The 72,089-nt window shown below is 33.8% G+C and overlaps 1 pseudogene; it reads left to right on the forward strand.

The window, feature by feature from the left end:
* The first annotated feature begins 1,892 nt into the window (after positions 1–1,892).
* Positions 1,893–17,005, forward strand: LOC141522617 (small ribosomal subunit protein RACK1-like; annotated as a pseudogene).
* Positions 17,006–72,089: the final 55,084 nt, after the last annotated feature.

The following is a 72,089-nucleotide window of genomic DNA, read 5'->3' on the forward strand; positions in this document are numbered from 1 at the left end:
TTCAATCTCAGCACTGCCCAATATGCCAACTAGCTGCCATAAAACAGCAAGAAATATCTCCAAGACAATTTGATCTACATTGAGAGACAGCAGTTATTTCTTCATCTGGAAGTACATTAATTAATGAATTTAAAGGTTAGAACCAAAACCAAAAAAGGGTGTTTATTAGAAAGCCTAGCAATGACAATACACAGGAGTAGGAACAATTGCTGCAAACCGGTAATCCTAATTATTACTGATAATTAACAGGAAGAGAATGGGAAAATTAAAGCCCACCATTTTTTAGCAACTATAGGGGAAAAGGCTGTTTTAGTGATGTACAGGGATTGCATTGATATATGCTAATTCAGTTTGCCAAAAATAGATATACAAAGTGAAGGCTGGTTTCCTAGCTAGACTGGAAAGGGAAAGGATTGAAAAAAAATATTTTGCTCCTTTCTGGTTAATTAGAGAGGATGATGTGTTCCTACAAGGATATAGTACTTTAAGAGGGAAAAAAATGAAGCATCAGAAAAAAATATCACATGTGTCAGAATACAGAACTATAGAAGAATATGACATAGAGAAAGGAAGATGTAGGAAGACTACTATGACCATTAGAGTTGGGTAATTAAGTTTATATTTTCCCCTGTCCTTAGAGGTGTATCTAACATTGGCCACCACCAGAATGAGTGCAAACTGATGCTTCCCGAATTGATTTTGAGTAGATCTAACCTGGACCAAACTTACATAAACCTTTTTATTAGAACATCTGTAGCAGGGATGTTCCAGAGGGGAAAAAAGGCACGTGTCTACTCTTGGGGAATCATATGGGAAATCTTGAAAGCAGCTCTAGGGATTCAAAAGTCCTTGGCAATAAACTAAAGATTTTGAAATTCAGTGATATTTCAATCATTGCTAGGCAATGATTATAAGAGCTTCCTGAGGGGCAGAGGGTGCAGTTATAAGAAATGAAAATTTTGTTTAAAGACAGTCTAATGCCAAGCTTATCCCTCAAGAAAAAGGTGAGAAAATGTACTTATCTCATTTCAAATATAGAAGAAATGTGTGTGAAGTGCAAAAAAAAATCATAGTCAGAACTATGCTCGCGCTCTCTCTCTCTCTCTCTCTCTCTCTCTCTCTCTCTCTCTCTCTCTCTCTCTCTCTCTCTCTCTCTCTCACACACACACACACACACAGTCACAGTCTCTCTCTGTCCTTTTTCATTCTCTATCTCTCCCCATCTCTTCATGAGATGCTCATATTAAGGGAGGAGAATGATGTATTGTGAAATAAAGGTGAGAAGAAAACAAAAGATGTAACATTTTCAAGGTAATGTCAGAAAATGTTACCTAAAGGCAAGAAGAAGGATTTAAGAAATAAGGAGGGCAAGTTCTTAAATAGAAATAAAGTAAATAATGACAAGAAAGGATGATATTTTTTTCTTCTGGAGCTGTGTGGAAAAGTTCAATATGATGATAACCTGATTATTAATGGAAGAAAGAAAACATCCCTACATCCATATGTTAAGGCATCCATTATAGAGATAATCAAGTATGATGTAGGAAGATATGTGTGGGTGTATGTTTGTATGAGAAGTCCAGTATTACACACACACACACACAGAAACATTAATGAGAGGAATTTATATTCTGAATCTAATTCAGAAATTGGCAATAATTGTGGAAAGAAGTTATGGGACTATTCCTCAGTATGAGAAAGTTCAATATAGATTATAGCAAACTTTAAGGATTCCAAGGTCTTTTCTTGCTTGACTGCTGGCATGAAGGAAAACTGACTGATTTCTCTCCATGCAATCAGGATCTATTCTTTCCCTAAGAGTGATCCAATGAAAACTCATTATTATGACTTACAAATGCCCCTTTTGGGGTATTAAACACCACAAAGTTTGGATGGCCCAGATCTCCACAATTCCCCAGCTAACCAGACATAATCCTGTCACCCTCCAGAGAGAAGACATTATTACGGAGAAACAAATTATGGGAGCCTCCAGCAAGCCCTCAGGGGTCACACACATTTTATTAATGATATGGTCATTTCCTCTAATGGACATTTTGCTCTCTCGGGTTCTTGGTAGGGCACAAGGAAGATTATGGCATTTCAAAATTGGCACTACTACCAACCACTTTGTGGGTCACACCAAGGATTTTCTGAGTGTAGCCTTCTCTTCAAACAACCCACAGATTTTCTCTAGTACCCAGGATAAGACTAGAGATACTCTGAGTGTCTATAAATACACCGTGCTAATTAAGAACCACTTTTAGTGGATGTCCAGAGTCCATTTCTCACCTAATAGCAGCAACAACCCAATGATTGTTTCCTGAGACTGGGACAACCTGGTCAAGGTCTGCAAGTTGCCTAACTACAAACTGATGACAAACCTCCTTGGCCACACAGGCTACCTAATTACAGTTATGATTTTTCCTGATGTCTGTCTGTCTGTCTGTCTGTCTGTCTGTCTCTCTCTCTCTCTCTCTCTCTCTCTCTCTCTCTCTCTCTCTCTCTCTCTGGACGCAGAGATGATCAGACCTCATGAGGGAACTCAATAAAGGAAGTACCTGTATGTCTAGTTGTGGGTTCCATAATGAATGCCATCTACTTCAGCCCAGTCATACCTGGCTCTGTATGACCACTGAACCCAGCATCAAGATCTGAAACCTAGAGAACAAACTCATTATGAATGAATGTAAATAAGAAGGAGTTAACCAGCAGCAAGTTCAAGCCTTTTTTAACCTGGTCTGCTGATGACCAGTCTCCATTTGCTGGATTCACAGACAACTTGGTTTGGCAGTTGGCACTTGATAAAAGATTCAACTATAACTTAGATTTGAAATAAAGAACTGAATTTCTGTCCTTTTATTGGGGGGGGGAGAGAATTTCAAGAAGAAAACTAAAAGATAGAATCCCACTGTTAAATTTCCAAATTTGAAGTTAACTAGAATTTTGTTTGACTTCCCCCTCAAGATTTGATTTGTTGAATTTTTTACAGTCAGTTTAAAAGAGATTTGTTCCTACCACTCCATCACTTCATCATTCCAATTTGGAGATAAGGATACTGTGTAGATGACTTTGCTGCCAGATGGTGATGCTAGGAATGATGAAAATAATATCTGGTGTCATATCTGAGCTCCTTTAATACCTCCTTCCTATTTTAACATTCCTCTGAAAATAAAGAATACAAATACATCCAATAGTATACTCACAATCATTCAAGAAAACATTCAGGATAAATCCCCCAAAATAACTCTGGACAGAAATGAACAAAGATATTCCTATGACTCCATTTCTTCTTAGAAAGAAATAATAATGAAAGAATGTGTATTGATTTTTGGAATTATTTGTGGAATTGCATGTTAGAATGTCTATAGAGAAATTTCCCTTGCAGATTCATTTAATTAAAATGATTTACCTCCACATTTTAAATAATATTTATATTCAGGGTGAAGAGAGAAATATATTGTTATACTCTTCCTTCTCTATAAACTTATGATTTCATTTAAATTAATTTGGAGTATTGCTAGCTTCTATAAAGGCATCATAAATGACTTAGAGACTACCTGTTGGAATAAAAATTTATTTTTATTTCTTTTTTCTCATTTTATTTAAAAGAAAAAATAAATTGTCAGTTAGCAACCAGGATTTATCATCTTTAATATCATGAAATCTGTCAAACTAGTCCTTTTAATGATGATTAGGCCTTGTATCAAGTTTCTCATTTTTAATGGAGTGAGTGACTATATATATATATATATATATATATATATATATATATAATCTGTATATATATGTATATATATATATATATATATATATATATATGTATCTGCATGCACATGATTGGGAAGAGAAAAAAGTTGAGAGGAAAGATCCATAAATACAAACAAAGCAATAAAAGAAATCACCTTTTTTTATGGAATGGGTATACATAATTTGTTCCTAACAATAGATTTATGGTAAACTAATTTGTGGAACAAATGAAGTGCAGAGATTGAAATGAGATTACAGTATTAAAACCTTACTTTGCATTAACCCATGCGATTGCTGGTAACTCAGGATGTTTATAGGAAGACTTAAAAATGTGTTATGAAAATATTGAATGCATTAGGTGCCAACCATGGGAATGCATACTGCTTCTAAGACATTGTCATTTGCGATATGATCCACCATGCATCTATTAATCATCTGCTCTGAAAAATAATTATCCTAGATGAAACAGGTTCTGCCCTCCAGATGTATATATTGCCCCAAAGAACTCTGGACAGGGGTAAGTCTAAACATAATAACTAGAGGTGGAGGGAGGGTACACTAACAGCTAGAAAGATTTGGAAGAACCAAGGTGAGTCTTTTGAAGACTTTGAGATGTTGAGATGAGAAGGGAATTTTTTGCAGTCATTGGAACAGTTTATACAAAAATTACAGAAATGGAAGATGGAATGTCAAATTCTAGAAACCGGATCAGTTTAATTGCCATGTACACTGCAGGCCAGTGAGCAATGGGAAATAAGACTAGCAAAATAGTTTAAAGTAAAACTATGAAAGGAATTAGATACTAAATCTAGCACCCTGTGTTTCAATTAGATAAATAGCCAAGGCCTACAACCCCTAGGATAAGAAGTCCAAAACAGTGCCTCTTCTACCATAGAAGCAGATCTCAAATTTAAAAGAAAGGACAAACACCCCCCCCAAATGAGCAAAAACAACAAAATAATCTGGCCACAAAAAGTTATTATGGTGACACAAACTAAGAGGATATTAATGTCAAAACAACTAAGGGCAAAACCCCAAAGAAAAATGAGAAGTGTTCACAAGTCCAGAATGAATTTAGGGAAAAACTCAGAAAAGCAGTTTAAAATCCTATCTGACAAGTAGAAGAAAAATAAGGGGAAAGAAGTTAGAGCATTGCAAGAAAATTATGAAAAAAAGAGTCAAGAGCTTGAAAAAGAACAACTGTTTAACAAGTGCAAATAGGAAAGAAAGTACCAAAGCTGACTGAGAACAAGGCCTTTTTGGTCCTAATGGTCTGTTTTCCTCATTTGAAAGTGAAGAAATTGGCCAGAGGAGACTAAAAGATCACATCGCTATAAGCAATACAGTCAAGATTTTAACAAGCTCTGATACTGTTGCAAGTATTTTTTTCCTCCTACATTGTGATTTGTCATATTAAGTCAATGTCTTCCTCAAACTTCAAAATGCAAATACAATTGAGTCATCTTTTCCTGTGTATTTTTGGTTTATTCCCAAGTACTTGGGGAGCCATGCTGATACTCAATATATTCCATGGTAGCAGAATAGATCCCATATGTACTGACACTCGAGGTGATAGACATGAGATTCAGATTCCATATCAACACGCAAAAGAATTTATTTCTGCAAAGGCATAATGTGAAATGTGACTTCCCCTTTAAAAAAAGTCTGCACCTGTTTTATTACTATTTCCACATTATCTCACATTGTATGATGTATTTTATATCAGCCTACAATGACTGATTGACGTATTATGAAATTAGACTTAGCATCATTGAAATTTTCAAAGATGATTTCATATAAGTGGCCTGAGATTTCTTTTCTCTTACACTTCATTTTCAAGTGTCAATGCTTTTATCAAATGAAGATTTTCCCCCAAATTATCTGAGGCTAACTAAGAAACATTTTTTTGCAAGGCAATGGGGTTAAGTGGCTTGCCCAAGGCCACTTAGCTAGGCAATTATTAAGTGTCTGAGGTCGGATTTGAACTCAGGGACTCCTGACTCTAGGGGCCGGTGCTCTATCCACTGCACCACCTAGCCACCCCAGAAACATTTTTTTAATGCCAGAATGAGAAATATGGATTCAGGATCAACAATCCTCTACTTCATTTGCCTTTTGTGATTACTTCACATAATTTGCCACTGAACTACTATCCCAACATGCCTGCTTCCCTCTTCCTGCACTTAACATTCCAAATGCATTTATTTATGTATATATCATTTGTTAGATTTCAATGAGGTTTTCGTTCTGATTGCGTCCCAATAAAGTTCTATTTTGGACAATAACTACTAAAAATCTCATTTTTTTCTCTCAATTCTCAATTGACAATTATCTGTACTTTTGAATCAAGCATATACTTTGCTTTTTTCCCCTGTTATATGTGTTAATTTGCAACAGTATGATATTAAAAATACCTGCTATTAATGCAATGCTATATCAAACTTAGTTTGTATTTCTTTTAGTTGTTCTTTTATTTACTTATTATATTTTGGGATTAAAATATTAATTGTGGTAATTCCAAACATGATTCCTTATCTCTTTGTCTATGCTGATTTTTTTCTAAAATTTTCCTTTCTTTTTTTAAATATAGTTGAAAAGTAATACACTATATTTTAGCGATTTGACTTAAATGTGTCAAACTATAGTTTAGCTATGTTTCCTCCATTGATAGATCATAAGGTTGTGATTTTTAACTCATTCTGAAAATTGCTTCCTCTTTTAACTCATGTACATTTTAATTGCTAAACAGTGAAATTTTCTGCATGACATGAATGGTATAAATAATGAAAAACATTCTAAATAATTTTATTCACTCAGTATTCCTTAATGTGTGATGTGTTCCTTTGCAATTACTTGTACATTTATCTCTGTCTGATTTTACTTTGATCTTAACAGCTAATTAATTCATTTCTGTCTTCTTTAATTTTATATTGTTTCATCATTTCTAGATCATCCTTTTTTACTCACTTGCTACATATTCTGATTTTGTTTATTGGTATAATGTGATTCTAATTTTATGTATTTTTCTTTCTGGCTGTTTTTCCTTTACTTTTATCATGTAATCTTTGTTAGTGGCATTGTGACCAAGACCTGTCCACTAGCTATTTCTTACAATCCATGGAGTAAAAAGTATTAAAACCAAAAATGAAAACATTTTGGTTAGATTATGATATTCTGAGAGAAAAGCCATGAAATAGAGAGAGAAGAGAGCAAAAGCGATAAGTAGTAGAAAAAAAAGTTAAAGAAAAGGAAAAAAATAAAATAAAACCAGGGACCCACAAAGCACAGGTTGCATATATACAGATCTCTAAATGTTGTAAAATACACACACACACACACACACACACACACACACACACACAGACATATTCATGAAGGTAAATAGCAATATATAAGTTTCATGGTTCCAATTTGGTCAACCTTGTAGAGACCTATAAGATTTCTTAAGGCAAAAGGCAAAAAAGAGAAAAAAGTGTGAAAATGCAATTTAAAAACAATTTATGGTTTATTTATGTGCAGTCAAAAAGGTATGTCCATCTGACTACCATGAACATAGAAAAGAGGAGGCAAAAATGTTCCTTTCTATGGCATTATTCAAACAGCAATGTAAAGAAAAACAGGATAAGCCAAAATGTAGCTGGGTCAATGATTTCAAGTCACCAGACTAACATAATTAACATCATGGAACACTATAGAGCTTAACATTCAATTGCTGATTTGAAGGAATGACTTGGAAACATCTTGGAGAAGAGGAAGTATGCTGCAAGATGAAAAAAGAATAGGTATTGAGTGGCATTGTCAGATTTCAGTCTGTGAGTGTGCCTTATAAACTAACATGAGCATGTATCTTCATTAAAATAGTTATAAGATCCATATGACTAAGCATCATAATACACATAAATAATTAAATATGGATAGTATATATATAGAATTATAGTCTATGTAAACACATACACAGACCATATGTCATTCCTACATGCATGTGTATGAATGTATTTTACGTGTTGTTTGATATATAAGTATATACATATGCAAATATATGTGGGGGATCCCTATGACTATGAAGATTAAAATACATTAACCAATATTGTTTTATTATTATTGAATGGAATTATTTTTCTTATATTGTTTACTTATAACTTAAATAGATGCGGACTTTACCTTGGATAGATGGATTTCACCAAGACATTTGGTAAATTTTTTGCCTGCTATCAGGCATATTAAATGTTATGTTTTATTAGATAGATTTGGAACTTCTTGATGAATTTGAAAATAGAAATTGTAAATGTTACTCAAACATATTCCCTTGACTCTGTGCCATTAAACCCAACTATGGATAATGTGGATGAAGTCATGCATTTAAAATTTGTCAAATTAACTAATGACAGGACATTTGATTGAACACTTTGTGCCTGCTATTACACAAGTCTCTCTTCAATATTCAATGGTTCCTTAATTCATCCTAATGAAATTCCAAACTTCTAATTGACTTTCAAAAAATATCTTTATAACCTGGTGCCATACTACATTTCTCAAATTGTCTAATTCATTCCATAAAGAAATCCTATGCTCCTGAAAAATCAATCAATTATCCAATTCTGTGATGATTTCAACAACAAAATGTGAATTCTTTGAGGGTAGGGTGTTTCCCCCCTTTCTTTGTATCTACAACATTTACCACAATATCGGTTGTATAACAAGGAGAAAATTGATGCTTGTTGCTATCTATCCTTTGACACACAATTTACATGGAATAGTAAGTTAAAGACCTTTGGTTCAACTGACATGGTTTCCTACATACAGTCTTTAACCTGAATGTTAGCCTAGTGAAAGTAGGCATAAGATCTTTAAGAATGGGGTCTGCATAACTAATTTTAGTAATAGTAATTTGCTTATGTTTAATTACTAATGTAGGGGGAGCTAATGCAAAGTGAAATGTAGTGTGTACAAAAGTAGCAGCAATATTATAAGATAATCAGCTGTGAAAGACTTAGCTATTATCAGCAATGTAATGATCCAAGCCAATTTTATAGGACTTATGAAAAACACTCTCTATTCTTAGAGAATGAAATGATGATGTCTGCATGCAGCTTGAACATTACCTTTACTATTAATTTTTCTTTTTTTCTTGATATTTTTGGTTTATGTTTTCTTTCACAACATGGCTAATATGAAAATATTTTGCATGCTTATACATATAAGCTATATTAATCTGCTTTCCTTCTCAATGAGGTAAGGAGGAAAGAGACATAATCTGGAAATCAGTTTTTTAAAAAAAATTTAAAATGTTTTTATATGAAATTGGACAAAAATATGAAATAAATTTTATAAAGTAAAAACTAATTACTAATATATACTAGTTAACCTTATATCCACCAGCTCAGAAACAGCGCCAGGTGTTCCCACTTTTCCCAATGTCCCAGGGAGTGGGCAACTGACTTCCCCAGTCCTGTCTGTCCAGAGAGAGTCTCTGGCATTTCCAGACTGGACAGTCTAGTCCAATAACTTAACTGCCTGAGGGACAGCCCAAAGACAGCCTCAGATGTTCCTGCATTTCCCAGGGACTCAGGGAGTGGATGATTGACACCCTGAGAACAGAGGTCTAGAGAGAGAGCCTCTGGCATTCCTTACCTGTCCATCCACGGAAGATTCCAGTCCCAGGTCAGTAAGCAAATCTCTAGGGTTCTCAAAAGCAAAGGTTTTCTAGGGAGCCCACTCTCCCAAAACAAGAACCTTGAGATTGGCAACAAATCCCAAAATGCTTCAGAAAGGTCAGAGAAAGGCATGGTCTATTGGAAGTTACCTTGGAATTAAGAATATTAGCTCAGATTATATGTGAAGCTTCAGAGGAAGATATAAATTGATCTCTAGTCCAGAAAGATGTCTTAGAAGAGCTCAGAAAGGATTTAAAAATTAAATGGAAAAATTGGGAAAAGATATACAAGAGAAAATTAACAACCTGCAACAAAAAGTGACAGAAGAAAACAATAGCTTTAAAAATTCAATTAGGCAAAAACCAAAAGAAAATAATTCCTTAAAGAATTCAATTTGGCAATTGAAAAAGCTCACAGCTTTTTTTTTAACAGAATTGACCAATTGGAAAAGAAGATGCAAAAACTAAAGAAAATACCTCCTTGAAAAATAGATTGCATCTACTCAAAGCAGATGAGAAAAGCTAAAAATAAACCCAAAAGCTAAAAAAGAAACAAAAGAAACAAAAGAAAATGTAAAATGCTTCATTGAGCTGGAAAATAGATCTAGAAGAGATAATTAAAGAATTATTGGACTACTTGAAAGTCATGATCAAAAAAACAAAAGAAAAGAGCATACATCGCATTCTTCAAGGAGAATTGCTCTAATATCCTGGAACCAGAGGGCAAAATAGTCATTAAAATTATCCATTTATTATCTGAAAAGGGATTCCAAAATAAAAATGCCATGGGATATTATAGCCAAATTCCAGAATTATCAGATCAAAGGGAAAATCCTACAAGTGACCAGAAAGAAGCAATTCAAATACCAATGAGGCACAGAGTCAGAATTGCACAGGACCTGGCTGTATTAACAGATTGAAGGACCTGGATGTTCTGGAGGGAAAGAAAGCTTGGATTACAACCAAGAATCAACCACTCAGGAAAAGTGAAGATTCTCTTTCTGGAGAAAAAAAAATGAGCATTTAACAAAATAGTTGACTTCCAAACTTTCCTCTTGAAAAAACCAGAACTGAACAGAAAATTTGATCTTCAAACAGGGGACACAAGAGATAGAAAAGGGGGAAAGGGAAAAGAAAAAGAATGCTATTCAATGTGATTGTATTCAAACTGATTGAATTCAACCTGGTTGTATCCCTACCTGGGAGGAAGATTCTCAAAACTCTTGAGAATTATAACTCTATTAGGATATTGACTGAAGGTTTAGACATAAGTTGATTTTGATGGAATGATTAAAATACATATGACATCTAAAGGAGGCAGAATGCAAAGAGATGGGAGGAAGGAGGAGTCAGAAAGGGGTAAATTACATCACATGAAAAGTTGCAAAGGATCTGCTTTAATAGAGGGAAAGAAGAGAGGGGATGAGAGCTACTTGAATCTGACTCTCATCTGATTTGCCTCAAAGAAGGATTAGCACATACTGTCAGTTGTATTTAGAAATTTTTCTTACCCTTCAAGTATTAAGATGGGAAAGGGGCGAAGAGAAGCAGAGGTTGTTAGAAAGGAGAGAATGAAGGAGAAAAGGAAAGGAGGAAGCAAAGGGAGGATAACTGATAGAAGGAGGGAAAGACTGAGGAAAGCAGTAATCAAAAGGAAACCATTAATGGGGAGGGATGGTGTGAAAGGAGAGGGGGTAAGTACAAATGGAGGAGAGATACATGGAGAATAATGAGTTAGTGATTTTAACTATGAATATGAATAGGATGAACTCTCACATAAAACAGAAGTGGATAGCAGAGTAGACTAAAAACAGAATCCTATAATATGATGCTTACAAGAAATACATTTGAATCAGGGAGATAACATATAAAGTAAAGGTAAAAGGCTAGAGCAGTGTATAATATGCTTCAGCTGAAGTGAAAAAAAGTTGGGATAGTAATTCTTATCTCAGACAAAGCAATTGCAAAAAAAAAATGGATCTCATTAAAATGGATAAGGAAGGAAACTACTTCCTCCTAAAAGGTGTCAGAGACAATGAAGTGATTTCGGGACTAAACATGTATATCCCAAGTGGTATAGCATTCACATTTTTAGAGGAGAAGTTAAATGAGTTAGAGGAAGAAAAAGACAGCAAAACTCTAATTGTGGGGGAACCCTTATCTCACTCTCTCAGAATTAGATAAGTCTAACAGTAAAATAAACATGAAGGATGTTAAGAGGTGAATAGAATGTTAGGAAAAGTTAGATATGATAGAACCCTGGAGAAAAATTGAATGCAATTAGAAAAGAATATATCTTTTTTTTTTCTGTAGTACATAGCAACTACACAAAAATTGACCATATGTTAGGGCATAAAAACCTCATAATCAGATGCAGAAAGGCAGAAATATTGAATGTATTTCTTTTCAGACCATGATTTAATAAAAATCCTGTGCAGAAAAGGGCCAAGGAGAGATAGACTTTAAATTAACTGGAAACTTAATGGCCTACTTTTAAATGAGTGAGTCAAGGAACAAATTATAGCAATGCTTAATAATTTTATCCAAGACAATGGCAATAAGGAGAAAACTTTTGTAATAGAGCCAAAACAGTTATTAGGTAGAATATTATATCTTTAATACTTACATGAATAAAATAAAGAGATCAATGAATTGTACATGCAACTAAAATGCTAGAAAAAGAACAAATTAAAAATTTACAATTGAAGAAAGAGAAGCAGTTAATGACCAAGGAAAAGATGGAGAACATCATTAAAAACAAACTAGATAATTTTGATGGCATTAAATTAGAAAGCTTTTGCACAGGAAAAACACTGTAACCAAGATCAAACAAAATGTAGTAAATTGGGAAATAATTTTCAATATTATTTCTGACAAAGGACTCATTTCTAAAATATATAGAGAACTGAACAAATTTTATTTTAAAAAAATTCACCAATTGGCAAATGATTAAAGGATATGCAAAGGCAATTTAAAGATGAGGAAATCAAAGCTATAGAAAGTCATATGAAAAATTGCTCTAAATGATTATTAATTAGAGAAATGCAAATTAAAGAGCAAATTAAAGAGGTACCATCTCACACCTATCAGATTGGTCAATATGACCAGAAAGGACAATGATCAATGTTGGAAGGGTTGTGGGAAATCTGGAACTAATACATTGTTGGAGCAGATGTGAACTCATCCAACTTTTCTGGAGAGCAATTTGGAATTATTCCCAAAGGACAATAAAAATGTGCACACCCTTTGATCCAACAATACCACTACTTGGTCTGTACCCCTGAAGAGTTCATAACAAAGGGCAAAACCATCACTTGTACAAAATTATTCATAGCAGCCCTGTTTGTGATGGCAAAGAATTGGCAATTGAGGGGATGTTCATCAACTGGGGAATAGCTGAACAAATTGTAGCATGTGTGTGTTATGGAACACTATTATTCTATTAGAAACTAGGAGGGATGGGAATTCAGAGAAGCCCAGAAGAATTTACATGAACTGATGCTGATTGAGATGAGCAGTACACTATGACAGCAACATTGGGTTCATGATAAATCTTAATGGACTTGCTCATTCCATCAGTGCAACAATCAGGTTCAATTTAGGGATATCTGCAATAGAGAATGCCATCTTTATCCAAAGAAAGAATTGTGGAGTTTGAAAAAAGACCAAAGACTATTACCTTTAATTAAAAAAGTTATCTTATTATGTCATTTTGCTATCTCTTATATTTCATGTTTGCCCTTAAGGATATGATTTCTTTCTCAGTACTTCAATTTAGATCAATGTATAGCATAGAAACAATGTAAAGAGTAGCAGACTGCCTGCTGTGGAGGGTGGGTAGAGGGAAGAGAGAAATTTCCTCCTTATAAGAGGAAAAATTGTAAAATTTAAAAATAAAGGAAAAAAAAGAAAAAATTCAATTGTATATATATATTTATTCAAGAAAATTTTCAATTTAAAGTAAAATTATAAATTTTTCACTTCAATATTGCTCTCACAAAAATAGTTAAAGGTCTGACATTGCTGAATCTACTTCCTTTATATTTTTTGTCCCTGGTTTTCTTGAAGTTTCTGATCTTTAGTTCTTCCAAATGAATTTTATTATTTTTCTTACTCAGTAATTTTTTAGTAATTTAATTGAAATGGTATTAAAGACATGGGTTAGTTAAATAGAATGGTCATTTATAAATTATATTGATGTTACTTATTCATGAACAATATATATTCTTCAACTATGTAGTTGTTAATTTTATTTGTATAAAAATGCTTTATTTTTATGTTCATTGATCCTGTGTCTGTTTTGACAATTATATGCTGAGACATTTTACATTTTCTACATAAAGATTATTGAATTTTTGTACATAATGAATGATAAAAATGTATAGGCTTAAATAATGCATATTTTTATCGTTTAAAAGTATTTTATGAGGAGAACAGAAATTATTCGGATGGATTTTATACATAAAAATATGTGACTTTATTTCTGAGCTATTCCTTGAGGCATATATGCATAAACATCACCATACTTTTATTTTATAAAAGTATCTTACTTCATCAATTTGAGTCTAACATTCAGTGGCGCAGATAATAATTCATCCATGCCTTATCAGTTTTCTTTCTGATGTTCTCTCAGAAATGCTCTATAGGAAGGATATGCAATGTTTGGAGGAGTTATATTGATGTCTAGAGAACTGCTTATAGATCATCTAAATTTATATGAATATAGATGGAGGAAGTTTAACTATAGGTTGTTGGTGATGCTTGATATAGGAGACTCTACTCTTTCCAATTGTATAATTCATTGAAATTCTTTATTTATCATCCTAAGCAACTCTTTAGTGATAGTATGTATCGGGTTACTCAAGCCCATAATAAGCCTCTCTGTAATCCTCTAGGAAAATTGAAGCTTTCATTCCTTTAAAATTCTATTTTCCATGGTCTATGGTGTGTGTGTGTGGGGGGCAGATTTAGCCTAAAATGGTGGGCTTTATTTCAGAGAAAAGTATAGAATCAGCTTCATGTGATTTCATAAAGGAGTTCTAATGTAATTTCTTCTCATTTATTTCGGGGACTAGTTCTTGTTCCTAGTTGACTATGAAAAAGCATTTGGGTCCATACATTCTACTTTTATTTTATAAGCTCTTTTCCAACAGCTTATTTCAAAATAATATAACTTAAAATAAATAGCAGAGAAAAAATATTTGATAATTCTTCTATGGTCCTGTTCACCTAAGAAATAAAAGGGGAGTGTATACTCACAAGAACAAATTGCTATTTCAACGAGGACACACAAGACAGAGTCCATATGGAAAAGGATCTCCCCATAAGTGGCAAGTTTCTCTGGACCCTTTGATTTTGCCTTGTTCATTTCTCTTGGTGTTTATAGGCTTGGAACATTGATGAACTTCTAAATACATTCATAATGTCTTAAAAGAATTCATCAAGTCTGTTTCTCCAAATGGGAAAGTGTAAGTCAATGGCAAGCTATAAGCTAGGATCTAGAGTTGTAGGTACAACACACAAATCTGTTCCATCCAAATAGACATTGATATGGATATAAATGCACAAATGAATTGGACTCATTCTTGAATTCTTCATGCCACCAGTCTCAGTCCAGAAAGAGGAAATATGTCTTCTTTTAGGAAATGCCAAAGATAAAATGAAGAGCATCAGAGGAAGACAATCAGTATGATGGTTGTGTTTGCTATAATTTTCATGTGGTACATGAAAGTTAGGCAAAGGATCTGCCATCAGGACATAGTGGAGAGAGAGTTAGGTTTCCAGTATGAAAGACCTAAGTTAAATCTGCCTTCTGTCTGACACTGACTGCCTTATCTTGGGAAAGTATTTTTATTTTTTAATTTTTTTTCAATTTTTTTTTACTTTTACTGGATTAAAAAAGAGTCCTCCAATAGGGAAAGTATTTTAAATGATCAAGGACATAGGTTTATCACTATTGTTGTAAATTGTAAAGGAACAGGTAAAAGTCTGATCTGGACAAGGTCATGTTCAACTAACTAGTTAGCTAATGTTCTAGCTATAATTGGTTAAATTCATAACTTTTGAGAAAATGCTGAATACTACAATGATGGACTCAATCTAAATCTAATTTTGTTATATTTGAGTTGACTAAGTAATTAATTATTCATTGGTTCCTACATACTTATTAAGTGATTCCTATTTTCATCTAATAAAATCAAAGATTGCATTTTATATAAATTTATACATATATATATATATGTTTTTCTCATTTGATTTTCCCAACTCTGTGAGATTGGTGCTCCTAAATCCCAATTTTAAAGAAGAATGAACAGATTGAGAGGTAAAGTTACTTATCTGGGGTTACAAGATAGCAATGATGATATCAGTGACAATAATAATTAGTAATAACAGTCCAAAACACATTTTGGAATTTAAAGTTTAGAGGTCTGTTTTTTCTATGATAGCAATTTATAAAATTAAAGTGTAACCTAAGGCCTGGAGGAGACAGGGGAGAGGGTATAAGTCAAAGAAGTGAAAAGAATAGATCTAGCTTTGAAATCAAAGAACCTTGAAGTGACTGAAGATGTCAAATTAGTGAACAAGATTAAAACTGCATGTGTTGGACTGATGATCAGGAAAGTTTCAAAGTGTAATAATGTGAAGATATTTTTAATTATCATGTCAAAGTAATTGGCTTCCAAAAATTTGACATTTGTGACTACATCATTGTTAAAGGGAAAAAAAGCACTATATTTTATATGGCTCTTCTCTTGAGCTATTTTCTCCATGGAATATTTGCTCCACCAATTTCACATCCTAATTTCACATCAATAATGGATGAGTTTTCATTTCAGTAATAAACCTTGAGGTCATTATTTCGACTTCAAATCTGAGCTAGTTAGCCAACCTGGGAGGAACTTGCTCCTTGCTTCTCTGGACCTCAGACAACTCAATTTTTTGAAACCAGAAAGTCCAAATATTTACATTAATTGGTTTCAACCAATGTAAATTGATAAATGCCAATGCAAGGAATCAATGTTCATATTCGTAAGGTCTCATATTGGCCACCGAGCATAAGCTCCAAAGACTCTTCTGCTTATCAAATTGTCTCTCCTGACATTGACAACAAGGAAAGGGTTATTTGAAGAGACAAGCAAAACCCCAAAATACTAATAATAGTAATAATAATAATAATAAAGTTGAATGGAACAAGAGGAAGGAAACAGGTGCTTTACAAATAGGTTATTTAATCCTCTCAACATCCTTTGAAGATAGGTACTATTTTCATTGACATCGTTAGAGAAATGTTGAATGACTTGCCCAGGGTTAACAGCTAGGAGGTATCTTAGGCTGAATTTGAACTCAGATCTTCTCAACTCTAGTCCTGTTTTCCAGCCTCTGCACTATATAGCTTGAAGTCTCCAACTAGATATATAAGCAAAATCAATCAGAGGCCACTAGTCAACACACAAATTGTGGAACAGAATCAACGGTTCTCTGCTCATATTTCCAGATCTTTACAATGCATATCTATCAAATATCATCATATCCGACTCTTCTGAAAGCCGGTTTTCACTTCTTCCACATGAAGAATTATATCTCTACATGGATCAAAATGATTGAAGTCATTGACAAGGTAATCATTAAAGAAGTATTTATGAAGTTGCTCCTTAACTATATATATATATATATATATATATATATATATATATATATATTCATTGTTTCATAAATTAGCATTACTTTATTTTTTTTCTTTTAAAAGAGAGAAGAGGGCAAAGCATAAAGAACTAATCCTACAATTAGGAAATGGTTTTGAAATCTCAATACATTAAGCAGGTTTCTTCAGTCTTTCAGTTGTGTTTGACTCTTCATGACCCCATATTGGGTTTTCTTGGAAAAAATATTGGATTAGTTTGCCAGTACGTTCTCCATTTCATTTCATAAATACAGGAAAATGAGAAAAATATGGTTAAGTGACTTGTCCAGGCACACACAACTAAGTATCTGAAACCAGATTTGAACTCACAAAGATGAGTTTACCAGGCATAATACCCTACCGTGCCACCTTGTTACTCCTAAATAACCATACAAAAGAAGAAAAGTCAGATATAATGAAGTTTTTATTTGCATATCACTTTAAATAAAGCACTGTAACTAATATTACTTCATAATCCTCCAAACCCCGTGAGGGATACACTATAATCATTATTTTATGAATGAGAAAATTGTTTCACAGAGAGGCTGATATCTATGGTAGTGAGAGTAAAATGAGAGTGAATCAATATAAAAGCATAGGAAGAAGAAAATATCAAAGAGAAGGGGGTAATTAGCAATTTCAAAATTTTGAAAGAGCTTAAGGCGAATGAGTGCTGAATAAATTCAAGCTTGCCCACCTAAGAGGTCAGTGACAAAACATCTTTATCATTAAAAGCTTCAATCATTTGTTTTCTACTGTTTGACTAGACAAAATTGTCTCTACATAAATCTTCAGAAAAATTTGATTAAAAAATCTTTCCTTGACTAAATATTATAGCCCAGCAGTAACTCATATATTATTTATGAAGTTGTAATATATAGTTTCAATGAGAATACTTTAGTTATAAGAAGACAAAGTCATATAGTAAAGTTATCCACAGCCCACTCACCTCAGATTTTACAATAAATATATTTTTCATATTTTACTTTTTCATAGAGAATTTATTTTTTCAGTCTAAATTTATGATAACATATACAGAAATGATATAAACAGTTATCTGTGAAATGATAAACTGGTTAGTACCTGGCAAACTTAAATTCAATTTTTATCAATATTTTGCTGAAACAATGCACATCTGAAGACAAAATACAACATGGTAAGGGACTTAAGGTTCCCTTTCCTCTCCCCCTTAAATTTAGTGTTTGAGTTATTCAATATATTGGTATTTAAATGCATTTCTTCCCCCCAAAAGGGAATAGGTTCAGGAAAAGGTATTTGGTTCCTTCCTATTGACAAGTAAGCTAAGAGGATGGCTGATTTGGCTGCTTATAACATTCACTTGGAACTGCTAAAGCACTTTGCATAGTAATCCATACTTCAAGTTAAATGAATTTCTTCTAAGACTGGGAAGTCTCAAGAGGGACCTATCACCTCCTAATGCAGCTGTTAAACATATGCTATTATACTAAAATAGCTTATATAGCAACTAAGGTTGCTTTGCAAGATTTATTTTCTTTCAAAAGAAAGTTTTGAATCCTTTCAATAAGTTAGAATTTGGTCAACTTTTACTTGATGTGTGGAGGCTACTTTTTGAGGTAGCTTAACAGTTGGAGGAAAAAAAAATACATTTGGCTAGTGTTGGCTGATATATATCCAAGCACTTTTTTAAAGAATTTTGGAACAGGATAGTAAGAGGGCAGCAAAATGTAGAATTGAGGCAGAAAAAAAATGTTTATGTTCTGTTTAGCAAGATACTAAACATTTGAGGGGAGACCTTGAACCTGATTGAAGAAACCAATTCATAAGTTTAGGAAAATTTGTACCAGTCATTTGTCTCCTGCCTTAAATAAAATTCAAATGTCAATATCTATATTTCATATTTTTATTTATTTTTGTCTTAAATACAAAATAAGAAAAAAGTTGTGATGTGTACAGCAAAGCTTGAGAAGAATTAAAATATAGGGGCAGCTAGGTGGCACAGTGAGTAGAGCATTGGCCCTGGAGTCAGGACTGAGTTCAAATCTGACCTCAGACACTTAATAATGACCTAGCTGTGTGGCCTTGGGCAAGCCACTTAACCCCATTTGCCTTGCAAAATCCTAAAAAATAGAATCAAAATATAAAGAAATAACATTTAAGAAAGGGTATATAATAAATACTATCCATTGTGTTCAAAATTGTCCATCTTTTCTTTTCTTCCTTGTAGGTTTTCTTCTGTTACCTGCTATTCACTCTTTATTTTTTTCCCTCAACCCCCAGGTATAGCTGCAATTAAGCTAAGTACATAAAAAAATATGCATATGCACATCCATATACATAGGCAGACATATATGTAAAATGTATACTTATATTGATTCTCACATACACTATGCACCCATATATATGCCTGTATATAAATTTAAGTATAAATATATTCATATATAATACATATTTATATATTCACACATATGTGTATCTATGTACAACACATAAATACAAAGATAAATATACACATACATATTCCTAGAAATAGATATATTTGGTTTGTTTTTATCTCTCTTTTTTCTAACATTTCCTAAAAGCAACAACCCATCCTCACTCCTCTATTTTACTTCAACTCACCACCTTGCCGTTCCTTAACTAATCCCCTTCCAAGAATTCCTTCTATTGATCTACATGCCTTCTATATCCCTGCTTATATTATTCCATCATCCTCTAATGCAGTACCTTCCTTATCCCCTCCTGTTACATTTTCTGAATTTAATATGAAATTATTAATAAATGTTTCTGAATTTCTGAAAAAAATTCTGAATTTATATCATACACACAAGTGTGTATGTATGTATGTATCTATGTATGCAATTATATACTGTTGCTTCTTCAACTCACTTCAGATGAGTTGATTTCCAGAACTACCAGCTCTCTTCCATCTAATTCCTTTGTAGTATTTCTTCCTTTCACACCTAATTTGAATCGAGAAAGTTTTTAGCTTTTCCTATGCATTTTATCTTTAAGAATCCCATTCTCCTCACCTCTACTTCAATTTTTACTTTGACCTATTCAATTACTTATATCAATCTGAGACAATGTTTGCATTCCCACCTATAGATAGCAATTTGTCCTCATTGAGTGCCTTGTAATTAGTCTTTGATGTTTACCTTATTTTTTCTTTCAGTTCTTATATGTCAAACTTTCAGTTACGTTTAGGTCTTTTTATCAAATTACCAGTATCAAAAATGAAAAGGGTGACTTAACCACCAATGAGAAGAAAATTAGCTAATTCAGAGTACTTTGCTGACCTATAAGGCAATAAACTGGATGAGTTAAATGAAATGGATGAATATTTACAAAAAATATAAACTTCCAGATTAACAGAAGTAGAAATAAATTACATAAATAACCCCATATCTGAAAAAGAAATTGATGAAATCCTCAATAAACTTTAAAGTCTCCAGGTTCAGATAGATTTACAAGTGAATTCTATCAAACGTTAAAGGAACAATTAATTCTTTTTCCTATATGAACTATTTTAAAAAAGGAGTAGAATGAATGCTGCCAAACTCCTTTTATGACACCAACATGGTGCTGATACTTAAACCAAGAAGAACTGAAACAGAAAAAAATTATATACCAATCTCTCTAATGAATATTGATGCAAAAATCTTGAAAAAAAAATTAGCAATGAGTTCTTACTAGGATAATGCACCATGATCAGGTAGGATTTATACCAGGTAGGCAGGGCTGGTCCAATGTTAGGAAAACACTCAACATAATTTTACATATCAATAGCAAAACCAATAGAAAACATATAATTATCTCAACAGATGCTGAAAAAACCTTTGAGAAATTACAACATCCATTCCTATTAAAAACACTAGAAATTTTAGAGATAGTTTTCCTTAAAATAATAAATAGTATCTATATAACCCATCAGTAAATATTACATGTAATGGGAATAAACTTGGAGCATTTCCAATAAAATCAGGGGTGAAACAAGGATGCCCATTATCACCATTACTATTTAATATAGTATTAGAAATGCTAGCAGTAGCAATGAGAAGAAATAGAAGGAATTCAAAATTGTTAATGAGGAACCAAAGCTTTCACTCTTTGCAGATGATCTGATTATACCTAGAGAACCTGAGAAAATTATCTAAAAACTTGAACAATTAGCAAATTCAGCAAAGTAGCAGGATTTATAAATAATCTCCCATAAATCATTGGTATTTTCTATGTATGAACAAGAAAATGCAAGAGCAAGAGTTAGTAATTCCATTTAAAGTACCTATAGACAGTATTAAATACTTGGGAATCTACCTCCCAAAACAAAGCCAGAAACTGTATGAAAACTACTATAAAGCATTTCTCACCCAAACAAAGTCAGATCTAAATAATTGGAAAAATGTCAAATGCTCATGGCTAGTCATTAATATAATAAAATTGAAAATTCTACCCAAATTAAATTATTCAGTGCCATATCAATTAAACTACCTAATAAATATTTAACTGAACTAGAAACAAACAGAAACAAAATTCATCTGCAGCAACAAAAGGTCAAGAATAGCAAGGGAACTGATGAAAAAAATGTAAAGGAAGGTGACCTGGTTCTACCAGATCTAAAACCATACTAGAAAGCAGCAGTCATCAAATACTCCTGGTACTGGTTAATAAATAGATGAATGGATCAGTGGATTCAGGTAGGTTCAAAAGAAATTGCAGTACTATTTGACAAAAATTGTTGGGAAATCTGGAAAATTGTATGGCAAAAACTAGACAGAGATCCATATTTCACACCTTATACCAAAGTAAGGTCAAAATAGGGACAAGAGTTAGACATAAAGAGTGACACTAAAGATAAATTAATAGACCAGGAAATACTTTATCCATAAGATCTATGGAAAGGGGATAAATTTATGATCAAACAAAATGAATGATTTTGACTATATGGAATTAAAAAGCATTTGCACCAATAAAATCAATGCTGCCAAAATTAGAAGGAATGCAGAAAACTAGAAAATACTCTTCACAACTAGGAGTTCTGATAAAGGTCACATTTCTAAATAATATAGAGAACTGCAACAAATTTATAAGGTTGCAAGCCATTCCCCAATTTATAAATATTCAAAGGATATTAACAAACAGCTTTCAAATCAAAAAATTAAAGCTCTCTATAGTCATATGAAAAAAAATGCTCCAAATCACTCTTGATTAGAGAAATGCAAATTAAAATAACTAGGAGGTATCACCTCACGCTACTCAGCTTGATCAAGATGAGAAAAAGGGGAAATGTTCATTGAGAGGTTGTGGGAGGATTGGGACATGGATACATTGCTGGTGGAATTGTGAACTGATCCAACCATTCTGGAGAGCAATTTGGAACTATGCCCAAAGAGCAATAAAACTCTTCATACCCTTTGATCCATCAATTCCAGTTCTAGGAAGAAATCATGAAAAAATGGGAAAGGTCTCACATGTTCCAAAACAGTCATCGCAGCTCTTTTTGTAGTCAAAGAAATAGAAATCGAGGGGATGCTCATCAATTGGGGAACGACTAAATAAATAATGGTACATGAATACTATGAAATACTATTATTCTATAAGAAATAATAAATGGTCGAACTGTAGAGAAGCATGGAATGACTTACAGGATCTGATGCTGAGCAAAGGGAGCAGAACCAAGAGAACAATGAGCATGTTAACAACATTGTGAGATGAACAACCTTGATGTAAACAGCTCCTACTGGCAGTTCAGAGAGCTAGGACAACTGAATTAGACTAGCTATGGTCTATATTATCTCCATCCAGGGGAAGAAAAACAAAACAAAACAAAAAATCCTTCAGGATCTGATGAACACTATAAAAATTATCTCATGTATCTCTTTCCCTTAATCCTAATTCCTCATACCAAAAATGATGAATCTGTAAACACATCCATCAAAAATGTCTATATACAATGCTATCATGACTGTTCACTGCTGAGGGGAGGGGACAGGGAAGGGAGGGTAGAAGGAATTTTGTTAAGAAATATATACATGTGAATATGACTGAAAAAACAAATAAATAAATGAGTTTATATCTTTTTGCAAAAAAAAAAAAGATCCTGAAAGTCTGGCAATTCAGTGAATGTCCTTTTTGACCCCCATTCAGGATTTTCCTTAATTTTTCTGGATATGACATTTCCAACTGCAATCCCTGTTCTTTTGCTGTTCAACATGTAGTGCTCTAAGACCTGCAAGCCTTTAAAGTAGCTGCTGCAAGAGCTTCTGTAATTCAAATATGGTTCTATCCTATTTAAATTTCTTTTTCCCTTTTGTTGCTCTTGATATTTTCTACTTAATCTGGGGGTTTTAGATCTTCTCTATACTATTCCTATAAGTTTTCTTCCTGGAATTTCTTTTAGGTGGTGCTCAGTGATTTTTTTTTCTATTTCTATTCTTCTCCTAATTCTAACACTTCAATAAAATTTTCTTTATTTCTTATATTATTGTATCAAGATCCTTTTTTTTTTATTTTAACTTTCAGGAAATCCAATTATTCTGTACTCCATTCATCCTCCAAGTTTAAGGTGGGGCCCCTCCTCAGACTGTCCTGGTAATGGTTTTACTCCCTGAGGACCTTCCAGTGGTTATAAACCTCAGTTCTTCATCTGATTTGTAACTAAGACTGAAAAGTTTGGTTCTCCTTCAAGTGTCCAGAGCCAGAAGCATTCCATGGTCCCAGCTTCTGCTCTCATTGGATGTATGCTTGCTCCTTTGCCCAGGACCTTGCCTTGGCAGCAGAGTTGTGTTGGTGAACCTTATCAGCAGACTTGCCCATTTTCTACTCAGGAACCAACTGCCCCATCTGTCATAGAGGTGAGAGCTCTTATGACTGAAACAGAGGCTTCTCCCAACCTGGATTTCCCTAGAGTTTTTCTCTTTCTGTTTCAGGATTTACACTTCACTCCCTATTCTTGTTCCGAGAATCTTTCTTCTGATGTTCTCTGGTTGTCCCAGAAGGACCACTGTCCTGTGTTCTTGTTTATTTTTGTGCTCTTCATTTACCCTGAGGTGCTTTTTTTGATCTGTTTGAACTGGAGAGCTTGAAAAATTTTTAATAGAACTTTTTTATATTAAAAAGAAAAAAATAAATTTCTATACCATTGGCCTTAAGAAACAAATTACTTCCAGACTTTTTAAGCTGATGATACCTCATTTAGAATAGAAAGATAAGTATATTGAATTTTCATATGTCACCTACTGTTTGTTTGACTTTGCATAAGTAATTTCTCCTCTGGGGAATCTCAGATTACTGATCTTTAAAATAATGTCTTAGTTTTTTTAGAATATTTTTAGTTTATTTCTTCTTATTTACACAAAAACTACATTTGTCTTGATAGTTTTTAGAATTTTCCAAATTGCCTTTTTCCTCCATCCCCCACCCATTCCTTGCACTTCCTTATAGATTATACATGTTCAGTTAGTCATACAAGAGATATTTCCATATTAGACTTTCAGCAAAAAAGAACAAAGACCAAGAAAAAAAAATAAGGAAATAAATAAAAAGTATGTTTTGATCTGAATTCAGACTCCTTCAGTTATTTCTCTGGAAGTGGAGAGCATTTTTAGTCATAAAATTCCCCAGAATTTTATTCTATTATTATGAAGCTGAGAATAGTTAAGTAAAGTTATTCCCATATGACTGTTGAACAATATTTTTATTACTTAGTACAATTATCTCCTGACTCCTCTCATTTCCTTTGCCTTCATTCCTATAAATTTTCTCAGGTTTTTTTCTGAAAGCATCTCGCTTATCATTCCTTATAGTATTCCATCAAAGTATATAGTACTCCATCAAAGCATTCCATCATTTAGACATTCCTCAGTTGATAAACACCCATTCAGGTTACAAATATTTGTCATCTCACACACACACACACACACACACACACACAAAACAAACAAAACAACAACAGCTATATTTCTATATTTCTTTTTCTTTCATCTCTTTGGGACACAGAGCAATTAGTAATTTTGCTGGTTCAAAGTACTTGCACAATTTTAATAGCAATTGACAATAGTTCCTAATCGACTACCAAGAAGTTGGATCATTTCACAAATCCAGTAAGAATATGTTACTTTTTTCAAATTTTCCATAGACCCTCTGACATTTGTCTTTTTACTTTTGTCATAATTTTTGAAAACTATTTCATTTTATTTTTAAATTACACAAAAAGATAGTTTTCAACATTCATCTTTTTTGTAAGCTTTTCAAAAGTTCCGTATTTTCCTACCTTCTTCCCTTCCTCCCGCTTCCCCATGACTGTGAGTAACCTAATATAGATCATACAAGTACAATTATGTTTAACATATTTCTATATTAGTCATGTTATGAAAGAAAAAATAAGAAATGAAGAGAAAAACAACCATAAAATATGTTTTTAAAAGTGAGCGTGGTTTTCTTTGTTCTGGATTCAGATTCCACATTTTTCCCTCTGAAAATGGATGGCTTTTTATATCACGAGTCTCTTAAAATCTTTGATCATGAACTGCTGAAAGGATCTGAATCCATCATGGTTGATCAACATCCAGTGCTGTTACTATTGTGTATACAGTGTTTGCCTAGTTCTGCTCAATTCACTTAGAATCGGTTCATATGAATCTTCTCAAGTTTTTTTCTGAAACTATCTTATTCATTTCTTACAGGACAATAATATTCTATCACAATCTGTTTAGCCATTGCTCAGTTGATAAGCACCCTTTGAATTTCCACATTTTTTCATCTCTCTGTCTCTGTCTCACACACAACACACACACACAAAAGAAAAAAAAACAACTGCTATAAATACTTTGTACATGAGAAGTCTCCTTTTTCTTTGATCTCTTTGGGATGCAGACCTAGTAGTGGCTTTGATGGTTCAAAGGGTTGGAACTGTTTTATAGCACTTTCGACACAGTTTCAAATTGTAATACAAAACAGTTGGATCAGGTCACAACTCCACCAAGGGCCTGCTACTGCTTTATTAAACTTTTCTATATCCCCTCTAACATTCTCATTTTACTCTTCTGATATATTAAGCAATCTGAGAGGTTTAAGGTTTTTTTAGCTCAAAGTTGTTTTAAGTTGTATTTCTTTAAACAATAATTATTTGGAACATTTTTTCTTTTAATTGCTCATAGCCTTGGTTTACTCTGCTGAAAACTGCTTGTTCATATCCTTTGACCATTTGTTATTTGGGGAATGATTTACATTTTTAAAAATTTTGCTTAGTTCTCTATATATTTGAGAAATGATGCTTTTATCAGAAATCCATTGCATTTTTTTCCTTTTATTTTCTCTGTTTCATCTAATCATGGTCTCATTGATTTTGCACATCAATGTTTTTTTAAATTTATTACAAACAAAATTCTCCATTTTTTATCCCAGAATATTCTACATTTTTGTTTGGTCATAAATTCTTCCTTTTTTCAAAATCTAATAGGTAAAACCTCCTATATTTCCCTAATTTACTTATGAATATAACACTTTATTTCTAAATATGCCAATGTTTACCTTAATGTGGCAAATGGATGTAAATCATTGTACTATATCTAATATCTGACAAACTACTTTTCAATTTTCCCTGAAATTTTTGTCCCACACTAAATTTTGCTCCCAAAAACTTGGATTGGCATTTGTCAAACACTAGTTTACTTTGACAATTTATTATTATTATTATTATGTATCGAATTCCTAATCTAGTCTGCTGTTTGTCCACTCTAATTCTTTCACAGTACTATATTCTTTTGATGATTACTACTTTGTAATAAATTTTTATATCTGGTTCGTCTAAGTCAACTTCTTTGTTATTTTGTTCATTGATGCTTTAGATGTTATTGATTTTTTGTTCTTTCAGATCAATTTTGTTCTTCTTAAATTTTTTAAAAATAATTTTGTTAGTTAATTATTGTGGAACTCAATAGGTAAATTAATTTGGGGAGAATTTTTATTTTTTCTTATATTGGCTTAGTCTACTAATGATCAATTCATATTTCTCTAATAGTTTAGTTCTGATTTTATTCATTCAAGTGTTTTGATGTTTTATTCATATAGTTCATAGATTTTTCTTGGTATTTTCACTTCCCTGTATTTTATGTTTTCTGCAGTTATTTTAAATGGAATTTCTCTTTCTATTTCTCACTGCTGGGTTATAGAAATGCTGATGATCAAGTAAGATTTATCCCAGGAATGCAGGGTTGGTTCAATATTGGGGAAACTGTTAGTATAATTAATTATATCAATAAGAAATCTATCAGAAATCATATGATTATATCAGTAGATGCTGAAAAAGCTTTTGACAAAGCACAGCACCCATTCCTACTAAAAACACTAGAGAGTGTAGGAATACATGGATTGTTCCTTAGAATAATAAACAGTATCTATCTGAAACCATCAACAAGCATTATATTCAATGGGGAGAGACTAGAGGCATTCCCAATAAGATCAGTAGTGAAACAAGGGTGCCCATTATCACCACTACTATTCAATATTATATTAGAAATGTTAGCTTCAGCAATAAGAGAAGAAAAACAAATTGAAGGAATTAGAATTGGGAAGGAAGAGACAAAACTCTCACTCTTTGCAGATGACATGATGGTATACCTAGAGAATCCCAAAAAATCATCTAAAAAACTACTAGAAATAATTAGCAACTTTAGCAAAGTTGCAGGATATAAAATAAACCCTCATAAATCCTCAGCATTTCTATATGTGACTAGTAAAATACAGCAGAAAGAGCTAGAAAGAGAAATTCCATTCAAAGTAATCTCAGACAATATAAATATCTAGGAGTCTACCTGCCCAGCCAGAGTCAAAAACTTTTTGAAAACAATTGCAAAACACTTCTCACACAAATATAATCAGGTTTAAATAACTGGGCAACCATCAACTGCTCATGGATAGGTTGATAAAAATGATAATTCTACCAAAACTAACTACTTGTTTAGTGCCCTACCGATCAAAATTCTGAAAAATTACTTTTATGAGTTAGAAAAAAAATTGTAAATAAATTCATATGGAGAAATAAAAAGTCAAGAATTTCCAGGGATTCAATGAAAAAAGTACAAAAGAAGGAGGCTTAGTCTTACCAGATCTGAAATTATATTATAATGCATCAATCATCAAACTGTCTGGTATTCGCTAAGAAATAGAGTGGTGGATGAGTGGAAGAGACTAGGTGCAATAGAAGTAAATGATTATAGTAATCTGCTGTTTTATAAACCCAAAGAGTCCAACTATTGGGATAACACTCTCTTTGATGAAAACTGTTGGAAAAATTGGAAGTTAGTATGGAAGAAACTTGGAATAGACCAACACCTTACATTCTACAACAAGATAAGATCAAAATGGATGCAAGATTTGGACATAAAAAATAGTATAAGCAAATTAGAAGATCAAGGAGTAGTATATCTGTCAGATCTATGGAAAGGTAAGAAGTTTATGACCAAGGAAGAAATGGAAAACATCATTAAAAACAAACTAGATAATTTTGATTACGTTAAATTAAAAAGCTTATGCATAGACAAAACCACTGTAATCATGATCAAAAGAAATGTAGTAAATTGGAAAACAATTTTTGCAACTAGTATTTCTGACAAAGGACTTAATTCTAAAATATATGGAGAACTGAGTCAATAAAAAAACAAGCCATTCCCCAATTGAAAAATGGTCAAAGGATACATGCAAAGGCAATTTACAGGAGAGGAAATCAAAATGATCCAGAATCATATGAAAAAATGCTCTAAATCGCTACTTATTAGAAAAATTCAAATTAAAGCATCCCTGAGGTATCTCCTCACATCTCTCAGACTGGTCAATATGACCAGAAAGGACAATAATCAATGTTACAAAGGATGTGGGAAAACTGGGACACTAATGCATTGTTGGTGGAGCTGTGAATTCATCCAACCTTTCAGGAGACCAATTTGCAATTATGGCCACAAACTATGGCAACAAAAATGTGCATACCCTTTGATCCAGCAATATCACTACTGGGTCTATACCCTGAAGAGATTATGAAAAGTGGTAAAAAACATCACTTGTACGGAAATATTCATAGCAGCCCTGTTTGTGGTGGCAAAGAATTGGAAATTAAGCATATGTCCTTCAGTTAGGGAATGGCTTAACAAATTGTGGTATATGCATGTTATGGAACACTATTGTTCTATTAGAAACTAGGAGGGATGGGAATTCAGGAAAGCCAGGAGGGATTTGCATAAATTGATGCTGAGTGAGATGAGCTGAACTAGAAAAACACTGTACAGCCTAAAAGCAATATGGGGGTGATCATCAACCTTGATGGACTTGCTCATTCCATCAATTCCATCAGGGACAATTTTGGACTATCTGCAATGGAGAATATCATCTGTATCCAGAGAAAGAATTGTGGAGTTTGAACAAAGACCAAAGACTATTACCTTCAATTTAGAAAAACAAATCTTATTATGTAAAAAAAAAAAGAAAAAAAGAAATACTGATGATTTTTACGTGGGTTCATTTTATGTACTTCTACTTTGCTAAGGATAATTATTTCTGCTAGTTTTTTTTAGGTCAAATCACTGAGATTTTCTAAGTATAGCATTATATAACTGCAAAGAAGGATAGTTTTGTTTCTTTCCAAATTACCTATTCTAAGACCTTTAATTTTTTCTTCTCTTATTACTATAGTTAACATTTCTAGTACATTATTGAACATAGAGGTAATAATTGGCATTCTTTTTTATCCCTGATTTTATTGATATCTTCTATGTTTTCCCCAATTTAGATAATGCTTGCTGATGGCTTAGATAAATATTCTCTTTTATTTAGTATTTTATTTTTCCACAGTTACAAGTAAAAACAATTTTAATTCTTTTTAAAACTTCGAGCTACAAATTCTATCTTTTCTTTCCTCTTTATCCTACCTGCTTTGAGAAGATAAGTGATTTGATACAGGTTATACATGTGAAGTCAGGCAAAAACTTTTCCATAATTGTCATCTTGTAAAAGAAAATGCTGATTAAAAAACTTCTCAAGAAAAAATAAAGTTAAAAAATACAACGTGCTTCTATCTGTATTCATCTACCATTAGCTCTTTCTCTGGGGATGGATAGCATTTTTTCATAAGTCCTTCAGAGATGACTTGGATTGTTGTATTACTGCGAATACCAAAGTCATTCACAGATGATCATCTTACAATATCGCTGTCATTTTGTACACAATACATTTTACTTTGAAAATCTCATATGAGTCTTTCAAGGATTTTTCTGATAGAAATTTTGCTCATCATTTCCCAAAGCAGAATAGTATTCTATTATAACCACACATTGACATTTTGTTCTGTCATTCCCCAATGGGTTTGCCATCCCCTCAATTTCCAACTTCCTACCACCAGAAAAGAATTGCTAATACTTTTATACCAATAGATCTTTTTTTTTTCTTTTTAAAAATCTCTTTGAGGATACAGATGTAATAGTAGCATTTATAGGTCAAAGAGTATGCACAATTTCACAGCCCTTTGAGCATAGTTCCAAACTACTGTAAAGCTTGAATCAATTCAGTTCACAATCTGGCATCAATGCTGTAGTATCTCATTTTTCCCACATCCCCTTAAACATTTGTCATTTATTAGCTCATTTAATATGGTATGAGATCATAGATCAGAGTTGTTTTAATTTGCATTTCTCTAATCCATAGTAACTTAGAACATTTTTCATACACCTAAAGATAGCTTTTATTACTTAATCTGAAAACTGTGCATATCTTTTGATCATTTATCAAGTGAGAATTGACTCATTTTCATACAATTGCCTCAGTTCTCTCTCCATTTGAGAAATGAGGGCCTTTATCACAGAAATTTACTTCAATTATTTTTCAGTCATAATTTCTGGCTCCATTTTCCTCTCATCCTATACCCCTGCTCCCATTTCTTTGATTCTTTCTCTCCTTTCACCCTGTCCCTCCTCAAAAGTATTTTGTTTTTGATTGCCCCCTACCCCAATTTATCCTTCTTTCCATTTTCTCTTCTTTCTTTTATGCCCTTCATCTCCTACTATTTTGTAAGATAAAATAGCTTTCTATGCCCAATAAAGTTTACTTTATTGCCTTTTAATGTCAATTCTAATCAGAATAAGGGTAAACTTATTCCCCTATCTTCCCCCCCCAAAGCCTTATGTTCAGTTTTTCTAGGTAGGTGATTCTTCTATAATCTTATCTCTTTTTGCCCTCTGAAATATTATATTCCCAGCCCTCTGATCCTTCAGTGTAGAAGTTGCTAAATCTTGTACTGTCCTGATCATAGTTCCACAATTCTCATTTCTTTCTAATTGCTTATATTATTTTCTTCTTGACTGGGAGATCTAGAATTTGGCTATAATATTCCCAAGCATTTTTGTTGTGGAATCTCTTTCAAGAGATGATTGTAGATTCTTTTTCCATTTTTGTATTAGCCCCTGGTTCTAGAATGATGGAGAAGTTTTCCTTGATAATTTCTTGAAAGATGAATCTAGGTTCTATTTTTGGTCATGGCTTTCAGGTAGTTCAATAATTTAAAAAGTATCTCTCCTTGTATCTATTTTTCCTGTCAGTTGTTTTTCCAATGAGATACTTACATTTTCTTCTGCTTTTTTCATACTTCTGTTTTGTTTTGCTGTTTCTTGATTTCTCAAAAATTAACTCCCATTTGTTCAGTTTTAATTTTAAAGGATTATTTTTAGTGACCTTTTACATTTGATCAATTCTATTTTTTAAGACATTCTTTTCCTCATTTTTTTTACTTCTCTACTAGTTTGATTTTTAAAGTGTTATATTCTTCTTCAGATCTTTTTTGTGTGTCTCCTTTATCAAGTTGGTGACTTGTTTTCCATGATTTATTTGTATCTATTCATTTTTCTTTCTAAATTTTCCTCCAACTCTTTTACTTGATTTTCAAAATCCAGTTAGAATTTTTCCATTCCCTAAAATCAATTCATATTTTTCTTGAAAGTTCTGGATGTAAGATCTTTGAATTAGTATTTTTCTGAGTATGTATTTTGATGCTCTTTGTCACTAGAAACTTTCTATGGTCAGTTTTTTTTTTCTTCTGTGTTTGCCCATTTTTCCAGATTTTTATATGACTTCTAATTCTGTTAAAGTGAGGCTCTGCTTCCAGTTTGGAGGCTGCACCATCCCAAGATTCAGGGATTTTGTGCAGCTGTTTTTAGAGTTACTTCTACAGAACTACTAGTTTTCAGTTCTTTCAATATGATCTAAAGAAAGGAAGATTTATTACTTTTCTGGATTGTGCTCTGGTCTATGAGTATCCACAAACATGTCTGCTTTGCAATTTTATTTTATTTTATTTTATTTTTTTTAGATTTTTCAAGGCAATGGGGTTAAGTGGCTTGCCCAAGGCCACACGGCTAGGTAATTATTAAGTGTCTGAGGTCGGATTTGAACCCAGGTACTCCTGACTCCAAGGCTGGTGCTCTCTTCACTGTACCACCTAGCCGCCCCTTGTATTGCAATTTTAAAGATAGTCTCTTCTCTTTTGTGGCCACAATTTCTGAGGTGCTCCTCCTTGCCCTGGGAATGTCATCCAGGACCTTGACCCAGATTCTATTATTGGCAAAGCAACAGAGTCCTGCCTCAGTGCTAGGGAAAAGACCTTGTAATCTCCTTCAGACTCCCTTCTTTTTTGTGGTCTGATTGTTCTAGAGACAGATGCGGTCACTGTTGATTCAGTACTCCCTAAAGCCTGTTACTTGTTTGCTATGACGTGGTCTAGGCTGGCATTATGTGCCCTAGACAGGATTCCTCTCTCACTCTGGTTCTATCTATCTTTCCTGCTGACCTTTGTCTTCTCTGGGCTGAGAGGTCTGGAAACTCTCACTGCTGCATTGGTTCAGTCTCCCTGAGGTTCATGGTGGAGGACTGTAGTGGCTTTGCCTATGTGGACTGTGCTCATCTCCTACCCTGTGCAATAAATCTTTCCTGTTTACCTTCTAAATTGTCTTGAACTGGGAAACTGTTTTGCTTCATCTTTTTTGTGGATTATGTCTCTCTGGAATTTATTTGGAGTTATTATTTGAATACATTTATAGGGGCATCTTGGTGGCCCATTGGCCCTGGAATCAGAACGACCTGAGTTATGTCTGGTCTCAGACATTTAATCATTACCTAGCTGTGTGACCTAAGTCATTTAACCTCATTTCTTTGCCAAAAAAAATAGGAAAAAGAAAAATGAAATAAAGTTATTTAGAACTGTTTGGAGGGAAACTCTCTATGTCTTTGCCAACTTGTCTGTGTTGCCCCTCAAAAAAATTTTTAATTGGGTATATGTGTTTAAGAAGTTTAAATTTCACATTCATGAGTGATCAGATTTCAGAAAACTCTTGAAAGACTTGCATGAATTGATTATGAGTGAATTGAGCAGAACCAGTAATATATTGTGTTGATAATCAGCTATGATGACCTCAGCTCCTATCAGCAGTTTTGAAATTAGGACAATCCTACAAAACAAAACAAAGCAAAATTAAAAAAGAAACAAGAAACAAAAAACAAAATCCATGGACTCAATGCAGACAAACGATCCTATGTTCACTTTATAAAGCTTCTTTTATGTTTTTCTCTCTCACTTTCCCCATTCTGATTCTTCTTTTATGGCATGACTAATATGGAAATATGTAAAACATGATTGTATGTGTGCAACCTATATCAGATTACACAGTATTGTTGGCAGGGAGGAGGAAGGGAGGGTCATAGAAAAATGTGGAACTAAAAAAGATGAATATTGAAAATTATCTTTGCATGTAATTGGAAAAAATAAAATGAAATAACAAAAAATCACATCTTAAAATTACTTTCATGGTAATAAAAAAAATTTGCATTGTTAAACAGAAAAGATAGAAGTTCATTTCATTTCAAAGGTCATTAAAATGAGAACTTAATGAGTCCTTGAAATCTACTTTTTTTAATTTTCCCATCCTGATCCCAAGCTAACTTTCTAGCACTCACTAAGATCACGAAAAATAGATATTCTTCCAGTATATGATGAATAACGTATTTTTCCCCAGGAGGTTTGGAATATAAAACTTCCTTAATTTCATTTCCTAATATTCCTAGATTCCTGCACCATTGATCATAAATTGCAACCTTCTATATAAGCCTTATCCTGACTTTCCAAGGGTCAATATACCTCCCCACCAAAACTTGAAAAATTTTTTGGCTATATTTTTAACTATACATATATATATATATATATTCTCAAGAGAATGGAAACTCCTTGAGCACAGGGTATATTTTACTTATAGTATTATATCTCCATCAGCTAACACAATGCCTGGTACATAGCAGATGCTTAAGAAATGCATGTGAATGTGAATGGATCCAGACTTTCTGGAGAACAATTAGGAACTATGCCTAAAGAGCAATAAAAGTGTTCATTACCTTTGACTCAGCAATTCCAATTATAGGACTATATCTAGAAGAAATTGTAAAAAATGGGAGAATTCCTCCATATTTCAAAATATTCATAGCAACTCCATTTTTTAGTGTCAAAAAATTGGAAATTGAGGGAAAGCCCATCAAATGGGGAGTGGTTAAACAAGTTATGGTACATGAATAATGTGGAGTATTCTTGTTCTATAAGAAACCTTAAATGAATGAACTCCAGAGAATGACTCACAAGATCTGATGCTTAGCAAAAGGAATAGAGCCAAGAGAACAACGTACACATCAAAAACATTATGATGGAAGCAACTCCTCTGGACAATCCAGAGGGCTAGGACAACTGTGTTTGACTGGTTATAGACCATATTATCCCCAGTCAAAGGAAGAAAAACAAAACAAAAACCAAAACAAAACAAGCAAAATATCCTTCAGAATCTGATGAATAATTTATAACAATTATCTCTTGTATATCTCTTTCCCTTAACCCTAATTCCTCATGCCAAAAATTACTAATTTGTAAATATGTTTAACAAAATATGTATGTAAAATCCTAACCTGACTGCTCCCTACTGAGGGGAGGGTGCAGGGAAATTTTGTAACTTGGAAATATGCATGTACAAATGGATGAAAATAAGTTACTAAATAAAGTTTTAAAAAAGAAATGCACGTGGAATGCAATTAAATTGAGTTTAATGACAATTTTACGTGCCATTTCAAGGTTGATGGAGGGAACATAAATCAGACTTCTGACATAGATTATTTGGGGAAAATATTAGATGTAGAGAATAAGCTTTAAGGGAGTATCTGTGACAATTGTTGAGATTTCCCAAATCTTAATTTCTCCAAACATCTCACATTGGACTCTTCAAAGAGAAAAAAAAATGTTCTACTGGAAAGAAAAGTTCAGATAACTCAAAATGGAAGGTTTTATTTTTATGACCTTGGTTCCTCTATCTGCAAGTGGACATCCTACTCTTGTAGGTGCTGCAGGAAATTACTGATTTCTTCAAGGGTGGAGCAAAGCATTCTCAATGAGGCAAGGATGACCATGTCTAAAATTATAGCGTTTCAATCTCCTTCCCTATAAAAACCCAGAAAAGTTACAGAACTTGTGTTCTTTTTAATGCATACACAAAATAGTAAAATCCTCACATTTCTATCCTTGCTCCCCTTCTCTTCTCTCTCCAAGTTGCTTTCTCCAAGTTGGTGATGCTATCTAGACAAAGGTATCAACAATCATTTTAACATAATTAATTGCTGACTGTAACTCCAACTCAGTTCTCCATCCCTTGCAGACATTCAGACTGGCACTTATAACTGCTAATAAGTCTTCTTTCCCTGAGCAACTTGATCTTAAGTTATCCAGTCTTCCCTCATATCAACTCTTCCTATTCCCCACTGGTTTGAGAGGTCAACCATTCATACTATCACCAATGTTCAAAGATTTGGTTTTATCTTTGACTCTTTCTCCTCAGTAACATGTTTCTCCTTCAGTCTATCCATTTCTTTTGCATTTGTTTGTTTTTGATTTTGGTTTTTGCAAGGCAGTGGGGTTAAGTGACTTGCCCAAGGTCACACAGCTAGGTAATTATTAAGTATTTGAGGTCACTTTTGAACTCAGGTCCTCTTTACTCTAAGGACAGCACTCTATCTACTGTGCCACCTCACTGCTACATCCATTTCTTTTTAAGAAAAATTTTAAAGTTTCCAACATTTCCTCCATTGTCTATATTCAGAACTTACATCTTTATTTTATTCTTCCTTCCTCATTGTTTTATATCTGCAGTTGATGACAACCTTTGTGGTTATATAAAATTTTTCAAGCTCCATTTCCTCTTTTCCTTTTGGGGCTGCTATTATCAAGTTTCAAGTTTTTTATTCACCTAATATAATCCAACAGTCTCATGTATTCATTTTCACCAGTCATTGTATCTTCCCTAGCCTCAGAATCCCAACCTTCATTTCACTGCCAGACCTGATCATGTCCTCCTCTGTAATAATGTATCTTAGCCCCCTAAATAAACTTTAATTCACTTAGATTGCAATGTGGTATTTCAAAGAATTTCAGAATATTAGTATTGAAAGGTCCTCATAGATCATCTCATCTAATCTTTATCAAACAAACATAATATGATTTCTGAGAAGGCTGAGGAAGTATCGAATAGAATGCTGGCTTCGGAGTAAGAAACCATTTTTATCATCTGGATATATTACTAACTATTTGATGAAGGATAGACATTTATTTTTTCTTTGCCTTGGTTTTTTTATAAAATGGAGAATGAAAGGAATTGGTCTAAAGGACTTTTAGTAGGTATGGGCTCTAGAATTTTCTATACCATTGCTTTAAGTTCACCAGGGAAAGAGACCAATGAGGCAATTAAGCACGTTTTCTATTTGCTCCAAATCTTAGATGCTCTTTTCCCCTTAAATCAAGTTGAAATTTGTCTCCCTCTGGAACTCCTAATCATTGCAGCTACTTCTACTTTTTGAAGTTAAAGACCTCAAATTCTTCTTACACATAGAGAGGTCCTGATGGAGTCGATATAGTCTTTTCTTTCATACTTTACCTATTGAATTTTCACCTACTTGAACTTATCTCTATACACAGTTTTCTATGTACATGATACTTTCTTCACTATAATCTTGAAAGGAAGAGAGTACAAAACTTATTATAATAGACTCATGATACATATAAAAAAATGAAAACTTGATGAGTGAAGTGATTTGGTCACATATACAACTGAAACTCAGGTACAGGTCATCTAATTCACAATTCATTATTTGTTCCTTTGCATCATGCTGTCCTATGACTAAGTCATAGCCATGATTTGGAAAAGAGATGGAATCCTAGAATAGAAACTCCAGCATCTTTAAATGGATAGAATGTCTTCAATAAAAAGATTGTCTATAAAACTCATTATGAATGTCTCTGAGAGCTAAAAGAATTTGAAGGGAGAGCTGAATGCAGGTTAGAGCATGCTAACTTTATTGGGGGTCAGCATAGGCTTATTCCTCTTCTGTGCAAATTTATTTCAGTTGGGGATTTCTGTATATTCTGATGAAATCTTTTAGTCATGGCCCATCATTGGTAATTGGTAATTAGCAGACTAGGGAGAAGGGTCATTTGGAATAGCACTGTTTGATGAGAAGTTGAAGATAATGTTACTAAATCCAATCAAGAATGTTTTAGAACTGATTTAACTCCCATGAAGCAGATCACTTTTTAAAGCAAATATATGTCGAAGATTAATTATACTTTCCCTCCTGTAATTCAGAGTAGAAATGGATGAGGAATATCTAACCACTGTGAAAATTAGGGCAATAGGAGGACATGTAGAGAGGCAGATTTAGGATCAGTGCAAAAGCTACACTAAAGGAGAATAGCTTCCATTAAGAAAAGTAGGGTCCCATTTCTCTAAAAGAGTTAGCGCATAGGAGAGATAGACAAAGATTGCATAGTATCATATTTCTGTCCATTTTTTTAGAATTTGTGGATTATCCTCAGCATCTTTCAAGTTTCCATCACAGTCTAAGATTTTATAATTCTTACTATTCATCTATAGTACTTTAAAAGTTCTTGAGCTGATATCTCTGAGATGAAATAAAATCCTATTTGATATTTTAAAAACTTCATAGTCTATATATACTCTATTTTCCCATAAATTACATATTACTTTTCCCCAAGTGTGCTACAATAGTATCATCCCACACTTCTTAAGTTGGGCACATATATACATTTGCGCATATAACAATAGATATACATTTTTATATGTACATACATAAATGATAGGTGTTTGCATATATGTGTGATTGCATATTGGCATTGTACATATGGAAAAAATCAAGATGTTAGCATGGGGGCATGATGTAATGCTTACACAATGAAAATTATGTATGTATTTGTAGAATAATGATAGTCTATGTTAATGGAATATATAATGATCATGGGACTATCATGTTCATCAAGAGTCAATGTTTGAAGAGGCTATGCCTAGGTCTATATCTATGTATGTGTATGTGTATACATAGACATACAAGTATTTATGTATATGGATGAATATAAATACATGCATGTCTCACTATATACATATATATATTTCAAATATTCATTAAATGACTCAGCCATTATGCTTCTCATTGTATCCTGCAGTTTAGTTATATGTTCATAAAATCAATTTATCAAAAATAATTGATTAAGTATCCTTTTATTCAGCTATCACTCTATTCTATAAAGAACTGGACATGCAATTATAAAAGTGGGTCTTTTATTTACTTCAGTACACAATAGAAAATCCATAATGCATAATATATTTGCTTGAAGCTATTCTAGTTTTGGATACTGAGCAGTAAAAAAAAAAGGTGCTAAGTTTCTTTGTTTTTGTATTCTTTTGTTGTACACATCCAATAGACTCAAGTAAGCTCCTTGAGGGCAGGACCTAGTCTTATTGTGCCTTATATATCTCATCCCCTGGCACAGTGCTTTGTGTACAATAACATCCTAACAAATGCTAGTTGGATTGGGTTGAATTGTTTTGGATTGGACTGAGCAGAATTGGAGTAGATTGAATTATATTGATTTGGGTTTTCTTGGATTGAATTGACTTAACTTTTAAGTGCACATTTGGCAAAAATGATTTGGTTCCTGCTTTTCATTTCGCTAACTGGAGTCAATAAGGTAGTGACTGCCTGGACCCTGGAAAGCTAACATTTTACTGGGCAATCTGAGCCTAGTTTCAGCAGCATTTTTGGATACAGCGTTTCTCAATATTGCTTTGTTTCAGCTCTATGGAATTGGCAAAGGAACAGTCAGTGAAACTCTCAAATTTGAACCAAGACTTTATAGGTAGCCGGCGACTTTTGGCAAGTTACTTCCTGTCCCTCTGTCCCAGCATTCCCCTTTGTAAACTAAAGATACCCTAATTGACATATGATCAAGGGATATAAATAGGTTGATTCCAGATGAAGAAACCACAGATATTTATAGTTATATAAAAATGTTCTAAATCATTATTTGTTAAAAAATATTCAAATTAAAATACCTCTGAAATACTACCTCACATCCATTGGATTGACTAATTTACTAGAAAAGGAAAATGGCCAAATTTGCAGGGAGATATGGGAAAATAATTGGATTCCACTGCACAGTTGGTGGAGATGTGAACTGATACAATCGTTCTGGAGATCCATGTGGAACTAAGCCTAACAGGCTATAAGACTGCTTAGTCTTTTTAAACAGATAAAGCACTACTGGATCCAGGATATCAGAAAAGAGAGAAAATAATTATAGCAGCTCTTTTTATGGTGTAAAAGAATTGGAAGGAAGGATTGCCCATCAGTTGGGAAATGACTGGACAAGTGATGCTATATGATTATGTTGGAATACTGTGCTAGAAGAAATGACAAGCAGGATGGTTTCAACAAATCTAGGAAGACTTCTATGAGCAGATGCAACGTGAAGTGAGCAAAGCCAGGAGAGAACTGTTCACAGTTAAAGCAACGTTATATAATGATCATCTGTGAATGACTTAGGTATTTTCAGCAATATAAAGACTGAAGAAAATTCTGAAGGATCCAGGATAAACAATTCTGCTCACCTTCAGAAAGAACTGATGAAAACTCAATGCAAATCAAAGCATATCTTCCTTTTTAATTTTCTTATTGTGTTTTTTCTACTTTATTTTATAATATGACAAATATGAGAATATTTTTGCATGACTGCACATGCATGATACTTATAGCGCTTGCCTTCTTAATGAGGGAGAAAGAAGAGACAATGGGAGAGAATAAAGAACTCAAAATTGTAAAAGTAAAAGTGAAGTTTATGGGCAGCTAGGTGGCCCATTGGATAGAGAACCAGCCCTGGAGACAGGAGGACCTGAATTCAAATCCATTCTCAGACACTTAATAATTATCTAGCTTTGTGACCTTGGGCAAGTCACTTAACCCCATTGACTTGCCAAAAAAAGTGAAGTCTAAAATTGTTTTTACATGTAATAGAATAAATAAAATATGTAAACTTTTAAAATAAAAAAATGAGGATACCATAACTTGACTTCCTCATAGGAATTTAGTAATAATTATTACTATAATTATTTAGTAATAATTATTACTGAGCAATGTTCTGACATAATCAGATTGTTTTTGTTACTGCTTGACTTTACATGACCCCACTTGGGGTTTTTTTTGTTAAAGATATTGGAGTCATTTCCTTCTCCAGCTCACTTTGCAGATGAGGAAACTGAAACCAATAAGATTAAATAATTCCCCTGGAATAAATAACTGAGGCTAGTTTTGAACTCATGTCTTGAGTTGAAGGCTAGATGCCTACCTTTTGTACCACTTAATTGTTTCAATAAAAAGAGAAAATTCTTTTTTTTCTAAATCCTCATGTACTCATACTTGATGACCTTATCAGTTGATATGGGTTCAATTATCTTCTCTACACAAATGAATTACAGAAGTCAATATGCATTGCCTTTTCCCATTTATGTAACTCAACCCTATAATTCCAACTCTACTTTGGACATTGGAAACTCTCATGAATGCATAAAAACTAAAAATGCTCAAAGACAACACAATCTTTCCTCAAACTGCATTCTTTTCCCGAACTTCCAATTCATATGCTTGTCATGGTTCACTTCCCTGATGTTGTGGTCTTCTAACAAAGGTCTACTAACAAGGTATCACTCTCAACAGTTATATGGAGTCATTTCCTAAGCATCTCCCAAGAATCCTCAGTTTTACACATTATTAATATCCACTAATTTTCCAGATCTTATTGGTTCATAGATCTATTGATCTATGTATATATCTCCTAAACTAGGCTGTTGACTGTCAATAAAGAAAAGGGGAGATATATAGATATATGTATTATACATGTGTGGATTCTTCATATATGATACATATTCACCTATAAAATTTTATGTAGAGGTTTAGGTTGTATCTGTAAACATTGCTGACGGTTAACCTTCATTCTTGAAGATGAAGAAGCAAGGTGATTCCATGACATGCACATGAATTGGATTTGAGTAAGGAGGGCTGTGCTGTCAGCAGTCTCACTTTCTCCTCCACAGCCTTCTGGGTCCAGTAGCCAGATAGGAATCAGGACAACTGGAGATGGTCCTAGATGTGAGGCATGGGATGTTTAGCAGTCTGCCCACGGTCACACAGCTAGTAAGAGTAAAGCGTCTGAGGCCAGATTTAAAGTCATGTCCTCCAGCCTCCAGGGCCAACAGTCTGTCCAGGTCTCCATCTAACTGCCCTATTGTATATATCTAATGTTTGTCCTTCATTGTTGAGGAAGACCACAACATCAGGGAGGTGACACCATGACAAGCATGTGAATTGGATTTGAGTGAGGGAAGGGGGGCTGTGCTAAGTCACCAGCCTTACTTTCTCCTCCTGAGCCATCTGGGTCTAGTGGTTGGATAGGAATAAGGGCAACTGAAGATGGTCCTGAATATGAGGTATTCAGGATTAAGTGGCTTGCCCAAAGTCCCATAGCTAGTAAGAGTCAAGCATCTGAAGCAAGATTCAAACTCCTGTCCTCCTGATTACAAGGCCAGTGCTCTATTCTCTGCACCACCTAGCCACCCATGACTTAGGTGACTTATGTATACATCTATAGTGTGTGTATATGGATATAACAAATATGCATGTACTCTGTATTTCTATGATGTAAGTATATACACATATATTATATTTGAAGAAATAAGACATATATATATATATACTTATCTTTCTAAATATAATGTGCTTATATTCACTGTTAAACAGTTATTTTCTGTATGTCTATAATATACACATACATACAGATGCATATTCATTCCTCTATATGCATATGCTTGCACATACAAGCATATTCATTTATAATACATATTCATGTTCATATGAATGAGCATGTTTGCATTTCTATGCCATTTTCTCTCTACCAGCACAGACTAACTTCACACCTTGATTCCTCTTGCCTAGTTGATTAGAACAGTTTCTAATTGAATTCTCTGCTTCATTTCTCTCTCCATTCCAGGTCATTTTTCAGTAGACCTTGAAGAATCACTTAGAGTGCATTTTTGACCATCTCACACCATCACTCAAAAAACTATTTTGGTTCCTATTTTCTCCAATAAAAATTACAAACTCCCCTTCTCTGTCACTCAGCATTCTTCAGGACCTAGCATCTTCTACTTTTCCAGTCTTCTCACACCACTTCCCCTCATGCACTCTACAATCCAGCCCAAATGGCCAACTTACACATTTCCTGCCTTCTCCTGTCTATATTACTTGCATTGACTGTAATCTGTAGGTAGAATTTTCTGTCGTCTGGAATCTTTGTTTTTCTTTTAAGGTTCAACTCAAAAATATCCTTTGGCAGGGACCTTTTCTTCTGACTTCCCCCCCCCACATAGATAGACATATATACATATATATGTATGTATGTATGTATATTATATTATATTAATTACATCACATCATATCACATCATATTATATATTATGTGTGTGTATATATATATATATATGTGTATATTATATACATATATATATAAATATAAAGAGCCAATCTCAATGATTCCATAATATATAAGAATTCAATTGAGTAAGCATTTTAAGAGCTCATTATAGGAAGGATACTGTTAGACCATGAGGGACATTTGAAGATAAATAAGAGGTTCAGCATCCAAGAAACTTACAATCTATTGAAGGAAACATAATGATTTCTTATTGAATTTAACTCCAGATCTATGAATTCATGAGCAAAGTAAACTTCATAAGTTAAAGGTCTTAGAGCTTTGTCTATATCACTGAAGCAAATGAAACTTGAGGCAGAGAGAAAAAAAATCAAAATACCTCTCTGAAGTTAGAGTGAATATATGTCTCAGATCTGCATGATTCTAAGACCAGTTCTCTCTAGTACTTAGAGATGGATCTCTGTTTACCAAAAGGGTTACCAAAAGCTTAGCCTCAGTTTCCTCTTTTATAAAATAGCAAGATTGACCTTCTTAACCTTTATGATCCTTTCCAGTCCTAAATCAATGATCAGAAAGCACAAAACAGATAACTGTTAATCTATATGAGTGAAAATTTTGTGAGGCCCAGTCAATGCAATATTTTTGACTAGAGGATTCAAACAAGTTTTCATAGATGGGATGTCTAAGAAGATATGAATTTTGATAAAAGAAATTTATTTATTTATTTAAAACAGTGATCTTCTATGGTGGAACTCATACATTACCTGAAAGAGTATATGACTAAGTCATCAAAGAATGATGACTGAGGTAGCTTCTCACCCTTTTATTGATAGTCAAAAATAGGGTTTCTTTACAACAAAACCAAATCTAATATTGAGAATGGATGTTTGTGTGTATGTGAGTATGTATGTATGTGTAGCCTATTTATGTTATGGGTAACCACAGGTGTCTTTTGAGATGTGGTTCAAAAGGAAGCATGACTTAGCCCTCTATTTTCCTCTGACCACCCTTATCCAAGGAAGAATTTGGTTCCTTATAGAAGGAGAAGCAGTATACTCTGCCTTTTTTTAAAAGGGAAAGTAAAGGGAGGAATTATCATTTTTAGATTCAAGTTGCACTCTCAATCTCTATCTCTTAACTGGGAAGGAGTGTCTTAAATTAATATATAAAATAAAAAGATAAATAAAAAACCTTCATTTCTTTCCATCAAATGCCAGTTATACCACACCTAATGAATAGAAAATAAAACCATTTGTCCCATACAATTGTAAACAGAAATCAAAGTCAATTGATATAATTTTACCAGAAATGACAGACTGAACAAATGCTAACACTGGGAGCACTGGGAGCAAAGTATCCAAGTTCAACAAAATAGAAATTCCTAAATCACACCCGATCAAAGGAAAATTCTCATACCTCTAGTGGTGAGGTATGACTTGAGAAATAATCAAGTCATTGCCTCCTTTACATGTCTGATCCATCCTAGAGTTTTTCACAGCCTCCATGTACCCCACCCTTAAGAGAATGTGGAACCTCAAATCTCTCTAAAAGTAAAGTTTAGAAAATCAAAATAATTTTTCTCTCAAGATTTTTTATTCCAATGATCATTTCAATATAATCAATTCACACCTATATCCTTTGTTTATATAACTGCTCTAAAAATGAGAATGTTCTTGAGTTACATGTATCAACTTCCTGTGAGGCAATATAAACAGTTTTACTGTATTGAATTGTTTATGATTACTCTTTGTTTAATTTTTAATGCTTCTCTGGAATTTTGTATTTGAATGTCATCAGCATTTCTAAAAGTAGAATGATAATCAATGAACTCAAATTCCATTCATCATACTTGAGACTCCTCTAAACAAACAAACAAACAAACAAAAAATCCCTCCTGTCTTCTCTCAGAAAGTAGGAATGAAAAATCAGTATCTTTCGTTTTCCAAGATTTTACTAACTACATCCTTCAAAAAAAGCATGAAATATTGACTAACCAATCTTCAGCAAACAGGAGAAACTGGAAATTATTGACTTTGAGCTTCTGGTTAATACAAATGTCATCCTCCCAAAAGGGACCCACATATCCCTCTCTGTTATGTAGTCTCCCAACCTCCTCCTTTTAAAATAATGTCACCCCAGGGAATTCTATCATTTAATTCAATGAATATTAAAATTTTGAGGTTACAGAGAAAGTATAATAATTAGAATATCAGTTGTTCCTCAAAACAAGGATCCAATAGAAGGTAAGGTAAGTAGGTCATCTAAGGATGAAATACCTCAAATTATTTCTTACAAGAAAATGAAGCATAGATTTTATAAAGAAATTTGCATGTTGAGTTACAACATGACTGGAAGTCAGAATATAGTCTTAGTATTTTAAACTTCTGAATTAAAACAATATATAAAGTATATAAAATATCATAGAGGAAATAAAGACTGCTGCTTCTTTAATTAGAGTTTTGACAGAGAAGGACTGAGGAAAAATATCAGTTGCTGATGGAGAAGGTTTAATACTTAGTCTCAATTTTAGGAAAGAAGGTTTATATGGAGAGAACAGTAAGTTTGCTTTTAAGAAGGAAATAAGCATAGAATAGGCTAACAGTCTTAACTGAATATTGGTTCAAAGCAAAAGTTTCCCCTTAGGAACTGACATCATAGAAACAACAGAAAATGATACTCCCACTAAGTCAGTGTATGAATTTGAGGTAGATCCCCTGGACCCACTTTGACTGCTCTGCATTAATTCTTGGATAATGGTGTGCAATTAATAATAACTATAAGCTTCTCCTCACAATCTCAACTCCAGGCAAATATTGTCTCATCTACTAAATGTCGATTGACAAAAAAGAATCTGGGACGTCTTCCCTAGAAGAGAGACTTGAATGTCACCCAAGACAGTTTACAAAAAGGCATGCTGTATCAAAAACTGCCCTGATAATGATCAGTGCATCAATATGGAAAATATGAAAATTACATTGAAGCCTTATGAATTGTGATGGAATCTCTCTCTCTGTATTGATTTCATTCTCCCTTTATCCTGGTTTTACAACTTTCTTCTAGTAGAATATATCCTCTTTGAAATTAAGATCAGACTTTTGTGGTAGAGTCAAGATGGTGACACGAAGGTAACATAGTCCAGGAGCCCTTCCCTACCAAAGATACATGAAGTCTCTACTCTGACATGCTACAGATTCCACCAAGAAAAGGGAAGATTCGAAACAGTTTTCATCTGCAGATATCATGAAGGATCTTAACTGAAGGTCTATCTCTTTGGAGGAAAAGGGGAAGAAAAATACAGGACTGGACAGTGGGAAAGTCAACAGAGGGCTTTAGCCACAGTGCAAGCCAGGTCCTGACAGTTTAATAATAACAGCAGTCCCAGAAGCAAGTCAGCAGAGAGGACCCCCACCCCAAACAAAGTCTGAACCCTGAGAGCACCTGGGTAAAAGACAGGACTGGGTCCCAAACAATCCTCTAATAAGTCAGAAGTTAAACATAAAGGAGGAAACAAACCTCTGAAAAGGCAAGGCCTGGACTGCCGAGGCAACATCTTGGCCAACACGGAGTTAGGGATCAGACCCAGCCCCAGCAAAAGAAAAGCTTGGATCAATACTCCATATAATCCAGGAGCAGAACTACAGCAGCAAAGAATGAACAAAAAAAAAAAGCTAAAAGAATACTCATTATGGAAAAATACTTCACAGAAATTAAAATCAATATCTTGTCTCCTAAAATATGATGAATATGTCTTAAAAATAGTAGGGAATGGTATGATGGCAGATGGATATTGAAGTTTGATTTGGATTATAAGCCCTGAATGAATCCAGTGTTTGTTTGTGTGTACACATAAGGATTCACATGCTTAGGCATATGAAAAGACAATATTGGAATAAAAGTGAATTTTTCATGTGACTCTTGTCTCTGTGCTAGGAAAGAGATCTGTGTAATCTTCTTGTGATCCCCCTGTTTTCTGTGAGGTGACAACTCTGAAAGCAGCTGCTATTTCTGAAGATTGTTGTGACTCCCACATTCTGCTCTTGGTTTGTCATGACTGGGGTAACCCTCTGTTAGATTGTGCTCCTCTCTCACCATGATGCGTCAGACCTTTCCAGCCAACCATCTAAGTTGTCTTGGCCTGGAAATGTGGTTTACTCAGTGTTTTTTGTGGGTTCTTTAGCATTATTTGGAGGTATTTGGAGAGATTTAGAGGAGAGCTCAGATGAGTCTCTGCCTTTCTTCAGTCATCTTGGCTCCATGTCCTGAATTGATATAATTTCTTGAAGTATTTCTTAAAACATAGTATTACTTCATCACAATCATAGGCTACATGCTGTTCAGTCATTTCCCATTTGATGAACATCCCCTCAATGTCCAGTTTTTTGTCAGTTTAAAAGGAATTGTTACAGCTATTTCATATACATAGTTTCTTTTCCTTTTTTTCTATTATTTTGATATTTAGAGATACTAAATATCTAGTAATGCCACTGCTCCTTTAAGGGTTTACATTTTAATAGCTCCAAGGCATGGTTCAAAATTGCTCTCTAAAATGGTTATATATATTTACAATCTGCTGTGGTATATGTATTTTCCACTATCCACTCATTTTTCTTTTCTGATAGCAATGAGGAGGTATTTAAAGGAGTCATTTTGATTTGCGTTTTTCTAATCCATATTCTTTTACATCTTTTGCAATATGACTATTCATATTCCTGATTATTTTTTAATTGAGACATGCATTTTTTTCTTTTAATTTGACTCTATTCTAGATATCTTTTTTTTTAAAGAAGTCCTATAAACCAAGAGAACAATGGACACATTAACAACAGCATTGTGAGGTGATCAACCCTGCTGATTGCAGCTCCTCTCAGAAGTTCAGAGAGCTATGACAACACTTTTAAACCAGCTATGGACTATGTTATCCCCATCCAGAGGAAGAAAAAACAAAACAAAACAAAACAAAACAAAAAATCCTTCAGAATCTGAGGAACGCTACATTCACTTTTTTTTTGCTTGATTATTATTTTTTTATTTTCTAATTTTTTTATTCTCATTTCGTACAAATGTTTTTTTTACATTAATAAAATATACTTGTTTACAAGTAAACAAAATACCCCTCCCCCCATGAATATAGATAGACTTGCTTGGGCAAAAAAGTAAAGGGGAGAGAAAAAAAATTAAAATTAAAAAATAATAATAGTAATAATTGTAGGTATGGCCGGGTGGCGCAATGGACGAAGCACCAGCCCTGGAGCCACGAGCACCCGAGTCCACATCCAGCCTCGTAAACCCAACAATCACCCAGCCGTGTGACATGCAAGCCACCCGATCCCCACTGCCCTGCAAAAACCAAAAAGAAGAAAGAAAAAAAAAGCCCCAAATAAAATAAAACAGTAATAATAGTAGGGGTGGCTGGGTGGCAGACAGAGTGTTGGCCCTTGAGCCAGGAGCACCTGGGTCCAAATCCGGACTCAGACACCCAAAGATCATTCTGCTATGTGGCCCCAGGCAGGCCACCCAGCCCCACTTGCCCTGCACCCTCCTCCAAATAATAATAACAAAAAATGTGCTTCAGTCTTTGTTCCAACACCATCAACTCTGTCGTGAGTGGATCACATTCTTTATGATAAGTCCATCACAAAAGCTATTTCCATATTTTTCCAACGTTGCCATTGCTGATCGCAACTCCCTCCTTTCTTATTTCTCCACTACTGTGTACTATATTTTCTCTCTCCTTTCACTCTGTCTCTCCTTTAGGGTCGCTGAGTGGCACAGCAGACAGATCCCTGGTCCTAGGGCCAAGAAGCCCTGAGCCCCCATACCACCCCTTAGGCCCAGAATCCACCTGGCCCTATGTTCCTGGGCATGCCATCCAATCCCAGCCCCTTGCAAGAAGTAAAAAAGAAAATGTGTTATATCTGAACACTGTCCCCCCATGGTCCATCCTCTCCTCCTTTATTCACATCCCCACCCCTTCCTCCTGCTCCCCCCTCCTTCTTACTCCAGATGTCTATACCCCATTGAGTATATTTGCTGTTTCCTCTCCTAGCCATCTCTGATGAGAGCAAAAGTTCCCTCATTCCCCCTTGCCTCCCCGCTTCCATATCATTGCAATAGATCATTGTAATAAAAAAAAATCTTATTATGTGAAATATCTTGGACTATTCCCCCTCTTCTTTTTTCTTTCTCCCTTTCCATTTCCCTTTTTTTCCTATTGACTCCATTTTTACACCATATTTTATCTCCAAATTCAGCTTTCTACTGTGCTTCAACTATAAAAGCTCCCTCTACCTGCTCTATTAACTGAGATGGTTCATATGAATATTATCAGTAACATTTTTCTATACATGCAGTTCATCTTCATTAAGTCCCTCATATTTCCCCCATCTCCTCCAATCTCCATGCTTCACTTGAGTCCTGTATCTGAAGATCAAACCTTCTGTTCAGCTCTGGCCATTCCAAAAGGAACCTTTGAAATTCCCCTGGTTCATTGAAAGTCCATCTTTTTCCCTGGAAGAGGACATTCAGTCTTGCTGGGTAGTTCATTCTTGGCTGCATTCTAAGCTCTTTTGCCTTCCGGTATATTGTATTCCAAGCCCTATGAGCTTCCAATGTAGATGCTGCTAAGTCCTGAGTGATCCTGACTGCAGCTCCACGATATTTGAACTGTGTCCTTCTGGCTGCTTGTAATATTTTCTCTTTGACTTGGGAGTTCTGGAACTTGGCTATAATATTCCTAGGGGTTGGTTTTTTGGGATCTCTTTCTTGGGGGAATCGGTGGATTCTCTCCATTTCTATTTTGCCCTCTGCTTCTAGAATATCAGGGCAATTTTCCTGTAGTAATTCTTTGAAAATGATGTCAAGGCTCTTTTCCTGATCATGACTTTCAAGTATTCCAATAATTTTCACATTATCTTTCCTAAGTCTGTTTTCCATATCAGTTGTTTTTTCAATGAGATATTTCACATTTTCTTCTAATTTTTCATTTTTTTTGGTTTTGAAGTATTGATTCCTGATTTCTGGTAAATTCATCAATCTCCCTGAATTCTATTCTTTGTCTGAAGGATTTGTTCTCCTCAGAGAGTTTTCTTATCTCTTTTTTCCATCTGGCCAATTTTGCTTTTTAAGGCATTCTTCTCCTCAATAACTTTTTGAACTGTTTTATCCATTTGACCTAAGCTAGTTTTTAACATGGTTATTTTCTTCAGCATTTTTTTGGATTTCCTTGACTAAGCTGCTGACTTCATTTTCATGTTTTTCCTGCATCTCTCTCCTTTCTTTTCCCAGTTTTTCTTCCAACTCCCTCATTTGATTTTCAAAGTCTTTTTTGAGCTCTATCATAGCCTGAGCCCAATTTCTGTTTTTCTTGCAGTCTTTAGATGGAGGAGCTTGTGCTTCCTCATCTTCAGACTGAGTATTTTGATCCTTCTTGGGCTCATTTGCAAAATATTTCTCAATGGTCTTCCTTTTATTTCTTTGCTTGTTCATTTTCCCAGCCTAAGCCTGTTTTTGGGGGGTGCTTCCTGAGCTTTTGGGACACTCCCACAAGGGTGTCAGTGTGTGAGGTTCTGTCCTCCCTCCTGGTCTGTGAATGAACATAAGCGCCCCCCTCTGCCATGGGGCTGAGTTGGGGGGGCCCTGTTGTTCTATTGGGGGGCCTAGACTGGGATCAGGATCTGAATGTGGTCAGAGCCCCAGAGTCCTGTTCCAGAGGCAGAGGACAGAACTTGGCAGTCTCTCTCTTCACTCTCCTCCCTCAGCTCAATGGGCTCATGCCCTGGAGGCTCCTGCTTACCAGCTCCACCTGCTTCTTTTTCCTGGATCAGGGCTGGGGAAAGACCAAGCTGCTTGCTGTGTGCTGAGGGCTGGGCTCCATGTGCTCACTCTGGCAGAGGTCCCCCTCTGTTCCCCCACTTTGTTCCCGGTGCTCCCCAGGGTGCAGCTCAGGAACCCCCCCCCCCGCTGCTGTGAGCGCCAGCTCCCAGTGCCCTGGGGCTGCCGCCGGGAGGCTGAAGTTCTTTGGCTCTGGTGGGCCACCCCTCTGGCGGGCCACCCCTCCGACCCGGGGAAGCAGAACCTTTCTGCTCTTTTCCAGGTTACCTTGAGTAGGAGAACTGCCTCACTGGGTCCCTTTGTGTGTTCTGTCTCTCGAAAGTTTAGTTAGAGTCCTTAGTTTATGAGCTTTTATCAGAGAGCTCCTAAGACTTGATCCCTTCATGTCACCATCTTGGCTCCGCCCTCTCTACATTCACTTTAAAAAAAAATCTTGTATATTTCTTTTCCTTAATCCTACTTCCTCATATCCAAAATGTCTAACCTGTAAACTTGCTTAACACACATGTGTTAGTACAATTTTAACCTGACTGTTCCCTGTTGGGGGCAGGAGGGAAGAGAGGATGAAAGGAAATTTAGAAATAGGCAAAGGCATATGAATAAATGTTAAAAAAAAAACCTTTTATAACATTTGTTTGGAAAAGTAAAACATCAATAAAATTAAAATGAGGCCTATATTACAGAAACTTCATGTAAATTATTGACAATGCTTTATTTTTATAGTACTTTTAAGAAAATATAATTTTCCTGATTATCTCTTTAAATTAGGTCATTTTGTGCTTTCCTTTTATCCAAGATCATGCTTATTAGCCCTGCCTTTTTTGAAGCATATTAGATACCACCTCAACTTTAATTTTAGTTCTTATGTGACTTTCCTTTTCAAGTCTCTTATGATTCTGATTTCTAATCCATTGTGTAAGCCACTTGCATTTTATGGGGTCATTTCATTCAATTTAAAAATTATGATTATAATATATTGCACTTCAACCCATTTTGGACCAATCCCAAATGAGACTGAAGTTCAAGCGTTGCATGCTACCCTAGCAATATCATTCTCCCCTAGAAAAACTCTTTCTTGCACCTCTATATGTTAGAAAATTTTCTGTGTTCTGACTTTTTCTTCACTCAGTACATCCTTCTTTCTCATTCCTTCCTTTTTTTATGATCTTATAAAGTTAATTAACTCACTTCAATATCCTTTGTTTATGTAACTATCCTAAAAATGACAAAGTTCTTAGGAATTATATGTATCATCTTCCTTTAAAACAATTAAAGAGTTTTACTTCATGGAGTTACTCTTTATGTTAATTATTTTATGCTACTCTGGAGACTTTTGTTAGCATATCAGGTTTTCTGTTTTTGTCTGATGTTTCTATCAGGAATGCTTGAAAATCTCCTATTTTATTAAATATCTATTTTTTCGTGTTGGAAAGATTATAATCTCTTTATGGATATATTGTTTATGGTTGTTGTCATAGATTCCTTACCTTCTGGAATATCCTATTTTGAGTCCTCCATTTCTTTGATGTGGAAGCTATTGAATCCTGTGTGATCTGATTTTGGCAATATACTATTTAATGGTTTCTTTCAAACTGTTTGCAGTATTTTCTTCTTTACTTGGTATCCCTGGAATTTGGCTGTAATTTCTCCTAGAAGTTTTGTTTTTGGAATCTCTTTCAGGAGGTGATCGAATCATTCTGTCTATTTCATTGTTAATCTCTGAATCTAAGATAGAAAGGAATTTTTCTTTTATAATTTTTTTGAAATATGATGTCAAGACTTTACTTATTGATCATGTATTTCAGTTACTCCAATATGTCTTAAATATATCTTCTTGTTATACATTCTAGATCAGTTGTTTTTTCAGATGTAATAGTTCATATTCAATAGCTTTCATTCTTTGTCTTAGTTTTATTTTATTTCTTTTTTTCTGTCTCTTGGGAGCCATCAGCTTCTACTTGCACAATTATAATTTTTATAAATTATTTTTACCAGTAAAATAAATTTGGTCAATTCTTTTTGTTTAACTTTATTTTATTTTTTTGATTACATGCAAAAGTAGTTATCAAAATTATGTATTTGTGGGGCAGCTAGTTGGCGTAGTGGATAAAGCACCGGCCATGGAGTCAGGAGTACCTGGGTTCAAATCTGGTCTCAGACACTTAATAATTACCTAGCTGTGTGGCCTTTGGGCAAACCACTTAAATTGAATTCAAAATTATGTATTTGTAAATTTATGATTATTACATTTTTCTACCCCTCTCTTCCACTGCCCCACCATGGCTGCAAGCAATCTGCTAAAAATTGTACAGTTATAATCATGTTTAACATATTTCAATATTGTTCATGTTGTGAAAGAGTAATTTGAACCAAGGTGGGTCAGGAGGGAACATGGGAAAGAAAGAAAAACATGAAAAATTTTACTAAATATATATCTGCCTGAGAGTCTATCGTCTCCCTCTTTGTACTTTTCTCGCTCCCTTATTCCTCCTCATAAATATTTTGCTTCTAACTACTACTTCTCTCAATCTTCTCTCTCCTATTAACCTTCTTTTCTTTTCCCTTTTACTTTATTTTTAATTTTATTTTTAATTTTAGCTTTACTTTTCCCTTTAGTTTTATTTTCCCTTCCCTTTTATCAGTCCTCTTTCCCTTTTTTTCCCCTTTGTCCTCCTAGCTCCCTGAGGGTAGGATAATTTTCTAAACCCAATTAGGAACACATATTATTCCCTTTTTGAGACAAAACTATTAAGAGTGAGATTTACACAGCACAGTGCTCACACCTTCCCTTCTTTCCCTTTACTATATAATAGTCCTTTGTGTTTCTTCATGTGGTATTATCTTCTAATGCCTCCTCCTTCTTCTCCTAAGATAATCTTCTTTTTCATGTGTTATTTGTTTTGTGCCAATCTTGGGATACCATGATAAGTACATGATTTAGATTTGAGTGAGGTGGATGCTGAGCTAAGTCACCTCCTCATTTTTCTCCTCCTGTCTTTTGAATCCAGTGATCAGATATTGTAGCTGCTGGCTACTCAAGTTCAGTTCTGCCTATGAGGAATCATTATTCAGACTCAGGAAAGCAAAGGTGGAAATAAAACAAAAATTTATTAAAAAGGTTACAAGATAAGAAAGGAAGAGAGAGAGAGAGAGAGAGAGAGAGAGAGAGGAGAGAGAGAGAGAGAGAGAGAGAGAGAGAGAGAGAGATAAAAGAATAGTCAAGCAGGGTCATGGTCAGAGAAGACTATGGCCTTGAACTAGGGTCCAACCAGGTTTTTATGTCTTGCCTCTCATCCAGAAGGCAAAAGGTGAACTCCCTTTCCCTATACTGGACCAGAAATTAGGTAGGGGGTAAAGCCTAAGGAGATCAGGATACAAAAGTTACATTAAACAATGAATCAATGGTACATCAGGAATGGGGGAGGCTGGTCTCCACCCCAAGCAGCTTTTAAGACTACAGTTGTTTCTGTTACAATCATAGTTCTCTACTTCCAGTCAATTTACATCTCAAGAGTGAATTTACATCTTCACCCAAATCTTTTTTTTAGGTTTTGCAAGACAATGGGCTTAAGTGGCTTGCCCAAGGCCACACTGCTAGGTAATTATTAAGTGTCTGAGACTGGATTTGAACCCAGGTACTCCTGACTCCAGGGCTGTATGCACTGTACCACCTAGCTGCCCCTCCACCCAAATTCTTTCTGTTACATTCACAATTCTCTTCACCTTTCCCCTGAATCAATATGAATCAGGATGTTTGAAGGTGGCCCTGGAAGTGAGGCAGTCAAGGTTAAATGACTCAACTCAGGCCACGTAGCTATTAGTGTCAGGTGTCTAAGACTGGATTCAAACTCCCCTCCTACTGACTCCAAGACTAGTGTTCTATCTGCTGCACAGCCTAGCTGTAAGACCAGCCTTAATAGCTATGTAATCTTGGGCAAGTCACTTATGCCTGATTGTCTCACATCAGCTCTATTATTAATGAAAGACATTTGTCATGAATGAAGGCCATTGTCATTATTCTACTGTGAGAATATGATTTTTGTTAAATCTTTTTCATTTGATCAACTCTTGTTTATAGTATGACATGTGTAGTTTTTTTAAAAATCCTGTGTACTAAGGGAAAAAAAGAATTTAGTATTTGTAATCAGTCAAACTATAAATATTTATTAAATACTTTCCATTTACCAGTTTCAGTGCTAAGGAAATGTACTAACTTGCCTACATCAATGCATCCAAAATGCATTCACCATCAGATACAGTAGCACTAATAGAAGTAAGCATATAACAAAAGATTAAATTTATCTTCTGGAGTAGAGGAAGTACAATTATAAAATCAGATTTGAGAAGTGTGGTATGTAAAACTGTCATTTTTTTCTCATCTACTTTCCATTTCCTTGCTTCTTGTCCCTCTTTCTTTTTCCTTTTCTTCATCATTGTCTTAGGTTTGCCATTGGGTTTAATTGACTCTATAATGGAATCTAGGGATGAAAAATCCTCCCCACACCTTCATGCCCTAAAGAAATTGTCCCTCTATACTTAGCTGGATAGTATTTACAAAGTAGAAAAATTGGAAGAAAGTGATATAATCATCATTGCTCTTCCCAACTAAATTCACAGAAAAGTGCAAATAGTGTTCTTTAACAAGCCTCCATGCAGGCACAATCTAACCAAGCACAAGAAATGGGAGGAAAAACTCACTTTGTGAACTGATTTTTTATATAGACTTTGTTCTCCTAAAAGGGATGTCGATGTTTTCCTGGGTGAGTGAATATTTCTCTTTAGCCTAGTGAAAATATAAGCTTGGAACTTGTTTTAACTTTTCTATATCTTGTGTCCTACTCCCCAAAGGATTGGAAATAGTTAATAGAAACATTTATGTAAATGATCCATATTAATGACTGACCTTGAAGAATAGCAACATTTTTCACATATAAACAAATTTCAACTTAGCACTTCCTCAGTGATAATGACTCAGAACAGGTGTTAATCCTCAATTTGCAGGTTCATTATGGATCTGTTAAATTTGCGACTGAGCAGTTCTCTCAAGTGGCTCCCAATTTTGCCATTTTTATCAATGTGTTGGGTTTATGTTCTCTCACTTCCCAGGAACATATGTTTGACAATGGCAATATCATCCATAGCCTACTCAGCATTACATAAACAGGCTTCCAATGGAAGCATTTAGCTGCAGAGGGGATACATTCTTAATACCATTTTTATAAGTTCATTAAGATGACAAATTTTGGTTTATTTTCTTTCCTTCCTCTTCTTTTTTATGGAGTAGGCACCAAGCGTTTCACATCTTGAAATTCTGGTGTCAAGTAAAAGTAATAATAAAAGAAAAACATCACTGCTTTCATCTCAATATATCTAAGGATATATTGTACACATGTACAAATACATATGCTATATTATTATAATAATAATAAAGGGAAGTATTTGTAGCTTCTTTTGGGATATTAACGTTAAAAATCTCTCCATAATTGAGGGAATGCCCATCAATTAGGGAATGACTGAGCAAGCTATGATATATCATTGTCTTGATGAGCATATATATATGATGAGCAAGTAGATTTCAGAAAACCTGGGAAAACTTACATGAAATCATCCTGAATGAATTAAGCACAACCAGGGGAACATAATACACAGCAATGGCAATACTATGAGATGATCAGCTGTGACTGACTTAGCACTTATCAGCAATGCACTGATCCAAAGCAGTTCCAAAAATGTTGCAAAGAAAGGATGGAGTGTGAATGCAGATCAAGCACATTATTTTCACAATTTTGTTTTTTTCTTGTGTTTTTTCCCCTTTTATTCAGATTCTTTTTTCACAACATGACTAATGTGGAAATGTGATTAATAGGATTTTATATATGTATGTATATACATATATATATAAACACATATACATAGTTATTTAGATCATATTGCTTACTGTCTGAGGGAGAAAGGAGGAGAGTAAATGTGAGAGAAAGGTTTTTCAGGCCATTTTACCTTTGGTGGCATCATGAGATGCTATATTCTTTGGAACATATAACTGTATTCATTCCTTGCTGTCCTGGGGAGGAAGGGAGAGGAAAGGGTGAGAAAAATTTAGAACTCAAAATCTTATAATAGTGCTATTTACTTTATAAGCAGAAAAGTCTCTTTACTCCAAAAGTCCATTCCCTTATGTTTGAAGATTTTCCCTTTGCCACTTGTAAGTTTGTTGCTTTTCATTAGGATTATTAAATTTAACCACTGTGTGTCTTGGAGTTTTCAGTTTCTTGAATGCAATTTGAAAAATTGCTAAAGATGAATGCTATGCCTAATTCAAATGAACAGTTTTAGGAAAGGAAAAAAAACTCTTTTATTAGAAAAAAATAGTGGTAACTTGCCAGATATATTGAATAAGTTGTTTTTTTCAAATATTAGTCATATTTGTGGAATAATATTTTAAATTTATTTAAAATGTTATGAAAATAATTTTGATCACTTAGAATATATGAAATGGTTGCAAATATTTTACCTGAAAGGCATTTTTCAATATCTCAGCAAATTCTGTATCTGAAAGAAGATGAAGTTTTAATGTAAATGAAAGATCAGAAATGGAATCAAAAGCAATTTAATGGAAGTTGGATCAAGTGATCAGAAATATTGAGAATTATACACTTTCTCAAGCCACACTAAATCTCAAAAACCTTCAAAAGAAAAATTATTCACCAGATAAAACAACTATAGCTAAATCACTCAATTTTATTCTTCTGCCCTTTCTAATTTCAACACTATGAAACATTCCCCCATAAGATAAGTTCAGTAGTTCCAAACTCTTTTTTTTTTTATTTTTTGCAAGGCAGTGGGGTTAAGTGGCTTGACCAAGGCCACACAGCTAGGTAATTATTAAGTGTCTGAGGCTGGATTTGAACTCAGGTACTCAGGACTCCAGGGCTGGTGCTTTATCCACTGCACCACCTAGCTGCCCCAGTTGTAAACTCTTTATGCTTCTAACTTCAAACTTTGTTAGTACTCCTTTCAGCCTTTTCTCAACTTTTATTAAAGGTATGAAGGATGGAGTATCAAATTCTATTCTACTGAATATTTAGAAAATTATTACTTGAGAAAGAAGGCATAGAATAATAAAATTGAATATATGACTGGAAACATTTATATTAATAACCTTGATCCAATATTATAATTACTAATGCAATATTATTAAGATTAATCAGAAAGTATTACAGACATTCATACATTCAATTTGTAAAACATTTATGTTAAGCATTGAAATGCATAGGTCTATTGGAAAATTTTATAAAGTTGCATGAGATGTAGTTTCTTGAGAAGATTTTAGAGTATTTATCTAAATTTTATTAGCATGAAAATGTCACAGTGCAAGAGAACTGTCAACCAAGTCATATCTCTGCTTTTGTAATTTTATTAGATTACCCACAATCCCATAGATTTAGCTCTACAATGAACCACATAGATTTTCTACTTAAACAACATCACTTTCCATTTAAGAAACCTAAGGCTAAATTTAGGGTTGGGTTTATGACAAGATTTTAAACCCAGATCTTTTGATTCTTAACTCATTATGTCCCCCCCACCTCATTTTCTATGCTCGAGGCACATAGATATAAACTAACTTTCCTCAAGTAGGTTTTCACAAACTGAGTGACAAGCCAAAATGAAGTGAAGGTGTACCTGACAGCAAATCCAACATTCTATTCCCTACTCAATGCTGCCTTTTCAAAAATATCTTAACATTTCTAAATAGCAAGAATTCAGACTGAAGCTGAGAATTATGGCTTTCTCTGACATTTCAAATTTACCTTTGCCTAAGAATTTTAAGTGACATGCTCACAAGCACATGATTACTTGCAGGATATGAGTACATCTCTTAATTTTCACAGATTTAAACTCATTATTAATGTTGTGATTATAGTCAGCCAACAAACATTTATTAAGCACATATGATATGCCAGACAATGTCCAAAGAACTTTGGATTGGAATATGAAAAAGAAGTGGATAGATAGCATAAGAGATACTCAGTGCATGTGCCAAATATTTTTAAAACTATCTGTGTCCATATTGTTTATTTGCTATTCCAATCCAGTGTAAGTCATTTGAGGGTAGGTGTTATTCAATTTTGTTTTTGTAAACCTTATACCTAGTATAGCGTCTGGTTCTTAAGTACCTAATAGATATTTGATTGATCAGTCCTCAAAAATCATCAAAATCATTGTGTTTTAATTTTTATTCATCTTATTTCTTCACATTTGGAAATCATTGTAAAGAGTCTCACCACAACTGGGAAAAATGGATATTACAGATAAATTCATGACTACTCTATAGATGAAGAGTCTGAACTTTTAAAGAACCACTTCATTTTTCACCATGTGCATTCATTTCTAAAACTTCAGGTCCAAATTCTCTCCCTTCCTCTCTTCCCAACTTACCCCTTACTGGGAAGGCAAGCAATTTGATATAGACTATATACATATAGTTACATAAAACATTTCCAAAATAGTCATGATGTGAAAGAAAATATAGACCAAAACACCTTCAAGATAAATAAAGTTGTTAAAAAAAAAAAGTATGTTTTAATTTGTATCCAGACACCATCAGTTCTTTCTCTGGTTCTGGATAGTATTTTTCATCATCTGTCTTTCAGAGTTCTCTTGGATCATTTTATTGCTGAGAATAGCCAAATTATTCACAAATGTCTTACAACATTGCTGCTCTTGTGTGCACAGTACATTTCACTTTGCATCAGTTCATGTCTTTCTAAATAGTTTTTTTTCTGAGAGCATTCTGCTTATCATTTCATATAAGACAATAGTAATCCATCATATTCACACACCACAATTTGTCCAACCATTCCCGAATTGAAGGGTATACCTTCCAATAATCCCTTTCCAATTCTTTGTCAACAGAGAAATACGTAAATATTTATTTACATATAATTCCTTTTCTTTTTCCCCTTTTTTATTTCTTCAGAAATTGGCTTTTGGAAATAGTAGTCATATTGCTAGGTCAAAGGATATGTATGATTTTATAACAGTTGGAGCATAGTTCCAAAATGCTCTAAAGAATGGATGAGTCAGTTCATATCTCTACCACCAATGCATTAAGGTCTCATTTTTTTCCACTTCCCCTCCAACATTTGTCACTTTCCTTTTCTATTCTATTAACAAATCTAATACATATGAAAAAGTATCTCAGAATTGTTTTAATTTGCGTTTCTCCAATCAATATTGAGTCAGAATCATTTTTTCATATTGCTATGGTTGGTTTTGGTTACTGAATCTGAAATCTTTTCATATCTTTTAATCATTTATCAATTTCAGAATGGCTGTTATTTTTACAAATTTAACTGGGTTCTCTATGTTTGAAAATGAAGCTTTTATGAAAGAAAACTTGCTTCAGTTTTTCCTATAATTAGTACTTCTAACTGTATTTCTTTCCATCCTATTTCTCACCTTGTCAATTCCATTCTTCTTTGACCTTGTCCATCTTCAAAAGTATTTTGCTTTTTTATAAGCCCCTCCTCCAATCTGCCCTCACCTCCATCATTCACTCATTCTCTTTTCCCCTTCCCCTTCCCCTTCAACTTTCCTGTAAGGTAATATAGATTTCTTTGCCTAATTGAGTATATATGCTACTTCCTCTTTGAGCCAATTCTTTTTTTTTTAATTTTATTTTTGCAAGGCAATGGGATTAAGTGGCTTGCCCAAGGCCACACAGCTACGGCATTATGAAGTGTCTGAGGTCAGATTTGAACTCAGGTATTCCTGACTCCAGGGCCAGTGTTCTATCCACTGTGCTACCTAGCTGTCCCATCTTTGAGCCAATTCTGATAAGACTAAGGTTCACTTACTCTTCCTCATCTACCTATTCTTCCACTCTACTCTAAAAATAGTTTTTCTTATCTTTTATAAGCAAGACCATGTACCCCATTTTACCTTTTACTTTCCATTTATCCCAGTATGTTCCACTATCACTCATTCATTTTATTTTTAGATATAAACCCTTCATATTCATCTCACTCTTGTACCCTCTCTTTATAAATACTCCATCCAATTACCTTAATAAGGAGAAAGTTCTAAGTATTATCTTACCATATAGGAAGATAAACAATTAAAGATAATGAAGTCTCTTTTGATTTCCTTTCCTATTTATCTTTTTGTGCTTTTCTTAAGTCTTATATTGGAAGATTGAATTTTCTTTTCAACTTTGGTCTTTTTATCAAGAAAGTTTGAAAGTTCACTATTTCATTGAGTATCCTTCATTTCCCCTAAAAGAGTATGTTCATTTTTTGTGGGTGATTGATTCTTGATTGCTCTTTGTCTGAGCTCTTTGTCCTTCTTGAATAGCTTTTACCAAGTCTTCTGATTCTTTAATGTAGAAACTGCTAAATCATGGCTTTAAGGTAGTCAAATAATTTTGAAATTAACTCATGGATCTATTTTCCAGATCAGTTGGTTTTCCAATGAGATTTCACATAAATTTCTATGTTTTCATTATTTATTTTTATTGATTTCTCTATTTTACTCAATTTTAAATTTTTAAGAAATTATTTTTCCATTCCTTTGATATTATTCTATTATTTCTTTTTATTTTATATTCCTTTATTTTTCTAAATACATGTTATAAAAGTTTTTCAACATTCAGTCATTTGCATATTAATAAGTTGCATATTTTTCTATCACATTCTCTTCTCACCCCCCCCCCCATAGAAGTCTAGTATAAATTGTACATGTTTATTTGTGGTTTGATATATTTACATAGTAGTCACTTTGTGTATGTGCATTTAGGACTAAGGGAAAAGTAAGAAAACCATGATTTGGGGAAGAAAAACATGAGAAGTTTTAAAAACATGAACATAGCATTCATTCAGATTCTGTGGGGTTTTTATTTGTTTTGTTTTGTTTTCCGCTAGATGTGGTTGGTGTTGTCCATAGCAAGTCTTGTTCTCTTGGTTCTGCTTCCTTAGATCAGGATCAGTCAGAGTATTTTTTCCATGATTTTCTAGAGTTCGATCATTTATATTTTCTTATAGAACAATAAAAACTGAAATGTTCATATACTATAACTTATTCAGTCATTTCCCAAGTCATTGGCATCCTCTCAATTTCCAATTTTTTGCCACTACTAAAAGTGCTACTATAAATATTTTGAATGTGAGGAATTTTCTGTATTTTAATGATTTCTTTTAGATATAGGTTTAGTATTGGTCTAAAAGAAATCATTAAAATAGGGAAAATTCCTCACATTCAAAATATTTATAGTAGCACTTTTGAACATAGTTGCATAGTGCTCTCTAGAATGTTTGGATTAGTTCACAACTCCAACAACAGGACATTAATGGACCAAACTTCCCACAACCTCTCCAACATTAATGGTTTTCCCTTTTAGTCATCTTAGACAATCTGATAGGTGTGAGGTGATACCTCATAGTTGTTATAATTTGCATTTCTCTAAACACTAAAGATTTGGAACACATTTTCATATGATTATAAATAACTTTAATTTCTTTGAAAACTGCCTGTTCTTATCCTTTGACTATTTTTCAATGGAGAAATAACTTGAAACCTTAAAAATTTGATTGAATTTTCCACATATTTTAGAAATGAGAACTTTATCAGAACCCCTAACCATGAAAATTTTTTCCCAGCATTCTAATTTTCTTCTGGGGAATTATTTTCTTCAGGGAAACTTTTGTACCTCCTTTTCCATTTGGCCAATTTTTCTTTGTACTGTATTTTTCTCCTCATTTTTTTGTAGTTCTCTTGCCATTTGGTGTAGTCTGTTTTTTAAGGTGTGATTTTTTTTCAATATATTGTTGAATCTCCTTTACCAAGCTGTTTACTTGTTTTTCATAAATTTCGTGCGTCATTCTCATTTCTCTTCCCAATTTTCCTCCACCTCTCTCACTTGATTTTCAAAATACTTTTTAAGGTCTCCCATGACCTGACAGCTAGTCATATTTTTCTTGGAAAATATAGATGTAGAAGCTTTGATTTTATTATCTTTCTCTGAGGATGTGTTTTGATTTTTGTTTCCACGACCGTGACTTTCTAGGGTCAGAGGTTTGTTGTTGTTGCTGATACTTTTGTTTGTTCATTTTCTTAGCCTATTACTTGATTTTAATTCATAGTTAAAGTAAGTTTCTGCTTCCAGAGTGGACAGTGACCTATCCCAATGTGGAGAGGCTTTGTGTGGCTTCTTTGGACCTTCAAGCTTTCAGTTCTTCCAAGGTTATATGTTTTATACTCCCCTGGTTTGTGCTCTGATCTGTCTGTGACTACAACTTTCTTTTCTGTGAGGAGGGTCCCTGTTCTGCACAAGATCTGGTGACCACCTCACCCTGGGACTGCCACCTAGTACTGTCACTTCTGTTCCTTCTGCTCATTTAGTGGCTTCTCCTGGTTTACTGGGAATGTGGCCTTATTGGTCTAACCTGTGCTAGCCTGTGGAAACCACCAATTCTTCCACTGATAAGAGTTTTGGGGAGTGCTCTTCTCTCGTCCTGCTGCAACAGACCTTTCCTGCAGACCTTCTAAAATGTCTAGGTTGGAAAATTATTTCATTCTTTTTTGTTTTTGACTTTTTTTTGTGCATGGTTTCTGCCATTCTAGAATTTGTTTAGAGTCATTATTGTAAAATATTCGTAGGGGTTTGTGGGAGAGCTAAGGTGAGTCCCTGTCTTTGCTCTGCCTTTTTGACAGAGAATGAATTCACAGCCTGAACTTTTGAAGATTTGAGTAGAAAGGCCAGGGAGACTCTAAATCTGAGACAAGACTTGAATCCACCTATTTCAGATGTTACAAACCTCATTTCCACTCAGTGACCAAAACTGGTTCCTCCTTGGTTATTTCTAAATTTTTCTACAGGCTATAGTTGATAGTAACATCACAACAACAACAAAAAAAAAGGCTCACGTAACTTTCAAATCTAAAATCGGCATGTATTTCTAACAGATAAGTTTTTATTTATCAACCAACTGCATCTGACATAGGACTTCTCTGATGGAGATTAAATGCTGTGTACAGAGTGACTTTCAAAGAAGCCTTTTCAGAGTTCAATCTCAAGTCTGAAGAGAAAGGGACAGCCAAGATATTTGCCTAAGTGTATGCTCTGTTCTATCCTGAAGACTTGATGACCATAAATATTTTAAAAATAGGCCTTGAGAATCAACACCATGACATAGTTGGGAGCCTGAATTTTAGCTGTTTTCTCTCAATTTACAGGAGTCATTTGGGAATCAAGTTTCTAAAATAATGCAGTTTCTTCTGGGAAAAAAAAGACTTGCATAGAGGAAAGAACACTCACTGAGTCAAAAACACTAAAGCTGGTATCAAATCTTTCTCTGGTGCTTACTAGATATATTTTCTCAGACAGGTCACTTAAGCTCCTCAGGGCTTCAGTTTCTTCAAATGAAAAATCAGTAGGGCTGAACAAGAGATAGGTTGGTATGTGTTACAGTAGCTTGGTTTGATCTCCATGTCTGATGATTACTATATATGCAATTTAGGAATGCCCTTAGACTCTATACCTTGATTAGTTCATCTATACAATAAGGAAGTCGGACTTCATGATCTCTGAGGTCTCTTCTGGCTCTTGATCTGTAGACCTAAGAAATAACCACAGTTTCATTCCCAATATTTTCTTTTTGAGCCTGGTTGTGTCTTATCCTCCCTAACTCTTAGTTTTCTCATTGGGATAAAAAGAGAGACGTTAAATTGTAGAGTTATTGAAAGCATAGTTCTTTGTTAACCATCAAGCACTCTTTCTCTCTCTCTCTCTCTCTCTCTCTCTGTGTATATATATATATATATATATATATATATATATATGTGTGTGTGTGTGTGTGTGTATATACATATATATATGCATGCATATATATATATATATATATGCACATACATTCTCGTTGTTAGTACAAATCTTTTACAGCCAAAAAAAAACCCCATTCCTGGAAGTGTATAATGTTTGGAGTAAATATTAGATCTTAAATCAGATTACAAGTCTGGTTACAAATACTATAAGTGTTATCTAGATCATGTACCCTGGGGAAAATTTCTTTGCATATTTATTTTCTCCTCTAAGAAATAAAAAGGTAGACTCAACACTCTCCATCTTTCCTCATTTGACTATATCTGTAGAATTCCTAAGAACTGATTTTAAAACAGAGAACACAGATGTAGAAAGGAAACTAGAGGATCCTCAGGTTAAACATCTTCATTATATAGAGCCTGAAACTGATATACAGAGAAACTAAGAACCTTGTCCAAATTTATTTCTCTAGGAAAGCAGACGATGGGAGACCACCACTACCCTAATATGCACAGATTATTCATCCAATGTAAACTGGATCAAAGAAGCATTGAAGGAACAAGGATGGATATGTTTAATACTTTGACAGACAAATTTGGCACATAATAAATTATTTGGTAGGTAGAAGAATTGAAAAATGTTTGGATAGTTCAAGTCAACAAGCTAAAAACCAATTATTAAACTTGTGGCAAGTGCAAGTCAATATGTTAAATGCTAGGAAAATAAATACAAGGAAAAAGAAAAAGAAACTCCCTTGCTCTCTAGGAGTTTCCATTTTAATGAGAGAAAGACATCACAAAAAAAAGGAAGAGAAAAATGATTGGGGATAGGGGAGAAAAAATCCTTTAATATGTTATTTTTCCCCACTACAAAAATTCAATATTTATTTGTTAAAATTAAATTCTAAATTCACTCTCTTCTCCCTTCCCCTTATCATTCCATAACACTGCAAATAATTTGATAAAGGTTATATATGTATAGTCATACAAATTTTCCATAGTTATAGTGAAAAGCCCAAACAAAAGCAAAAAGGTAAGAATTAGTATATTTACATCTGCGTTCACCTTCCATAAATTCATTCTCAGGAGGTAGATAGCATTTTCCTCTTAAAATCTTTTTAGACTTTTCTAGAAATTTTTATTACTGAGAAGAGCTTTCATCCACAGTTGGTCATTATACAATATTACTGTGAGTGTGTACAATGTTCTCTTGGTTTTGCTCACTTCACTTTGCATTAGTTTTATGCAAATCCTTTTGACTTTTTCTGAAACATTCTGCTCATTATTTCTAATTTCATAATATATCATCACAACTATATTCCACAAAACGTTAAGCCATTCTCTAATTGATGACCAAACCTTCAATTTCCAATTCTATGCTTCTACAAAAAGAGAAAAAAATGCTGCTCTAAATATTTCTGTACAGTAGGTATTTTTCATTTTTTTAAAAAATCTCTTTGCATTACATTATAGACTAGGTAGTGGTATTTCTGGGTGAGCCTGATATCAGTCTTAACCATTCATTTCATTGTATTATAATTCACTTCACATAATCAGTCTTATAGAAACACAGGATCTTGAAGTCATATAATTAAAAAGACTAATGACAAAAACTCTTTTCTACCCTATGATCATTAAGTTTTTAAACAATTTCTGTAAGAAAAGCTATCAAGAAGTGAATTTGCCATCACTCTACAGAGACTACAGTGTTTTTACACCATTTTAATTGGGTGTGTTTATTTTTAATTGAGATGAAATTTGTTTCTCTTCAACTCTTATCCAATGCTCTATGTTGTGGAAAAAACAAAATAAACTAAAAAGCAACTAGGTAAAGTTCACTCCATGTATATGACATATTACAAGAATTTGAACATAGCTGTGATGGACCCCTCTACCTGATTCTTCTCTTCCCTGAACTGAACAATCATTGTTTCCTCAACCAATCCGCATAAGACATAGTTTTGACACTTTTTTACTGTCCTGTTTGTCCTCTTCCACATTCTCTAAGGTTTACTAATATTTATCCTCAAACGGAGAATATAAATAATACATCTGTAGTTTGACCATATGTTAATCCTAATTAAAGACTTAGAAGACCATATATCATTTCTTTTCAAACCACTACATAAAAATCTTCTCTCTCCACCACAAGAAATCGATGATGATGATGTTTGTTGTTCATTAGTGAAGAAGACCATGACATCAGAGAGGTGATGCTATGACTAACACAGGAATTGGATTTGAGTGAGATAGTGCTATGCTAAGTAACCAGCCTCACTTTCTCCTCCAGAACCATCAGGTCCCAGTGACCAGATATTAATTAAAATAATTGGAGATGGCCCTGGATATGAGGCAGTCAGGGTTAAGTGACTTGCCCAAGATCACACAGCTAGTAAATGGCTGGATTTGAACTCAGGTTTTCCTGACTCTAGGGCCAGTGCCCTATCTACTGCTCCATTTAGCTGCCCTTAGAATGCAAGAAATTAAACTTAGATATGACTTTTATTTTTTATTGATTTATGATACTAAGCTGATAGGAATACAATAATAATTTGTTCACTTGGTTTGACATGCTTTCTGTGGAAATCTTTTGGGTCTTTTGCCTGGATAATCCTCACTCCCATGTGTAAATGATGATAATTTCTTCCATTGTGAGGGAAGAAATACAGTTGTTACCTTGCAAGAGAAAGGCTCTCCATTGTCAGAGATGAAAGAAGACAATGCCTCAAGGATCTTCAAGGCTCACTGAGTCAGCCTTGTCTAGGAAACTTGATCACGAATTCTTCTAACTTAAAAATATAGGCATTTTGGGAAAAAAATCATGCAAATTCCATCTTATAAATATTTAAATATAAATTTATGAACCAAAGCCAAATTTCATTTAAGTGAAAATATTAGAATAGGCTTCATTCAAAGGAACTGTACAAATTAAGTGATTGCTATCACTGAAAAAGAAAATTAGGATTTATTCCAACACAGAAGAGATTATACATTGAATTACAAATCCATTTTATACTGCTCAGTAATTAGTTCTCCTTTTGCCTTCCTTTCTGGTCATCAAACATATTTTAAAATAAAATCGCTAATTTTCAAAATAAGCCTTTCCTTGCAATTAAAACTATTTCCCATGGTCATTAAAATTTCCATATAATAAATAAATGTTAAAAGGCTGAATTTCACTATATTATCCCCAGGAAACAAAAAACAGAAAAAAACAGAAAAAAACCCAAACTGAATCTGATAAGCAATTTATAAAAATTATCTCTTATATATCTCTTTCCTTCAATTCTAATTCTTCATGCCAAAACTAGTAATTTGTAAATAAGTTTTACAAAATATGTATGTAAAATACTAACCTGAGGGGAGATGTGGTGGGAAGGGAGGGTGGAGGGAAGAAATATACATGGACAAATGGATGAAAATAAATTTAAAAAGCTAAATTTAAAAAATATTAATTAATTAAATTTTAAAAAGGCTGACTTTCCCATTGAAATTTAGAACAAGCAGTATTTTCAGGTTGTACTGATAAAACTCAGAAACTAATATAAAAAGTATATAGCAATGGAGAGATTTCCTTGAAGAGAAGACCAATGTCTGGACTTGGAATCAACCTTGGACAAAGAAAAAAATGAAATTATCCGATGCCATCACTCAGCTTACATACCTTTGAATTACAAGAGCTGACATTGACACAGAGATGTAAAGTGATAACATGAATGCAAAAATCTAAAAATTTCAGGGTTAGAAGAGATCCTTTAAAAAAAGAGGGGGATCAGAAAAAAAATATTCCTATAGAAAGTGTTATCTGAACTGAGCCTTCGATGAAATCAGAGTTTTTGAGAGGTAGAGAAAAGGAGGGAGTGTATTTTAACCATTGAGGATCACCTATGTAAAGTTATGGGAGCTTAAAAGATTACAAAAAATGATAATTGAAAACTATCATTGCATTTTTTCCAAAATTAATAAAAATGACATTTTAAAAGAAATTAGATTTCCCCAAAGCAATTAATACATTTAAACAAGAAAACCAAAGAAATAGAGCATTTGCTAACTAATAAGTATGAAATAAGCTTAAACAAATCAAAGTATTCCTTTAAAAATATATAAAGATTTGGAAGGATGGGATACACTGAAATACAGGGAAAACTTGAACTTAGTGACCAAATGACCAAATTGTATTGTGTGTGTAAAGAGGATCAATGTGTGATGAACTTATAAAGGTAGCCTGGAGCCAATTCATGATAAGCTTTAAATGACAAATAAAGGATTTTTTCTCCAAAATCAATAATTGCAATTAGCATTCTTGAGTGATTGGCATTTCTCACATTATTATATGTAAGGTTTTCTTACCAGAGGATCCACTTTTTGTTTTAATTTATATATTTTCTTGTTGGTATGACTGAGGGATTTTTTGAGGGGTGGGAGATGTTTTTGTATCACTGAAGATGAAGGTTGAAGCTATTAACATAAACCCTGAGTATAAATTAACTTTACTCTCATGAGGAAAAGCATAAGCTAGAAAGCTCTGGGCCAAGTTCTGTTACAGTATGATCCTCCTGTACTTTTTTGACTCTAGTAGAAAACTTTACAATGCTATTAATATATATATATATATATATATATATATATATATATATATATATAGTATTTTAGTATATATATATAATATTGTATTTTAGTATATATTGAATATGTATATTTATTACTATTTTACATTAAAATACATATAGTATTTCTCTCAGAATATGAAAACAATTTGTCCCCTATAATAAAGAATCATAGAACTCCAAAATTTCAGATTTGGCAGGGCAATCAGCAATTATCTTATTCAAACTACGCTCCCCCCCCCAAAGAATTTCCACTAAAACACATAAAACAAGTAACTAGTCATTGATTCTCTGTTGAGTGGATTCATTTCCTCTGTAAAGAACACATTCCACTATTGGAGAACTTTAATTATTAGAAAACCTTCCCTATCATCAACTGAAATTCTCTCTTTTTGATTTTCATTTGTTGCTCCTCCATCTGCTCCTTAGAGTTAAGCAGACTATAGCTAATATTTTTTTCTCATCATTATTTCAAATAATTAACTACAAGCATTGTGTCTTCCTTAAGTCATCTTTTTTTTTAAACATTCCCAATTCCTTCAGTGAATCTTAATGTGGTAAACATCACTAGGCTAAAGATATCTCACATAAATATAGCACCTCCCCTTTCTGCCGAACCTTAGAATTTCCAACTTGCTTTACAGTCATGACAACAGGCATGGAAACTCTGGTATGCCCATTGTGCAGAGCTTATGGTTCTGAGTTTTGGCTTGCCCAAGATAATAGAATATGTTCTTGGTATTACAGGGCATCATTTCCAGGCATTTGTACTGCAGGCCAGTGCCCTTCTGTCCTCCCTGGTCCCTCCAAGTGGACCCAGAAACAGAGTTCACTTTCTCATTTCCTCACACATCCAGTACAAAACCATGATGCTCTTCTCTAATTCTCTTATTCTTTTGCATGAGAATGACAGGATGTAATAGAACATGGCATTATGGATAAAACCTTTCAAAAACAGTTTGTTATATTCAATTATAGAGATTCAAATTATCTTCGGTTTTACAGATAAAACCTAAATATAGTAAATATAATAAAATATCTCTAGAAGAGATATTGAAGATATCCTGGAAAAGAACTCAGGATTCCAAGAAAAAAAAAGAAAAAAATCAAGAGAAAAACTTTTTCACAACAAAATCAATCTCTCTCTCTCTCTCTCTCTCTCTCTCTCTTTCTCTGTCTCTCTGTTTCTGTCACTCGCACATACACATCTATAAATATAAAAATAAATATATGTAAGTATATATTTAAGGCAATTCTTTTAGTAGCGGCAAAGAATTAGCTATTGAGGGTATGATTATTATTTGGAAATGACTGAGCAAATTGTGGTATATGATTATGATGAAATGCTGTTTTGCCATAAGAAATCAACACAACTAGATGACTCATTGGATAGAGTTTAAAGTTCTAATATCAAGAAGACCCAAGTTGAAATCTGGTCTCAGAAACATACTAATTGAGTAAAGGAAAGGCAAGCTGCTCCAGTATGTTTAACAGAAAAAACCCCACAAATGGAGTCATGAAGAGTTGGACACACCCAAAAAATGATCAAATAACGATAAGAGGACTTATATTGAGCAAACTGGTTGAACTTTGAGTGCAAAGTGAAGCAATGTTTTTCCACTTCTATAATTCTCTTGCTTCTTTTTTCCTTTTCTTAAGCATAATTAATGAGAAAATATTTTATAAGATTTCATATTTAAAATTGATCTCATATTGCTTGCATTCTTCATGAATGGAGGAGGGGTAGGGAGGTGAAAGAGAATTTGAAACTCAAAATTTAAGAAAAAAACTAGTATAAATAAAGAGAAAGAAATAAAAAGAAAACTCTTATATAATATACACAGCACAGCAAATGTCAGAATCATATCTAAGTTATGAAATATTTAATTCAGCTGCAAGCAGATCATCAATGAAGTGAACAATGTGATGCTCTATCAACATTAGAAGTTAACATTTAGCTAATAATCACAGGGAAAGGATAGCAGAAAAATTGTCTGGCAATGCTCTTGAAATATAGTTTAAATATGAATTTTTATGTGAATATGAAATTCACAAAGATGGCATAAAAATCTGAATCTCAAACTCATAGAAAGGACAATTTTGATATTCTGACTTGCTGTAATATCTTATCAAACTGCCTGAGTGAATAAATTATATATACAGGTTGTTACTATTGGGAGAAACTCCAGAGTACTTCATTTGATCATAAATATTTATGGAATTTCATGCTTCACTATAATATTTTTCTACCCCCTTCTTTCAGTGATGAATTTCTATTGGAACCCGAATTTTGTGGGTATACCGAGGTCAACTGTTCTTCATTTCACTATTGGTCTTGTGTTAAAATTTCACATTTTTAAAACTCTAGACTTAAAAGTAAAAGTAAAACATAGGTTTTAAGACTTTTACATAACACATAGACTCTGATACTATAATCAAAAGAAAATGAGTTAGGTTGTGAATTGATAAGGGGTTCCAATTATAAAATACCTAACTTAAAGTCTTTCATTGTTACTCTGCCAAATGCAAAACAATGAATAAATTTTTGACTTATTGATAATTTCCTCTTTCAAAGGAAGAATAATGAGAAAGCAACAATGGAAAATTATTTTTGATGTGATTAATGCTAATATAGAGGAATCAGATACTAGGTGGAAATTATGGAAACCTTAGAGAGGAAATGATCATTCCTTCTACTAGTTAATGATAGATAAATTGCAAAAATCAGATGTGAGAGAATTTCCAGAACACTTTTTTTAAAAAATAGACTTAGTAATGGGTAGCTAGGTGGCACAGTGGACAGAGCACAGGCCCTGGAGTCAGGAGCACCTGAGTTCAAATCCAGCCTCAGACACTTAATAATTGCATAGTTGTGTAACTTTG

This window comes from Macrotis lagotis, chromosome 4 (assembly GCF_037893015.1).
Source record: "Macrotis lagotis isolate mMagLag1 chromosome 4, bilby.v1.9.chrom.fasta, whole genome shotgun sequence".
In the NCBI taxonomy this organism is placed as follows: domain Eukaryota; kingdom Metazoa; phylum Chordata; class Mammalia; order Peramelemorphia; family Peramelidae; genus Macrotis; species Macrotis lagotis.